This window comes from Lepidothrix coronata, unplaced genomic scaffold (genome assembly GCF_001604755.1).
Source record: "Lepidothrix coronata isolate B3197 unplaced genomic scaffold, Lepidothrix_coronata-1.0 Scaffold14, whole genome shotgun sequence".
NCBI lineage: Eukaryota > Metazoa > Chordata > Aves > Passeriformes > Pipridae > Lepidothrix > Lepidothrix coronata.
In genome coordinates, this window is record NW_016690194.1 from 4372508 (window position 1) to 4444596 (window position 72089).

The 72089-nt window shown below is 36.8% G+C and overlaps 1 long non-coding RNA gene across 2 annotated transcripts; it reads left to right on the forward strand.

The window, feature by feature from the left end:
* The first annotated feature begins 16546 nt into the window (after positions 1–16546).
* Positions 16547–50950, forward strand: LOC108493081. 2 transcript variants are annotated; one of them, XR_001873326.1, is made up of 6 exons: positions 16555–16596; positions 28791–28874; positions 38355–38417; positions 40447–40530; positions 45148–45205; positions 50904–50950. It is a non-coding gene; the product is annotated as an uncharacterized LOC108493081 (long non-coding RNA). The 2 variants fall into 2 exon arrangements; XR_001873327.1 differs by lacking the exon at positions 28791–28874 and having other exon boundaries at positions 16547–16596.
* The last annotated feature ends 21139 nt before the right edge of the window (positions 50951–72089 follow it).

The following is a 72089-nucleotide window of genomic DNA, read 5'->3' on the forward strand; positions in this document are numbered from 1 at the left end:
AACAGAGCCAAGAGGCCTTTTCTTTACCAGAGCTAAAACAGAATAAAGCATGACTAGCAGCCTCAAGAAGAGTTCATGGTTTCATAGTACATAAAATAAGGCAGGCAACCAGAGATTATTATGCACTTTGAATACTTCCTATTTTTAAGTCAATATGTCTCTAAGATACTACACATACTTGAGCTGACAGCAAAAGTAGTCTGTTGTTTCATCAATACAAATTGAAGCAGCTTGATTTAAAATGCAATGTTTCCAGTAGTAACTCAATTATTCAAAAACTTTGTATGATTTTGCCTAGATTCTGCTTCTGACAGGGGCTGATGAAATACAAAGTGGGTAGAGACTGTTTTCTACAGCACAGGGACCATGGAGCAGAAATGACCAAGTACTTTCCAGAATGTTTGATCAAACTCAATATTTTCTTTGGAAAAAATTACTTTTCTGGGAGGAATGTAAAGAGTTTTTCCATTAGCCAAAAGTTGAAACTTTTCACTGCTGTGAAAGTGAAGTTTCTAAGAATCTCCCACAAAAACTACTGAACCACATTGTCTACTCTTAAAGAGATGAAAGACAAAAAGATTTAGTGAATTGATTCAGTCTTTCACCATCAACAAGGTGGGAAAATTTCTGCAAATATCTGTCTAACTACTGATTGAAGTTTTCCAGGTGGTCAGCCAGAAAATCGAGGAGGTTGTTTCTCCCAGAATAATAATTTTCCATTTTCACTAAAAATTTAGGAGCTCTGACCTTCCGGTCAAGGACTGGTGCTTGGGAAGGAGAGAATTTCATTACAACAACTGGGTTAAAAAAATGCAGGATGCTTTTCAAACATTTGGTTTAAATGATGTCCAAATAAAATGGAAACAAGAACCCTTCCCAACTTCACCAAATAAAAGCCAATGAAAATGAAAGTCTGTATCTTTCTTGTTAGCTGCAGATAAAACTTATGTAGCAATGGCATGATTTGTCATACTTCTGGAATTAAATGTCCCTTTGTTTCCCATACAAGCATGAAGAAAATTAAAAATACTAAATGTCTTTAACAAGGGTTCTCTGTGTAGAAATTTTTGGTTCATGTTTAACCCTTTTCCATTTTTCTCTCAAGGTATTGACCATATTCTTTCACACATGAACTCACAACATATGACGTGAAACTACTTAGTCACAGAATCATAGAATTGTAGAGGTTGGAAGGGACTCACAAGGATCATCGAATCCAATTCCTGGTCCTATGCAGGACACCCCAAGAGTCACATCATGTGCCTGAGAATCTCGTCCAAACACTTCTTGAACTCTGTCAGGCTTGGTGTTGTGACCACTTCCCTGGGGAGCCTGTTCCAGTGCCCAGCCACCCTCTGGATGAAAACCTCTTTGCTGATATCTAAACTAAACCTCTCCTGACTCAGCTTCATGTCATTTCCTCAAATCTTGTCACTGGTCATAAGAGTGAAAAGATCAGTACATGCCCCTTTGCTTCCCCCCATGACGATGCTGAGGACTTCAATAAGGTCTACTCTTCCCCAGCCTGAACAAGCCAAGTGACCTCAGCCACTCCTCATATGTTTTTTTCTTTTACTTTTCCTGAAGGCTGTCACCAGATACGTGACCACAGCACCTGGAAGCTTCTTTGTCATTATGCAGCATCCTTGTCTTCCCACATCTTAACTCCATACTGCAACACCTTAACAGGATCTACACAGTTCCCTTAATGTCTCCACAAACCCACTGAAAGAACTGTAAAAAGATTAATATTAATCCTCTGAGAAATATTTTATTGTAATCTGTTCCCAGGTGTGGTTCTTAGCTAACACTGAAGAATAAATCTTTCAAGCTTTGATTTTTTCCCCGACCATATTCTTAATGCATATTAATGTACTTATCAAACTCCTTTTTGACAAGATGTTTTGTGAAAGATTTTTTTTAAAGCAGTTATAAAATAATCTTGATTATTTAAAAAGTTTCCATACGTAGAGTTTTTAAGCACTCTTTATTTTAGGAAGTCAGTTTTTAAACACTCTTCATTTTAGGAAGTCAGTTAAGAGAATTGCAAATAATGAATAAGATTTTCTCAAGCTTGTAAACATTTTCAACTTCCATTTGTCATTTCATGAGATGTTTGAAACTTGCTTCTTTGCTTGTGTGTACATCACTCATTCTGATAGTGACTGAGATGGCATTCTTAGACTGGTTTGTCTGACACATCTCCACTGGTAGCTCTTTGATCTGAAAAATTTATCCTTCCAGCACTACATTAGCTTATCCTTGTTGTGTGGTGGGAGTTGCTAGTGCCTCCTAGTATCTGCAAAATATCTCATGAAAACCAAGTCTGAATTTTGAAATGGCTGAATTTCTCTTCAATTCTCTTCAAGAGAAAAGCATGTGCTAGAGAAACCATTTCTGACGTCCACGTGAGTTCCACCATAGCACAACAATGGAGTCAAATCTTGCCTCCAACCATGCTAACCTTCAGTGAAGCTTCTCCCTTATGAAAATATTTGTCAGACTCATGTTGACTGGCACATATTTTATTAGAAGTATAAACCTGGCACCATGTCACTTTAGTAGAAGCAACATAAATTCTTGTAAGAGAAACCACTACTTTATTCTACACTTCATCCACCTGCCAAGATAACACAGGTCCTTAATTATTGTGTGAATCTGTACAGCACGACCAAGATGACCTCACTTGGAGCTAAATATTTTGGTCAAAACTTTCCTAGTGCTTGCCTAGGGCAGCCAGAGTGCACTAAACTGAACTGCCATGGGATATCATGGTTTTTTTATGGGAAATGGGTGAGCAGAACTGGAGTGTCATAAAAGTCAGAAGAGACCTTTGCTGGATGAATAACAAGACAGACAAAGGTCACACTGCTCTAGAGCTAATGCTGCACCTGAACATGAGCTATGGTCAGTTACACCATTCCCCTAAGCGGCAGACTTGAAGACACTAATGTGAGAAATACTACATACAAAAAAGTCAAAGATCCGTGGCCTGGAGGAGAACATAAAGGCAAACTATGCTGCAGTCACCAGGTTTCTAAGAGCATGTCCACTGTGACTCTCCAGAAAATAGAAAGTATGTCACTTTCTTCCCCATGTGCCTGGTGAGCAGTGGGAAAATTTGAGGCAGGGGCTAACAGCAGTATGCTGCCTCCATCCTGGAGTAGCCACTGAATCACATGTAGGCAAAAATCCATACATAAAGTGCAGACATTCCTACAACCTCATTAGTTTCCATATTAATACATCAAGCACTCAGGATTTCTCATGTTTATTTTCTAAGGTTTTGGTATGAATTCGCTAATTACCCAGTAAATTTGTTAATGAATATTTTAATAGTGCTAATATGCTGCGTACGCAAATTGAGTCTACAGAGAAGAACTACTGGAGAAGAACTACTTGAACCTTGATTGATTTGTGATGCAAGTTTTGTTTTGCTACTCTTTCCCTTCCTGTGGATCAGCCAGGTGGCATTTCAATAGTAATAATAATGCCCAAGTCAGCATGGAGATGATTTTACACAGGTGGTGAAGGTTTAATATTTTTAAAATGCAAACAAAATGAATTTTTGAAAACTTCAAAATATCTTTGGATTCAGAAAGCCCTTTACAATCCATGGGCAGTCCTCTTCAAGAAAAGATGCTTTTAAGTTATGCATACTTCTCATTTGTCTGTTCAGAGATTTCTCTGTCGCTTCTGCCACATAGTCTGTATAATTTAAGGTGACTCACTGTACAGGAAAGTTCACCTTCCATTAAAATGTTTTCTTTAGTAAGCTCTCTCCTGCAAGTGCTGTAGTGTAAACATGAGTGTCTACGAACATGAACATTTATTAAATAGCGTTGATGAATTTTTCAATACCTGAGGGAGAGCAATTCACAGCTCAATCATTCAGGCCATTTTAAGTGCTGCATAGGACAATTCCACTACATGTTCCATAAATATTTAATTGCCCATTTTATTCTGTTTACCTTTTTGGTTAATATATAATTTAAAGACCTTCTACGAAAAAGGAGGGAGGAAAAAATAGTACAACTGTTAGCCTGCTTTTAACAAATCTCTGGTGAGAGCTTTTCCTTCATTTAAAATTCATTGCAAAGAATTTTTTTTTAGTATCAGTAACACAAAGCCCAGGTATTAAAGCAAAACTTGGAAGCAACTGTTGCATAACAGTCCTGACACTGACTTAGATTTGATTGACACCATTTTCTGACAGCCTTTCACAAAGCACTCTAGAAGACTGTAAGGATGACACAGAGCCTGACCACTGGAAGAAAGTACAAAAAACCCCCAGTGTGACAAAAAATACTCCTATTGCACAAAGGTTATTCCACAGTAAGTAATATTCTTACAGTTTTAGTGCAGAGGGAAAAGGGATTGCAAAATGTAACAAAAATATTTTGTTCACAATTACAAAACCAGGGAATGTTTATAGATGGATATATTTCGTTGTGAGAATTAGGAAATAAATTGCTGGAGTAATAGGCCTGAAAGTACTTGGGTACTGTAAACTGGATACAAAAACAACAGTCATGTAAGAGTGTTATACTTGCTCTTAATTGCCAGTCATTGAGATATCACAGTTTATCACAATCACAAATCTAATAGAGAATGATTTATTTATTTATTGCTGGCAGTAAAGAGATGCTTTTTGAATCTTGAATAAAGTTAACAGCAGTGGTACTTAGGCTTTGGGTATTATTTTGAGAATTACAAGCAGACTCAGATGGGCTTAAATATTACATAAATGTGATTGTTCTGAACTGTCCAGAGGCTGTATGTTTGATCTTGCACTTTTTCCAGTCTTTAGTATATATAAAGCAGATTAGGAGTTTACAGCCTAGCGTAGTCTATCACTTGTATTGCCTCCGCCTAAGATGAGATCACTGTTTGGTGGAACTGCGCACATATTTTAGTGTCTGTCTTATGTGCTCCTCTGGCTTTGTGCAAGGAATGTTGAATGAGTACAGAACATTCACATACCACTTGCTCTGAGAAATAAAGATATCATTATAATGGTTACTGGATTCACAGTCCTCTTATAGTCTCTTCATTTAGCAAGTAGGTTATTAAAATTATCTTATATAAATCATATACTTACCTGTATAAGATGGACAGAAGTAGATATAACACAGACGCATGTGTATGTATAGAGTAGTGCATATATATACACATACATACATATACATACTTATATCTATACATATATGTGCATATACGCAGTTTCTTCAAACAGAGAGCTACCCTTCCAAGGAAGTACTTCCGTGATTTTACACAAATAGTAAATGGAATATATTACTGTGTAAGCTCTTGAGTTTCTCCTAGTTTTGTCTTTTGAAGCCTGGTTACTGGAGAAAGGTCAGCAAGGGTATCATGGGTTCTGTCCTTGCAGAAAGGTATTTCTGTTCTTTTCAGTTAAGATATGTGAGGTCATCTCACAGTCAATGCTTATCAAATGTCTGTTCAATATTGTACATAATGCGAAAAACGACAAAGACATTGGTCATGCTGTGTTTTCTATTGTAATAAAATGAATATGCTCAATATATTTTCAAGTACATAAATTCCACCTGTACTTAGGTCAGATTAGGGGCAGAAGGATGCAATACAAGATCAGAAGCAGAATTCTTATCTATTCAAATGCTGAGAAGTTTTTGAAAAATTATAGATAAATAAATTAATTTAAATAATTCAATTCCTTAGCTTTTTTTGGCTCATTCTTCTTTCGTTTTCTTTTACAATCACTTAGGGTACATCTACATGGCACAATACCATGCCATGGAAGAGATCTAGATGAGGTGTTAGAAAGCTGGTGCATTAAATAAGCATTTTATCTGGGTCAAATATGCCTTGCTTTTCAGAATTATGTACAACATTAAAGACTAGTATATACATATTCACAAGATCAGTGCTCAACTTATATAACATCCTGATGAAAGTGAGAAAATGTGAGCATACTATTCAAAGTTATCATGATTTTGGCTACTATATTTTTAAAAGAATACAAGGAGAAACAAAAAGCATGAACAAATCAAAACAGCCTGTTTCCAGTCCCTAAGAAATATCTAGTGCAATACATAAAACTGGAAAATATTTGGATTTGCTTATAGTACATGTTCATCAACTTTGGCAACAGACCGGACATACACAATGGCATTATCTGTGACCTTGTTTCTTAGTGTTAAAATCTCAAGGTAACAGGGCATGCCCCTTTACCAATGAACTAGCTGAGACCAATTAGCACTTGTGAATGCAGCAACACTGGGCAAGAACAGCATGGCCAGGAAGCCTCCACGTTTAATCACCACATTACAAACAATCAGTCAGTATGATCATATGGAAGGCCACTCTGTATTTGACCCCTCAGACTTTATCAAAGTCTGAGTCTGGATAAAGTTTAAGAGGAAATTCTATCATTAAAAGCAAAACAAGACACACAACTCCACCTCCAGCCACTCCCTTTCTCTGATCTTAACCTACAATATTTTAAATCTTCAAGACTTCCATACAGCAAGGTTTCAAGCCAAGTGCAAGGTCAGAAAACAGTAATTTCCCCATTAACAATGCCAGTCATGAGGATGCCTGTCCTCCTCTGCATGATCAGTGCACTGTGACTTGCTTGCTGAGGACCTTTCTGCAGTGCTGCTATTTCCTACAGCCCTAGGGAAACAGGATGTGGTGCCTACTTCTACAACTCTTTGGTCTGTTTTGAGCTTGTTGCGCAGAGTGAGTGCCAGTCACTTCTGGTCTCATTTTCTCTATCAGCTCACCTAAAACGCTAATGTTCTGCAACGTGAAGGGCATGCAGATTGACACGTAAGCCTATTCTGTCTGAACTCATGAAGCAATCATTAAGTTATAGACTTAATTGTTTAAATAAAATGTATTTTATTATTAACTTTGATATAGCCTGCAAAAAACAAGACTTTTTGTTGTTTTGAGTTATGCCTTTTTATGCCATATATTTCCTGCATTACAGAGTAAATAACTAGATCCTACTATTTTATTTACATTTAGCCAGATGGTGAAATGGATTTACCACTTACAACCTACTTGCAGAGATCAGAGTAAACTATATTGTTTGAGTAAGGCTAGTAATCTTCATCCAATAATCAGAGATGGTGTTTGCATGTCAAAATCCATTTTCATCCCAGAGCCAATAAATTCATAGAAGCTGCTCTACTTGGTCACCCAAGAAGTACAGTCTTTCTAGTTTGGTTTATGGATGTTTTTCTAAGTTTGTCTGAACAACACATGGGCATCGTATGCTACCAGTCTTCCTGCTATCTAAGACTGTCTGTAAACTGAAGCAAAGAGAAATAGGAGAAAATTCATTCTAGTGGTTTGGTGTTTTACCATTTGTGGTCTATTAAATTATCAAAATATTTTTGGCTGGTTTTTTCTGATTTTTTGTTTGTTTTCTTTATTGCACTGTAAATTGCTATATAAAGATGTTTAGAAGCTGTTCCAAATCACTATCTAAATTTCACAATCCCTCACACTTCCTCTCTAGACTTAACATGTTACAAGTTGAATATAGTCTGTTCATTGCATCTCCCTATTAAATGCATTCAAATTCTACTCTCTTGCTCCTAGAAAGCTAACTCCAAATGGCGTTAAAAAATCTTATTGCTTTTCAAAAATGTCTTTCAAGTCAGCTGCAAGTATTTTTCAATGTGCCTGATATCTTAAGTCTGTTTCCTCTAATTTCCTTGTCATTAGGAGTCATTTCATTATCAAACCTCACAGTTTTACTGCTAGACTTTCTGCACAAGTAAAATATTTTACTTTTGGAATTGATACTACGCTTCATTCAGTACTCATTACATAAGGAGAAACTTAATTCTTATCACATGCCTGTAGTTTTTTAGAATTTCTCTAGTCCCTTCTATGGATAAGACAGAAAATAGAAATATAAATTTCAAATACAGAACCAAAGGTTTAGGATACAAGATATTTTTGGCTAGTTCTGCTGTCCTATCTAACCTCAGCTAAAAATATTGTTAAAATGCTTTTGAAAATTGCTACTATGTTCCAAGAAAACCACATGTAGATTTTTTTCTGACTGGTTTTCTCCCAAAAGGGTGAGTGCATTGGCTGAATCCATCCTTCAGAAAACCAACTCACTTGGAAATATTTGGGTGCCCCTTGTTCTGTTCTGCCTGAAGACAGCGAGCAATGAAGAAGACAGACAGAGCTGGGCTTTTCTGAGGGAAGGGGTATCTTTTTAGGGTACACAGAAAACTGTGTAAGTTAGAAAGCAATCACACCCCACCTCTTATCCTCAACAGTCATACAGGAGGACTCTTACCAATGCTCAGACAAATCAATACAGTGATCCTACTGCATGTAAAATCTCTTTCCTCTTTGTTAGACCCAGACAGCAATCCCAACACTGCCAGGCCGGGTGTTCAGAGCTCTGTCTGCTGACACTACACTTTCTGTTTCATATTGCTCTAAGGGTAAGTAGGACATTATATTTATTCCACACATATAATAATAACAATGGTATGATTCTGAAGACAATAAAAAAATTGAAACAGTTCAGTCACAATTGTCAGCAGAAGCCTGGATCTACAAACCTGTTGTAGCATACACTTGTGACAACTTTGTTGAACCATAAATGAGAAATGTTAATTCAAACATCACTAGAAACAGGTCCTGTTCTTCTACTGTTGACTCATCGTATACAAATACATTGCCTCCTTGAACCACAGTATGCCTGTGTCTAGCCTTCTCTTTTTTGACAAGATCACACTGCTAAGTTGACTGTAATCAGAAGTTAACAGTGAGGCTTTCAAAGTCCCTTCATATAAGTAGAAAGCTCCTTCAACAGTCTGCAATAAGAATTCACATTCTTTGTTCCTATGTGTGTGTCTGTGCATATCTTTCTAGATGTTCCTACATGTAATCTTCATGATAAGCAATGGTTTTAAACAGATTTGTGCAAGAGGTTGATCAACATCATCTTGATCAACATGATCCAGTAGATCTTTCTGGAGAGGCATGCTGTAGAAACACTACGTAAAGTACAGGCAGACAGCATAATGAGGAAATACTCACGAAGTCATGCCATGTGCAAATCTTACTGCCACTAAAGTACATAATAAGAACCATTACTGAACTAGAGGAAGTAGTATGGCTCTCAATGTTCTCAACACAAAAATATTTTTTTTCTCTTATATATAGTCTAGTATCCTCATACTTAGACTTCACATGAACTCTGAAAAAGGAGTATACAGAACGTTTCAGCAAAAGAACAGTTTATCATATAACAGTCATGAAAGAGCACTGAGATTTCAATACAGAATAATTCAGAAAAATCTTGAATTATTTTTTTTTAAACAGAGTGAAAACACACTTTGCCATCAAAAAAGAGTTGACAATGCTCAGCTTAAAATGAATTTCCAAGATAGACTTGGAGGGAAATTAAGGAGAAAGTGTTAGTGGGAAATTAGAGGGAAAAATGTTCCCTTCAGAAATTTACAGGTTGAGAATTTTAAAAAATGACTTGTTCAATATGTAAATGAAAATAAAATGTAGTTGACGTCCTCAGTAAAAGTGGTGCTTGGCCTGGCTTCAGTTGAGGGTATGTTTGGTGTTTAAAGTTCATTCAACACATGAATATATACACACAACATTCACTTATGGTGCTCTTTATTTCCAATAGACAAAAAACTTGACTCTTTGAATAATCTTGAAATGATCAGTGGAAAGAAAATCTGACTCTGTACTAAATATTTTTTTGAACTGAATTTGAAATTCCCTGATGCATTTTCCTTCACCAAATAGAAACAAAGATGCATTTTTACAGATAATTCCAAACAGTCCATTTGGCTCAGGTGTAAGTACTGAGCTGCAAAAAGCACTACACAGTGCTTGTGAAATTTGACATAAAATGTCTAGTAGCAACACATAAAATGTTCTAGTAGTTGGATAAAATACAGCTAAGAGCATGAGTATATTCTTCTTTTACATCAGAGAGCAGCTTAGAGCAGTAAAATACATCATGTATATCTCATCCAAACTACATTGTAGAGAAAATGGGATACAATTAAAACATATTTATAATTTCCAAATGAGCTTATGAGAAAAAGAAATGATCCTTCCAACTTTTAAATATATGTGTTCTTTTTAATATAAACCTTTATGCTTGACAGTATATGGGCTTTCCTACTCTAAGGCTCCTGTTTCACAACATCTCTTTATAGTGAAGACAAAATATATTTTTCTGTACTTAAACAACATGCATAATAGGCATGTCAACAAAACTTATAAGATAATGAAAGAATGCTTTCTTTTAGCCATCTGTCTCTTCACATCACTTTATTTATTATTATAATCTGGTTTCAGTGATTCATAAGAAATAGTATTAGGGAACATTAATAACAACTTTTAATTACACAGTTTAAGATCCAGTTCAAAGTTGGATTACAATTAGCTTAAAACAAGTGAAGGTATGCATATGTAAGAGAAGAGTGGGAGCAAATGCAGAAAAGGTTATTTATTTTGCTTTGCTTGACTGGCTACTAAGGGAGAGGATGATGTGCTCCCCAGCTCTGTTATTTACAGCCTCTGCTCTTTCCTCCGACTTCCTCATTTCTCGATCCCCCTCCCGACCCTGAATGCTACAGCCAACTGAAATTTAGATAACATCTGAAGCCTTGCCTGATAAGGTAAATTCAAATTATGAAGCAATCCCTTCACACAGAAAGACCTTGTTTGTTAGATTAGTTGTGGATTGGCTCTATGTGACAGCTTGTTTGCTAAAGGTGAGCTATCTGCATTTCCAATGCAGGCAACCATCATTTAAAGGAAAAATAAAGATGTCATTTCTTTTATTTGTCACAGAGTTCATGTAATATTCCTTCTTAGTTTTCTTCATTGTTGACTTCTTAGGGAAATAGTAGCAACTGCATACCTTCGAACAAGACACCTAATTTTGTTATGGATGAACATAGTGTTGTGACAAAACAGTGGCACAGCTGTCATAACAGCTGTCACACATTAATCATGACAGTGACAAATAGCATAATTACTTTATCTGGAATGTCTAGCATGCAACTCAGTATGCACCACTGCAGCATAAACATATCAAACATGGTTTAATTAAAAGACATCAATATAGGTTAGTCAGACATGGTCTTGGAGACACTGATACAAAATGAAAATGAAATTATTTACTCACCCCTTTTTAGGAACACTCAAACACCAATTGCTTAGTCAACAAGGCAATTTGAAAATCTTTTTCTAATCAGTCCCTTTGATGCAAGTTCTGCATGGTGAATTGAGCTACTGGCATGCGTTTCTGACTCAAAACCTCAGCTATGCACTGTGCTCAATGGTTATCGTTTCTTCCAAGATGGCTTAAATGTTCACATCTGTCCCACATCCTTTGATTCAACAAAATCTAGCAAAATAACAAGCTTCATTGTATGCTGCTGTGTAAAACTCTTCTTTCCCACAGACTTCCCAATGGAGACAGAATAGTGAAGTTTGTGTCACAATGTGTGCAGTTGGTTCTGCAATTACACCTGTCAAGGCTTAAGTATTATGTAGCAAGAGTCCATTACAAAGATAACTACCACTGAAAAACACAATTCTAGCTCAGGCTCGAATTTCAAACAACCAAAGCATTAAGAGGAAATTTTTTTCTTCCAGGACCCAATCCAGTTCAGAGATTCTTTACTTTAATATCACTTTCATGGGTCCACATGTGTATGTACATTTGCAGCTGTTTTGTTTAGGTTTTTCTGAAGATAAAATATACCCATAAGATACTGTTGCCAGGGTGCACTTCATACAGTAAATTCCACTGATAATTACCAACTCATAGTATTTTTACTTTTTGCTCCAGATTTGTTAAGCTCTGCAACTCATTGAATTCACTTATTGAATTTCTAGGGGCAGTTCATGAATTGTACTGAAGCTGACTCAATGAAATATTAATGAACCAATTTCCATAGACATGGATTCATTATCTCACTGGATGGCATCAGAAAACACAGTACTGCAGACAGTATCCTTCCACCTACCTGCCAGAGGATTTAATTTTATTATGCAGTTTTTAAAGCCCACAATCAGACTTTTGGTAAGTTTACATCAGGAGCTTTCCAGTCTCTTGCTCCAAGACAAAATTAAGAGGGAAACATTGTAATATTATTTAGTTGAACCTCAGTAATCCATCAAATGTGATCTCCTATTAACCAGCAAAGCAAGATTTTCAGTGATTTGTTCTGGATCATAGGAAGCAAAGATTTTTCAAACACAATAAATTCTTTCAAAATATGAAAGCCTTTATTTTCCTTCTTCAATAAGAGCTATAAGGGGGATAATGGCAAAATATTTTAGTAATTGGTTTCTGGGATTAGAAAATTTTCATTAATGAATCCAGGATTTAATGCTTGGATTTAAGATTTCTACACTTCTGCACTTCTGCAGTACATAAATGCATCTTGTAATTATTTCAGCCATATATATTTTTAAGACATCCCATGGTTAGCCTGGGGTGGCTTCTATAATTACTCATCTGTTCTTTAATAATCACACATCTACCAAATGAACTGCTTGCACCTGATTCTTCTCTCACATACTTCAAGTTTGTAATTAATTCATTGCACTGACTTCCTCTAGGTTAAGCATGGAGGAAAGACAAATGGCTCATCTCCTTTGGTATCCTGGATTTGGTGGACTAGTGCATGAGATTCTACCAGGCTCATAAATCAGAAACCATGATGTCAGGATAAGCAGTTTTCTTTAAGTTTGTGTTAAAGAAACTGTGTTAAACTGTGAACTTCTATCTAAATTCCCTGCACAATCATGTTTTTAGGGTATTCTTTGGCATAACCAATTGCAAGACAGAAGATGAAATTCCAGAATCTTTCCTCACTTACCTAAGTTAAGACAGTTAATAAGAGAGGTCTTCCTCGTTCCTCTATTTGTGTTCATCAGATACCTAAAAGAAGTATTCTCTTTCCCTAACAATGGGAAATAGAAGGCTTTTGGTGTGAAAATTAGCAGCTGCTAATTGTATTTATCTCTTAGACTAAGAGGTTTATTATTTATCTTCCCTGTTGCAGTGCCCATGTGGCAGCACTGATATTGAGCAGCTGGACAGATTGCACCCTGGAGCCACATCTGCAGCTATATAGATCAACACCACTTTCATTGCCTCAGTGCTGGAGAAGTTTATCTTCTGTCAGCTAGATTTACTACCTACTTCATGAATTTTTAAGGGTTTTCCCCTCCCCTCCTCCAATCTGATTTTTAAAGCATGTTACTATAATCTGGTACTGATTGTTAACATCTGATTAGTTAAGTATTTGCTTACTTTCCCCCCCCCCCCCTAATTAAGAGGGATTTCCAGTTGGGTTTGCAAATATAAATCTTGAATGGACAAGAGAACAAACAGTGACTGCTCAGTGAAACTGGGAAATGTCTGTAAAGGACTGCAAAATACAAAACAGTATGAATTATCCAAACACATGAGTGCAACATGGATCATAGCTGTTTTTGTCATTTCTAAGTATTTGAACTGACTACTTGGTAATTACTTACACTAGGCTTTTTTCCCTGAGAAAGCCGAGTCCTAAATTATCTGCTTTCTATAAAGAATAACAAAAAATACTTTCTGATGCCAATAGCAACCATATCCTAGTGATAATCTATATGTTTTTCTAATAATTTATTAAAGGAAATACAGCTTTATATACACCCAGGCACCTACAGAGTATTATCAAATTTTTATCCAGATAACTGTCATAGTAGCAAGGCAGAACCCAACAAACTATTTAAATTAGTTCATGGGGCTAGTAAAGGCTGAAAGATCCTAAGTTTTCTTCTCCTCCAAGTATTTTAGAACCTTTTAACTCGGACCAGCTATATTCAGTAGGCAGAACATTGAACCAAATTAGCATAGTACATACACGCTCAACTTGTCTTTGGAACATGGCTTTCTCTGTTTTTCTCATTAGCATCAATGTCTGCAACTGTATCACAGCAGAAGTATTCTGCAATTATATCACAGCAGAAATTCTCTGGGTTTTTTTTTTTCATTTCACTTCTTATAAGATGAAAAAAACATTATATGGCTTTCCTACCTAGGAAGACTATAAAATAATGCGTTAGAATTTCAAGAATTCTCAAGTAATTTGAGTTCAACTGAAGAGGTAAAAGCGGTGCTTTTGCATATGCCAGTTGAGATCAGTTTTCACGTCTATTTACAGACTAGAAGTGTTTTGTGTAATTCCTGTGTTTTTTTATGTAAATCTCCAACATCATCTGCTGTCAAGTGGCATCTCATCAATTTTTGATTACATTTGTATCAAGTTAACATCACATGTATTGGATTCCTCCAGCCTGCTTCTCCAGCTATTAGCTTTGTGAACTTAAAACTAGAAGTCAGAAGTTCCATGTCCCACCATTTAAGGCAGCTACATAATGCCAGAGTTCATCATTAGCACGATCTCTGGATTTCTATGAGATCAGAACTCCACTGCAACATGACGTGTTAGTCCAAAGGAGAACTCATAGCAAAACTTGACTATCTGTGCATAGTACAGAAGAGTGCTGCAATGGAGTCAAAAATCAGAAGCAGTTTTAAAAGGAATGGAAAGAACCAGAGTATAATTTGATGTGTAGTGAATGTAGCCAAAACTTTTTTGCACTTGGTATAGGCTTATATGAAAAGCTCTGGGCAGAATTCCTTTAGGAATAGTGTTTCCAAAACAGACCTCAGAAGGAAGATGGATAGAAGAAAGAAGTCAAGCAATCTTCATGCTTAAATGACGAACTAACCAATAATGTGGAAGGTTCTTTCTTTCCTTCTAAAGTAAGTTCTAAATATTCAAATAACTCAGTTTTGACAGCTCTTTGAAAAAAATATTCATATTCCAAATGACCATTTGCAGTAGATTAAGACTTGGTGGTTTGTTCTTCATGTTTGTAACTGCAGTTTTCACTGCATCTCTTTATCAAAGCTCACAACTGACTCACTAAAACAAAATTCAAAAAAATACTTTATGACAACAAAATAGACATAGTCCTTGTTTAAACTTTTTTGTTTTCAATGATGTCTTATTTTTCCTCATGGTTTGTTAAGATTTCATTCTGGCTATCTGGAATATATATTTCCAATGTTTAAATTAAGCACCGTAAAATCCCAAATTAAAGTAGTGTTGTGTTTTCATACTATAACATCCAGTTAAGTCTAGCCTTATGCATAAACATATAGCATGAATTAAACAACTTTAGATTTATTCATCTATATAAATATAGTGCAGGGAATATTTATAATGAAGTGGATATCAGGGTACTTAGACACCTTAGTAAGAGGTTAACACTTCAAGTATCCCATCAATCTTTATGAATTACTGTTGTGTTCTGTGTAAAATGACAGATTTTAATTCATATGATATTCAGGAATATGTCAAAGGTATACCCAAAGAGATATCCATGTAAGGAGAAAACCTTAACTCTGACCTATTCTCACTCCTGTGAAGGATGCCGGTTTTAATGCTGTGGGTGTACAGGTATGTTTTTGTTACATTTCACACTGCACAAAAGGACTGGGCAACAAAGGCTGTTGAGACAGTTGCCTTTTAACAATCTTTAGTTAGATTCATCAACCCTTCTGTTTGGTAGATTGTGGCCATATGGATCTGTACACATGATTTCCTGTTCAGCCTTCATATATCACGTACATTGTAGGCTGACATGAGAGATCTAAGCCATGTGCAGGATTCCATATTACTTACTGAGATTTGTACCACCTGGTCTGGTCTACAAGAGCTACAGTGAAAAAAATCTACAACTGTTTAGGGCAACAGTACACTAAGACTGTCTTTGCACAATAAATGTTGCTATTCTGAGAAACATAGAAGCTACCTTTGATCAGATATTCTCCAGCATCTTGTACTCATGTCTAGATATGTTTCTTCCCTGATTATGAGAAGTGGTATATGTGAACTTGCAATCTTCTCTAAATATGCCAGAGACGATGAACATGCAAACACTTTTTTGCTGTGTGTGCACATCTACAGTAGTACATTAACAATATCTACAGTGGCATATATTTTTGTTAGAATTAGGAATTATATTTTGAATTGAGGGCGGAAGTAAAGAAAAGGAAAGCAACAACACTGATGTTATTGTGATGTGGTAGCAAAGTTCCTCTAAAGAAAATATTCACATGGGTAGGCCCAAACAACCACTATAGTACTTGTAGGTCATTATTGCAGCACAAACAAACTGAGGAGTATTAAAAAAGTGGGCCTGTTTAGTTTGCCTCATAGAGTATGAATCATAATTTGAATGTTTCTGGGAAAAGAAAGATAAATTCTTGAGGCATTTTTCTCATACATCTTTTCATTAGCGTTATCAAATACAAACATGATCAAATTAATGAGTTTTAAAAAAATTCTTCATAACTCTTCATATAAATGCATAAAAATGCATTTATATTTTTTAGATTAATTCTGCAAATACTCTCCTGGAAGCACAAACTCAGTTCTGGAAATGTTTACAAATGTTTAATGTTTAACTCACAGGCTGGTAAGTATGTATCAGCTAGAGACTTCTGACATGATGGCTTTTCGGGTAGGTTTTGTTGTGTTTTCAGGAGGAGTTGTTTGGTTGGTTCTTTGTTTGTTTGGGTGTTTTTGTTTTGGTTTTGTGGGGCTTTTTTTTGTGGTTGGTTTGTTTGCGTGGAGGGTTTTTGTTTCTTTTCTTTGTTTGTTTTTTAATTATTGCTTAGTCATAAGGCAACGTAAATACACCGTGTTGGTTCCAGACCTGAGTAAGTGTGTGTTCCTCACCAACCTGGATCACTCAGAGTTTTGTTAGCTCAGAGATTTCTGCTGTGATACTGTTTGAGTGCTGCAATCATGCTCTTAGAGTGAGCAGCAAGCACTCTGAGTCTGAAGTTGCATTCAAAATCTACAGGCCAGAGAGTTTTAGGTGCTTTGAAAAATTAGACTATTATATTCTATTTTGTAAGTTAAGATTGATGCACATATGAATGCATCACTAATGCACCATGAACAAGAAGCAAAGAGTATGTTATGATTAGTCATTATCATGGAGAGAGAGGAACTATTTGGATACAAGTTTTAAACTTTGGGCAGTTTGGAGACCACCATGCCCTATATATATATTTCCATAGTGTACAAAATTAATCACAACTCTAATCTCATTGGAATTAGCTATCCAGGTGTCCACAATCACATCCTGAATGTTCTATTTTTTCTATGAGGAATGACATAAGAATACTTCATATTTGAGGATAACAATCAAACATTCTCTAGCTTAATGCCTAGGTACATGGTTTAAATGGATACATTCCTATGACACTATAACAGATGTCCTTTCTCATATTGCTATATAATTGTTATTGTAAACCATATTTAATAATGATGTAATAGTAATAATACTACAATGGTTCACTGACAATAGCATCCTTAGCACAGTAAACATTTTACTGTCTACTAGCAGAGGAACATAAACCTCCAGAAACATAGAATAAGAACTTTTCAGTAGAGCAGATCACTGACTTCCTTATTATTTCCCAACAGCAAAAAGAAATATTAAGTAAAATTTACTTTGGTTTAGGAAAGCAAACTGTCGTTTGACTTTGTAGGATAAGATTATGCCAAGAAGTTAATCTGTGAGTCACTATGCTGGGAAGTACTTTTGTTGAGCTTACTCCTTGTAAAATCTATCCCACAGTAAAACCTTTTTTTTTCTAGAGAATTATCTGTCCTCCAAACATGTTAACTAGTCAAAAAAAATATATCAGAAGAGATCAGATCCAGTCTGCACATAGAATGTTAGGTACACACACACCTGTAGTATTGTGTTGGTTTACAATTTATGCCGAAACTTTTCCTTTTTTTTTTTTATTTCCCTTTAAAATTACAAGCATCCACAGTACTTAAAATACTTACTACAGTGAAAAAAGTTCCCTTCAACTCTAATTAAAACTGTCTCAATGTTTACCTGACACTTACACTATGCTGATAAGGGAATATGTTACAGAAGTGATAATTCATTCAACAGAAGCAGAAGATTTAAATTGGAGAAACTGGGTTAAAATTTTCAAGCACCACATACCCCTGAAACAAATCCCTAAATTGTGGATGTAGTGTCAAAAGCTAGTTAGATACCTGTACCACAGCAGAGAGAGAAGGATAGCGTAAATAATGCACAATGGAGAACACCTCTGGAAGACCTGCTAAATTAGGATCATGTGGCTTGGCATTCTTGGTATGCAAAGTAGAAAGTCATCTGTCATGGTTTTCAAACCACCACATCAGCCAAGGTCCAGAGCCAACTGAGAAGCAAACATGCATTCTGAAGAGTGTTACAAGTGAGTTTTGGAAAGCTGAACACATAGAGAGGGAAGTTTATTTATAGCTAAAATAACCATAACAGATGCCTATAAAAGAGCTGCCATCACTACTAGAATACAGCCTGCCTAGCAGGGAAAAACATTTAAGTGACATTCCCCACAGGGTTAAGTAATTTAATAGCTTATCTGAAGATGGAACATAATAAGATCTATGTCTGAGAAAGCTCTAGCTATTACCAACCATACTGACACTGTGCCATGGATAAATCTCTCTCCTCAATGCACAGGTCTAAGAAGACACTTCTCACCCAGCCCATGTCTAACTGGTTTGGGAGGTTAACCATTGCCCCAGACAAAAGCATGGCTAGAACAGCACGCTTCATGAACCTTCACGTAACTACCACAGCTTCTTTCCCTTCATTTCTCTGCACAAACCTGAGGCCATTAAACAACAGCTTGTAAAAATACCAAGCTATTTATAGACATCAGTACTTACTCATTATGAATCTGGTAAATTATACTGAAAAATGAAGGGGTTTAGCTTGTATGAAAAGTAAATGAAACCTGAAAAAAACCCCAAGAGTTTGGCTGGACCAACTTCTTTAGACTTGAACTCCAGGAGTTTCAAAGTATCTAGGAAAGAAAGTAACCATTACAACAGTAAGAAGAACTATGGAGTTTTCAGAGGACTACCATGTACTCATATTAGTCTTGCAAAAAGACAGTAAAGGATGAAACAAGTCCATTTCATTGGAGATCTGCTATAATTCACGTGTTAATAAAAATTGTACAACTTCTGCCTGTAGTACCTGAAAAGGATGAGGAATCCATGCAGCTCTTTTTTGTATGCACTGCATAAGACAACTGAAGAGAAGAAACAGCCAAAACATGTATTATGAATATCTTTAAATGTATGAATGAAAAGTTTGTGCTGGGCAGCACTTAATATCCATTATTGATTATGCATAATTGTTCAGGAGTAATATGTAGTACATTAAAGGAAGAAATTGAAAATTATATTTTGAAACCATGAATTCAAATAAGACCTGCCAACCCATTACAAACATTTTGAACAAAAAAAAAAAAAATAAAGGAAAAAAGGAAAGAAAAAAGAATCGAAAAGAAAAAAGACCTGGGAAATAAATTGAAAGGGAAGGAAATTACTACATGTTACTATAACTGGTACAGATTATATCAAAGGATTATTAGAATTTGGAGGAAAACATTATTATTTTCTAAATTGAATTGGATTATTTATTACAGTTCTAAAAAATATTGAACATAAGGAAGATCCCAAGCAAATATTAGATTAGACTGGGAAATAATATAAATGAAAGTAGTGGCTCTGAGATAAATCTCTATACAAACATTACAAATATTAAATTCTCTTTCACATAGCTCTGATCTGATAAGAATAGCTTTATGTTTTCTAAATGCCTAGTCCTCTAGTTTGAGTCACTACCTATGTAGAAAAACTATTAGCCACATTTGGATTGAAGGAAATACCAACTTCAGCAGAGGGACTATAATAGAGGAATAATTTTCAGTCCTAATCAGGTCCCATATCACACTTCATTCATAGTTCACAGGCCTTCTGTGCGACTAGATTCTTTATATTCCATAGATGAGAAAATGGTATACAATGGTATCTTCTTCCTAACATTATTCATTTTCCCGGTGTAGACATTACCTTTCCAAAGCTGGAAAACTGAAAACATTGAAATGCTGACTTCGGAAGAAACTTATAATGAATGTTAGAACTGCACACTCACATTGATCAGTAAACATATGTCTGCAGAATGAAAGATCATAGTCATCTGTGAACGTAATTTTCAAAGACAGAAAATGTAGTTTACATCCAGCTTCCAGCTTTTGTTACTAGTATTTGGCTCAAGAGCGCTCCAAGCTGACCCTTCTTATGCTTGCTGGACACTTTTGCCGTAAATATAAGGAATCAGGGAATTTGAAATCTGAATAAATACTGTGGATTGTTTGTAATAATTATTAGGCAAATCTTTTCTTTTTCCATATTTTGTGTCACATTTCAACTCTTTATCCAAGTAACATGTAAGCATTTGGATTTTGTAAATATTTCCATATTCATCTGATGAGTATGTAGATGTGATTTTTGCTATCATTCTTACACCACGGAAGTGTTTTGCTATTCTTCAGAGGCCTTTAAATTAACACTTTGGCTAAAATTATCATAACCAGAAGCAGCATCTTCATGAGATGACACCATATGCCAGTTTAAAGTAAAGAGTCCGTGCTACATCTGGCTACAGTTTCGGACACCAGGCCAAGAGTATGAACTGATGCCACAAGCAAAGAAACAAAACCAGAATTATACAAAATAAAACCAGAGAAGGTTGTGTTCACTATTTTCTCTTGTTTACAAAATCTACCCCCATCCCGCTTTATCATGAAGATAAGAGAGAACTGAACACTAGGAAGCAAGAGAGGGAATTTAGTTTCGATCACAGCCAAACTACTTTATGCGAATCTTGATATTATAGTAAGTCAAGAGCTTCAGGATTTGAGGGTTGTAGTATTATGGAGGGGAGTTGTGGGGTTTTTTTTTAGTTGTTGTTGTTTTACAGTGAGTCTTTAAATCTCCCATTGGAATTATTCCCAGGGTTTTTGACAGAGAAGAAACCCAAAACAATGTTGGACATGCATTGATTTTGGTTATTTTTTTAAGTGCATTCTTCTCCAGGTAAAATGCTTCCTAACAAGGCAATTATGAAACCAAATCTCTTTAACTCATAATATTTGTATTAAACTTCAATTCTATGCAGATCAAGCTAACTCCTTTCTCCCCAGGAAGAACCACTGAACTGTAGGGACAGGGCAGGCTAGCTTCCTCAGCCACAATCTTCAAGACCTGTGCTCAAGAAGGGCAGCTCTAGGTAATCCATGATCCCTGAGACTTTAGGGTGAAGAAGCAGGCACGGCATCACTGCACAAGCCCTTCAGACACTGCTGTTAATTACGAAGAGGCCCTCGCAGGTGTGCTCCATCGGCACACTGACAGCCCACTCTGCTTCGCAACCTGTCTCTGTCCTCACCAGCACTGTCAGAATTGAGCACTTCATTAACATCTGTGAATTAATCTCTTTTCCGAGCTAAAAAAAACAACCTTCCCCACTGTGCAGACAAGACTGCCACTAATCAGAGCATAAACAAGCATTAATTTCATACATACAACCAGTCTTCTAGGTAATGCAGACTCTAAATTTCTGAAGAAAAATATACTTTCTAGACAAGGACTTGTGCCCTTACTGGCCTTCCTTGGGGGACATCTCTTTATAGGCTGGAACAAAGCCTATGGAATTGTCCATGTGATACAGCTGGACTGTTCATTTTGGTTCTGTCCTGATAACAATTTTAACTGTCATCACCTCTGAGAGAGCATATAAGTTGATTAACTAACATGCATAAAGCATGTGGATTTCTTAGAAGGACCTAGGGAATAGTATCCTGACAGTAGATCAAATCGTGTAGTTTTCTCCTTCTGAGGGGCCATCATTAGATAAACACCTACATATAATTGTTTGGCTGAAGATATACTGATGATCCAATGCTTTTACTATGCAAGTTTCTTATATACTGATACCGTACTGACTTATTCATTTATGACCTGCATTACTGGTATTTTATCTGAAGCACTCCATGGCAATTGACACGTGATTAAAGGTTAGAAAAATGGATTAAAGGGTGGAGAGTTATGACAGAGGAAATATTTATAAATTGCATTTTCAATACTATTTACAAATATGTGATGCTTATTTACATTTTCATTGAGAAAGTTTTATTTCACTTTTCTGAGATACCTACCAACACATTTAATGAACATTTAATTGCTTAATGCTTCATCCTCACAGCTCCACCTTTTCCCTGTATGTACCACATTGTTCTTTATTGTCCTATCTGAAACACAGATGCACAGCGAAATTTCCAAGAACAATAAATGATGTAAATCACACAGAAATTCCAGAAGCTTTTAGCTCCTAAGTGCTTCTGAAAATTGTATTGAAGCTCTGTGGCACAAATATAAATCTTACACCATTTTACATGATTTTGATGCTGTAATTGCAAATTGTAACTATTTTTGAAAATGTAGCTATTGCAGGCATATACAAAATACCATCTTCTTAGCAATCTATTGCTGTTCAGCACCATTGCTGTCTATTGAGAAAATAATGTTTCATCATATTGTCACATTTTTACTGTGATCAATACTAGACAAGAATGTCCTCACTGATCACGAGTCTCAACTTTCAAAGTTGATTTTTAATTTATTGAGAAACAAGGAAAACTCTGTCCTATTTTGCCAGATTACTTCTATATGAAGTTGTATCAATCAACCAAGTATCACTTGCCACCTAGGAGTGTTATTTCCAGTGGTAAATCCAGGTGCTTCTGACTTGCAGAAATTGACATAAAAGCATTTGCGGAAGATGGGGAAAAATGATGGAGAAGATGCTAATCAGTATTTATTTAATCTAGGTAAGTACATCTTGTTGCAGAGTGAATGTGGGGCTGAACTGTAGCACAGAAAGCTCTCAAAGAGGCTGCAAGTATACAGAGTGAGTCTAGTGATGGTGAAAAGAAGCCTTGCTATTCTTTAAAGGCATGAAACATATAGGATTAGAGGGATGAAACACCTTTCCTATGAGAAAAGGCTGAAAGAGTTGGAGTTGTTCAGCCTGGAGAAGAGAAGGTTTTGGGAAGATGTCACCGTGCTCATTCAGTACTGAAATGGAGTCTATAGGTTTTATCAGGGTCTGTTGTGGTAGAACAGGTGGTGATGGCTTTACACTGAAAGAGGGTAGATTCTGACTAGATATAAGGAAGAAATATTTTATGTAGAGAGTGGTGAAACACTGGCACAGGTTGCCTTGAGACGTGGTAGATATCCCATCACTGGGATCATTCCCAGTGGCAATGAGTCTCATCACTGGGAATCTGAACAACCTTTTCTAGTTGAAGGAGAACTACATGACCTGAAAAAGTCAATTCCAAACCAAACTATTCTATAAGTCTATGAAACTTTTCCTGGATCATACTGGAAGTGACTCTTCCTCTGTAATCTCTTACCTCTGCAGAGGGACTTCTGGACTGTGTTTCACTACTTAGTTACACTTCAGTTTGTTCTTATGTGGTCAAACAGAGGGAGGGTGCTTTCTGTACCTTTTCTAAAACATGCCAAAAGACTAGAGAAAATGCACTTTACAGATGGTTAAACCTGGAAAACTGCTGCTCATTTGGAAACCATTACCAAGAACATATTTCTCAAACAAAAGATGTTTCATACAGAGCTTAGTATTAAGAACGTTACCAGGGCACTACAGTTTATAGTAGTGTATTGGGTCTGGCTGAGATGGAGTTCATTTCCCATAGTAAGCCACAAAGTGCTGTGCTTTGCATTGGTAGCTAGATGGGTGTTGATAACACACCGGTGTTTTGGCTACTGCTGAGCAGGGCAGACACAATATCAGCACTGTAACATTCTCTCCTCAATCAAGGGCAAGATTCTAGGAGGGGACCCAAGTGCGCCAGCTAACCCAAATTAACAAAAAGGGATATTCCATACCATGTGATGTCAGCTCAGATATAAAAGCAAAGGCAAGGAGCAGGAAGACAGGCATTCATTGTGTCCAGTGGCTGCCTGCTGAGCAACTGTTGCACATGCTGAAGCCCTGCTGCTAAGAAGTGGCTGACCATCGCTGCTCACAGGAAGTAGAGAATGAACTGTGTTATCTTTTGTTTTGCTTTGCTTTTGTGCGCACAAGCTTCCACTTTGCTTCTGCTTTAATAAACTGCCTTATCTGTACCCACAAGTTGTTTTCCATCTTACTCTCTCCCCAGTCTGGCTGTGAAGGGGAGTGACAGAGTGGCTGGGTTTAGCACCTGGTGTCCAGTCAAGGTCAACCCACCACAAGTAGTTAAGAAAAATCAAGAGAAAACTCAAGCCACAGGAATAACCTACCAGAGTGAATGATAGTTCTCTGTCAGCAGGGAGGAGCTGGCTAGTTAGGTCCTTTTCTGTTAACTCACACTTTGCTCAGATGAACACAAATGCTTCTACTTCAGTCTAAAGTTGATAATTTCTGTAAAGGTTAAACAACAGACCTCTCTACAGAAAAAGGAATATGGTCACTATTATACTACCAGTAACCTAAGCCTTATGGGAAACTGCACCTTTCCAGTTTACTGTCTGCTTCTGCAAAACTCTTGTGCTAGACTTTAGAGGTTACTAAACACCGATTCATTTAGATCAATGACCTCATCAAGAGTCATTAAGAATAATGGTAATAATGTCAACGTACACTGATTTACTCAAGCTGAGAATACAGCATGTCAAAAGAATTTGCAAACCATAAACATAAAATATTGCATCGTCATATAGATTTCCATAATGTTTGAATCAGATAATATTTGAAGTTTCAGTTCCATGAAGCACAGAATCTAGAGAGTTGATATCACACCTTGCATGCATGATATTAATGCAAGAAGAATCATGTATCTGATAATAGTGTAAGAAACAAAAACATTATATTGCTTGAGAAAGGCCAGAGAAGAGGAATAAAGAGGTTACGAATCAGCAGGGTTGTCCATTTCAGGTTCTCTGTTCTGAAGAAGTCTTCAGATTCGATGTAGAAAGGCAGTTTCAACTTACTTTGAGGACTTGTACAATGATAAAAGCTATAAATATATTTACAGCTATAAATTATAGAATTTGAGGTTCTGTTCTCAAGGAATCCAGAGTTCTTTGGCATTACTTATGGACCACTAATGCATATCTTAATCCTTAAAAAGGAGGGAATAATATGTTGCCTTTGCAACTGAATCTGTAATAAGAATCTCAGGGCATTTTACAAACATTAATCCTCCCCATTGTTCAGAAAGTCGTTACTGTTAATGTAATCATCAGCAAGCTGAGACACAGCAAGATAAAGGCCTAAATTTTGCAATGGGCTACGAGAAATGTGGGAAATCTTCACTGGTCTCTTTAAAAGATGTTTCAAAGATCTTGCAGGAACTCTTCTAACCATGTGACAGGGAGCATTCTCATATTACAAGAGGAAAGAGTGGGATAAGATATTCTCGAAGCTAGTTTTCCCCGATGGGAGAAAAAATATAAAAATTGAAATTAATTATTTACTATCCTCACAATTTCAGACAATTTTGTGAGCATTTTGAAAGACTTTCCTAAACAGTAATCTCTTGGCTGAAAAATAATGTACCCTACAAAATAGAATTTTCTCACTTCTGCAAGTAAAATGTACTTGTTTCATTGTGGGTTTAGTTGCATTGAATATACTCCCCTACAATATATTAAGTAAATTCAGTTACTAAGCAAAATGTGTATAATATTTTTTATTGCATTAAGAGGCAATAGTGTAGAATTGAGCCGTGCAAATTAAAGGATCTAAACCCTTTTGAACAATAAGTGATTTGTTTTATCTGTTTATTTTTTTAATATATCCATTTTGCAGAATTTTAGCCACTTAATGCTACTATTCTAGTAATTTTCACTAGAAAAACTCATACAGCCAATGTTCAAAAAGCTTAGAAAGTTCACTGCCATTACTCTGCTGTTCCCCAGACGAAACCCAAGACATAATGCTGCTGTGAAACATACCACCCTCTGCAGATTCATCTATTATCAGCATAGAAACTAGCATACCGAATTTCATCACTGAAATGAGGTAACATACCATTTGGAGTGAGACCAAAATTCATGTCAGAATTTCATTCTGCCTATGATTTCCTTGGTATGTTCACATATGATCAGAAGGCAGCTACAACAATAGTTCTCATTCAAGTTGCTTTCTAATCATGAAAACATTAGAAGATATCATACTTCTTTTAGTTTTTACTATACAAGACAAATAATAAAAAAATTAATCCTAAAATCTAAATTTAAGAAGTAAAGAACAAAGTGAACAAAGAAAAGGATATTAGCGTTTTCTTCCATCTCTCTCTCTCTCAATATCCAAATTTCACAGCAGAATTACAGTTGTGGAACTCGGGGAGAAGGCAAGGTTAAGGGTTGGGTGCAGAAGAAACAATAGAGCACAAATCTTTTGCTTTTAACTCAAACCATTTAGAAGGAAGAAAAGTGCCAGGTTTTTATCTTAATACAGATAAGTCAGCTTGAAGGAGCATCTCTGTGATCTCACAAGAAAAACAAATCAACATGTTTGAGCACTTAATTTTTTCCTGAACTAGACCTATTTTCCCTCATATGCCAATGGTTATGTCTCTCGCAACATGTGACAGTTTTTTCTTTCTCTGGAGCATTGCCAGAATTCATCCTTGTCTTCATCCTGCCTATGCTGACACTTCATTAATCACTTAATGGTTTTAACATTTTACTTCTTCCTACTAGATCTATATTCTGTGAAATGAACCATTGGCAAAAAATTCTTTTTTTTTTACCTTTTGGTAAAACAAACAAAGAAAGAAAAAGCTAAATAAGGGGAGTGGGTCGGTGGGGGTGGTGTGTTTGTTCAACTACCCCTCAACAGAGCTGCAGTGTCTATGTAATGCACAAATGTACCCATAGCTTCCCCTTAATTCAGTTTTCTTTTCTTCTTGTCTGTTCAATTTTCCAACCTTCAATTTTCCAACTTTCCATTTCCATTTTTCTACATGATAATGAAGAATGTTAAGGGTCTTCTCCATTTCTTGTCAAGTTAAGTGCAAACACCTACGTTATTCTGCTTTTAATGGCTTCCATGACTGATGATGAACAGATGGCAAGATTTGGTTAAGTCTTAGAGAACCAGAATGTTGATTAATAATAGAACAAATCTGGCACAAACGTAACATTCAATTTCTCTTTACTTTCTTCTTGCAATGCCTTATCTTATTTTAAATCTACCTTCTGAACCTCTTTTTAGCTTGCCCCTTTTTAATTCTGAGCAATCAATTCTGTTCTGAATATTTCCCTGTCTTGGATTTTTCTTGTCGTGATGTGTTACAACATCAGGGTCCAGGTCTTGGTCTAGATGATCCTGATGGAACACAAGCAGTTAAGTAAAATGTAAAAGTATGCAGTGTGACTATTAAGTGCTTTTCTGATTTTTTTTTTCATTGCTGTTGGCCTGTTTTTGAAGAAAGGTACAATTAAAAGTCATTTTATTATAGATGTGTAAAAAAAATTCTTCTCAACTGCAAGCAATGATTCTCTCCAGTGAAATACACCTGGCTAATAAGATACAATCTAGTAGCATGGAGGAGAAAATACAGCCAGTTCTCTTTCTTCTCCCTTTCCCAGAAGTACTTATTCATTAGAATTATGTGCAAAACATTTGTTTGACCTGAGGTTCCACCTTTCAACGCAATCTCTAAACTTGTAGTGTTCCTACTTGGATAAAAATGAGAGCAGTTAATTGCCCTTGATGTTCTTCTCTTGTCAGCCCAAATTCAAATACATCTTTCTAATCTGAGACTTATGCAAAGTAAACTAATGTTTACTCAGAACTGAGCAGATAAACCCATAACTCAATGTTTCCTAGAAGGCGTAAAGAAGATGTTTTCACTCCTCTTCACACTGTCTTAAAAGCTCATAGATGATTCTAACAGTGTATGAACCACAGAATGTATAATGCGAAGAATTCTCTTCCAAATTTTAGCCATGCTCTACATTACAAACCCTGGGCCATGCTGTTAACAGAAACTCTTGAAGGCATTCCAAAAACGTTTCTGCCAGTGTGAGTATCAACTTTGCCACTCTTTGACATGGAGAGAATGTACTTTTCCAAGATGATAGATATTTTGGCCAATGCAGAGCTGTGAATTGAAGACCTTGGATTTTACTTCATCAGTCCCTCTGTAGAAGCATTTCATAGCCTGATACTGTCAGTTGGGCTAGCCAAGAGTGCTCTCCATACACGCAGGTGGACAGGCTCCCAAAGTGGAAAAAAGGTAGGATTTCTTTTTAATTTTCGTGTACCTCCATGAAATTAGAAATTTCAGTCTCTGCTTAGGCTTAATACAATTCCAGTTGGACATAAGAAAAAGGCATGGTTTAGCTGAACTATCCATCCACCTTTAACAAAGTCTTTTAAATTATCATCACTACAATTAAATATATGGAATGAACTTTAAATAAATTTAAAACAAAGGCAGAGATGCAAAAGAACAACATTATTTTCTGTGGGTGTTGGCTGTAACAGAGCACCTTCGAGGTTCATACCTGCATGTACTGTATATATAGGGTTGTCCTACACGTGTATCCCAGGATTAAACTCTGAAAACATTTCCATTTTGCATAAAGCAGTGTTTATGAGAATACTTAGGGAATCCTTGGGTAATTCTGTTGTTGCACAAGAGCCCACTCTGCAACAGAACTTTGACATTACAACAGTGAGCCTTATACTGCCTTCAAGTTTCTCCTGTCATCTAACAGAAGTCCGAATTACATTTTCAGGTTCCTCTTGAAGGACACAGCAATTTATTGATATGTACCAACAACGTTCACAGCAGCCACTAACCTGGCATGCAGCTGCCTAAGGTAACCAGTTCTGTGTCAACACTGGAGTCCTTATTTCTTACAGACAGACCTAGATACCAGCTCCATTAGCCCTCAGCTGTAGGGAACTAGTCATCTTTCCTTTCACCCACAGGTGATGAATATTCTCTGTAATTCCCAACTTCAGAAAAAAATAAGATGGAGATAGTAGCAGTGGTTCTGTGTCCTCTAAAGCACTTCACTGTATAAGTGAAAAAACACAACCCTGCTTCAAATCCCTCACTTGTTGATTTCAGGATATGAACCAACACTGAAGACATACCAGAAAATATTTTGCATCTTTTGCACAGTAGGATATGCTCTGTAATAACTCCTCAAACCAGACCTCAGCAGCCTGTAGCTGAGACCTTGAAATGCTGACAAGCACACAGATCACCTGAAACGAAACTGAATGAGGTTTTCAATGGTTTTGAGTTTTCAGGTTCTAGATGAGACAGATGACTGTGGATGAGGACTCTGAAGAACCAGAGGGAAAAGACTACCATCAACTTTTTACTCCTGGCAAACGGACACGGGTGTCAGGAGTTGGAGGGCATGTGCTGCATGAATTTTTCAGACCACCCTCAGTCCATACATCAAAGTATCAATAAACTTAAACCTTGGTTCATGATATCCATGTTTCTCAAGATAAAGGTTTAAACAGATTATTCTATTGGCTTCATTTTCCCTCTCTCCCTAATTGGATAAATAAGTTGATAATTATAGGTGTGATTTCATTATTTACTTTTGGGGCCATTTTAACTTTCATTCCATGCATAATTGCGTGTGTGCGTAATCTCTTGTTAAAAAGTCTTTCAGCAAACCTGGTTTTAGAAAACAAAAAAGGGGGAGATGTAGATCAGGACTCTGAAGAACCAGAGGGAAAAGACTACCAGCACTGGGCTGTGGCATTGAAAGAACTCGCGGAAGAAGAGGAATGGATTTGAAATAATGGACTTGTTTAACTGAGATTGTTGAATGGAGAGAAATTACAAATTTATGGCTGTTTTAATGTTTTTTAAAAATGGTTTGTTCCTATCCCCATGTTGTAATGGTTTGTCCCACAAGAGTTCCACTCCCTTCTCATGCATATTCTATTATTATCCCTCCCTTTTATGGTCTGTACCCAATCGTTGTTTCTCCTTCCTAAAATTCCTCCCTTTGTTCACCATACTCTGGAAAGTTCTCCCAGCTCCCCTATAAAAGGGGGAGCCATTTTAATAAACTGGTTCACTCCTTTTCACCCTACAACCTGTGTCGAAACCTGAGTGAACTTCCCTGTGTCCCTAGCCCAGCTGCGTTAGATGAGTACCTCTGTTTTTCCTCAAAAGGTGGATTCAATGCTCAAGTAACCCTCCTTCATTTAAGAAGTGAATTTTTATCTGTATGAAATACAAAATACTATTAGAGAACTCATAGATGAGATGCATAATAACATGTAGAAAGTTGGGGCAGAGAGCAGTCTCAATGTTTTTAAAGCTATCATATGAAGTTAAACCAATATTTTAATAGGTATGATGCAGTTTTTACTTTCATCAAGTTCTGGCCCAGACACTCTTACACTGGTGATTTGGATTTCTCTGTCACACTCTTCAGATTTATTTTAGATGTATAAATCATCATCATGGCTAGGCTTTGTAAACGAAGATTTGAGGAGGACTCTACACACACTTGCTACAAGCACGCTGGTGGCTAAAGAGGCCAATGCGAGATAGACAAGTCTGGTTGCAAAAGGCACAGCAGAAAGACTCCTTAGGTGGTGTCGACAAGATACAGTTCTTTGTGCATTGTCTTTTCTCTTCAAGAGTGATCCTGCGTGTGTTCTTAAAAGAAGCAGGAGTGCTATAGATAGTGTGTCTCCAGACCTCCCGATTGGAGGCCAGAGTAGACCAGTGATGATGATTAATATGGCCCAGGCTGAGATGTTGTTTCAGGGAGTCCTTGTATCTTCTCTTCAGGGCTCCTCTCATGCAGCAGCCGGTGGCAAGTTCACCATAGAGCAAGATCTTAGGGAGGCAGTGGTCCTTCATCCTGGAGACGTGTCCTGCACAATGCAGCTGTGTTCTCAGCAACATGGCCTCAATACTTGTCATTGCTGCCCATTCTAGAACAGATGTATTGGTCACATAATCTGACCAGTGGATGTTTAGGATTGAACGGAGACAGCGCTGATGGAAGCGTTCTAGGAGTTGCAGGTGGTGATGGGAAATGACCCATGACTCCAACCCATATAAAAGAGTAGACAGCACAATGGCTTTGTAAACACTGATCTTTGTACTTTTCTTCAGGTGTTTATTTCACCAAACTCTTTTATGAAGCTTTCCAAAGGCACTATATGCCTTTGCTAACCTGTTGTCTATCTCTCCATCAATCTTACCATCCGAGGAGATGAGGCTACCGAGGTAATTAAACTGCTGGACTGATTTGAGCTCTGATTCACCAGTGGTGATATGGGGATGATGGAAGACTTCCTGAGGTGCTGGTTGATAGAAAACTTCTGTCTTCTTCAGGCTGACTTCCAGCCCAAAGAGCTCAGCAGCATCTGCAAAGCAGGATGTTAAACGCTGCAGAGCTGCTTCTGTGTGGGCAACAAGGGCAGCAGAGTCAGCGTAAAGCAGCTCCCGGATAAAATGGTTTAAGGTCTTAGTGTGGGCCTTCAGTCGCCTTAGGTTGAAAAGGCTTCCATCAGTACAATATTGAATGTAGATACCATTTTCTTTGTCGAACTCTGCTGTGGCCCTTTGGAGCATCATGCTGAAAAAGATTGTGAACAGAGTTGGTACAAGAACGCAACCTTGTTTCATAAGACGTATAAATATGTAGATAGGCAATGTTTTGACAAAAAATTGACTCAGATGTTTTCCAGAATTGTAATCTTCCAAGTCATCATTTATGAAATGCATATTTTGAGAACAGAAAACTTGTTTATGTCAGAAAGCAGTCTTGGCTCCCTTATGCCTATATACTTTTTCATACAGTCTTATGATTATTTGTTTAAAATATTGGTGATTATACTCAATTTCTCTTTTAAAATTTGATTTTATGTTTTATTAAAGCAATAACAGCACTCTGTAGTTGAACAAGGAGACTAGATGAGCTCTGATAAAATAAGATTGAACATCCCTCTCTGCCAAAAAAGGAGTTTCTAACCTTCTGCATTTAATGAGTTTAGACTCACAGAGCTGCAGTGAGAGAAGGACATCCACTTCTTCTAAAACAATCCTTATTGAGATGTCTATGCCCAGTTAGACATTGGATGCTTTTTATTTTATTTGCTCAACACCAGGTATTGAGGAAATTGGGTTAACACAGCTTTCCCTTCTGAAGCTATTGACTTTAAAAAAAAAAAAACAAAACAAAACAAAAATGATAACAAAACCACTTCTTGGCCACTTTTGCCCTATGAGCTGTGGAGTGCACAACAAGCAGTCACTGAACAGTATTGTTTTCTACCCATCACAGTGCAAAAAGCTCTGATAAATTGGAACAATAAAGGCTTCAAGCATTACAATCAATACTTAATAGAATAGTGTAAATCCAGCTTGTGTATGACTTGGGGATTGCGTTCTCTCGCAAAGAGCAAAAGATTAATGCACAGCAGTAGAAGTGCATCTTTTTTCCCTGCAGTCTGAACTGTAAGAGAAACACAATAATGTGCTAAAGTTGCTTTGCTTGTATTGTGGAGTTATTACTACTTTTTTCAGCCTAGCTTAAAAGGAGCCAGAGAGATGTTGTGTCTCCCAGAGCTCTGTAAAAACCAAGTTAATGGTATTCTCAGTTTTTAGACATATTCACACATCATCCATCTGGTTGGGAAGAAAAAAAACCCCAGATTTCAATAACAAAAATTGTACAGATCTGCCTTTAGGCAACAGAAAATGCATGTCATAAGGGAATAGCCATGAAGTGTAAAGGAGTGTTTAGATCTTAGGGCTTATTGACTGGAGACTGTAAAGGAGATGTGAAGGATGTGTGAAAAATCCTAAATAAAAGAACTCGAATAGCATATAATGTGGGTAAGAAAATGTGCTAGAAAGGAAGGCAATTGTCACTAAAGAACATGGTAAGGGGGGGTAGGATGGAAGAAATTAATAACAAGAATGAAGATAAGCAGCATTCTGCATCCAGGGCTTGGTTCAGGTAGTATGTTGTATTCTGCAATTCAGTCAATTGGGTATGTTCCTATCAGAAAGAACAACACTCAAAATGTACAAATTAATCTTTCCTCTCTCCTCTTTGTCTCTATCAGGTTGTACTTTGACTTCAGATGAGGAAAAATCAAACTCAAGAGGCAGTGGAAATGTCAGAAACAGCAAAGAGAAATCATATTTTTAATGCTCACTCCACCCATTCAAGAGACATTACTAATTAGAAAATCCATTTGACAAAAATGGCAACTGTAAGGCATATAATATTGGGTTTTGAAGTTAAACAATAGAACAGGAAGAATGAACAAAGATTGAGTTATAACCTGTATTTTTTGGATGCACATAGGAAATATCATGCTTGGTCATGTGCATTCCAATATCGGGTCCAAAGCCTCTTGGAAGGTTTGGGCAAAGCTTCTTCTTTTTTTTTTTCCCTTCTCCCTTTACTGTTCAAATGACGCAAAATGTCATTTTTCCACTTACATGAATAGAAGACAAGCATAGAGGTATGCTTGGGCCTGGTTTCCTGCTTCTGCAGGAAACACAACAAGGTAATATCTTTCTTCAACTTCTAAAGCCCATAATGAAAACTTTCTGTACAAGTCATCTTTCTGGAAGAAAAGAAGCTAAAACTGTCACTTCTGTATTCCAGATAATATGATCAGAAATTCTGCACTGGGATATCAAAGAAGAAAAAAAAATTGGTCAGAATAGTCTGAAAATTTCTGTTCATTGTTTATTCATAAATCTAAGTCTTAGCTGTGTATTAAATAATAAATTAATTTTTTTAACTTAAACCCAACAAGCCCAAAAGTCTAGGTTCGATTTGAGCTAGTATTCAGTAATAAGGTCTAGTAGAAAAATCAATACTTCTATAAAAATTTTAGTTCAATCCTTGGTAGCACAAAAAAAAAAAAAGTAGAAAATATTTAAAAAGCTGTAAAGAAATAACAAAACAAAACAAAAAAACCAGAGAAAATAATTAAGCCACTGTACAAATCCATGGCATGCCTGCCTCTTGAATACCATGGGGTACTAAATTTTCCATCTTGAAGAGTGAATAGAAGACCTGGAAAATGTTCAAAGGCAGCAAGAAAGCTAATCAAATCCTGCAGTACTGAAGAACAATTAAATAGGCTTATACTCATCAGCCTGAAAAAGATGCGAGACTGGCTGTGGTGAAGTTTTATAAAATCATGGGTGGCAGAAAGGCAGTGGAAATGGAACTACTAGTAAAGCAACAGGAGTAACATTTCCTTCTGTCTGGAAAGCTGAAGCAAGATCACATCCTGCAGAGGATATACCGTACATATACTACTTTGTGCTGTGCTAGCATTTCTCCACTTCACCTGTATGTGTGGCTATGTGCAAAATGAAATGGGATACAGCAATCCAGAGTCTGTAGAGACGAAATAATGCAAAAGCATTGTTTTACTACCAACACCTTACTACCAAGGCATTAGTTGCAAGGTCAACCATTCTTCCTGTCTTTACCTACACACCACTACAGAGCTTCACAGAGTTGAAGTTTATTCTCCCCACAGACATCTGACTAGTATGCTTCAAATGTCTGAAAACAACACTGTAGTTAATAAAGCAATAGAATATATAAATTAAAATATCTCATAAATATCTGATGAGAATTAACTCAGAGACTTCTGTGGTCAGATTAAGATCTCTATAGATATCCAACCAAAAAAGTTTGAAGAAAAGATAATTTTCAAGTATTAACACTGCCATATTATTCAGAAAAGAAGTTGACACAAGGCCTACTTCAGTTGCTGACCTAATTTAACAAAAAGTCATCTCATGGGACAGACTTTTAGTGACTCTGAGGACAGAGCTTAAGAAAGAGATGAGGGATGAAAACCTGCCATATGCTATAACATATGTACAATAACATTTAATGCTTGCACTTCAATGAATTAATGTCAACATCAAGCTCTCCAATTTAAGCATACCATGATAAATCCCAAAATGAGTTTTACACAGAGAACAGCCACATTTATATAAAAAAAGCCTGGAGAGTTGTCCAATACTATTACTCTTCTGAAAAGCTAGTAACACACATAAGTACAATATTTTAATTTTAAAATCTGACTGTTTTCTGTTACAAATGACACTAAAGTTAGAGCATCTGATGGTAGAAACTGCACCAGGTAAAATGCCCCATATCTCTTTTCGCGACTTTTCGACAGGGCCTATATGAATTATTATTATTATTTACCACTTGTACCCAAAGGCCCCTTCTAGCCCAGAGACACACTGATTCGTTATGTTATAAATAGTAGGCAAATTCTGGTCCTACTCAAAAGAATTTACAATCAATGACTCCTCAAAGATTTTATACTGTCCTTAAAATACAGTTCAAGAGGTTTAACTGACTTCATAAAAACTGAAGATTTCTCAATATTAAGTTTGTAGAAAGATTTTCGTGGGACATGAGCTTATGACCTCATCCGGCACAGATCATCTGAGTTTGTCTACAAAATCATGTTACAAATATGTACAGCATGAAATGGGAATTCATTTAAACCTATTTGGAAATGAAAAGAAATGACATATATATTTTATGGAAATACTGTAAAAGGACATTTCTGAAACTGCTCCTTGTGGATGAGGTTTGTCAGGATTTTGAGAACTCTTAGAAGTCAACTTCCTTGCTTTGTAACAAAACAAAACAAAATTGAACAAAAATCTAGTATGCCATTTTTAGAAAAAAATTTGTCAATTTGATATGTTCAATCACTGGAAAGGTAAACAAAACAGCCAAGATTTCATTGGAAAACTGTTTGAGAAAGCTGGGTTCTGTTTCTATAGCCATGACTATAAGTACCATGTGAAATCAACTACAAATACCACATGAAGTCATACTGAAGCCATAGTAGGCTAGAATTTAGAAGAGATTATATCTCTGTAAATAGATGTTCCTCAGAACTGTTTTAAAATATTGTAACTTTCAAGAATAGGGAATGTGTACAAGGCCTGTGTACAACCACAACTTTGGAGAGCAATGTTTGGGCTGGGATGAGTGCTTAAAGGAGGAAGAAGTTGATTGCTTCTTTATCCCCCTGATATTTGCTGATAATTTTCCTGGCATATCTCTTCATTACATTTCTCAAATATAGAAGCAGCTAAGTTTTACCAATATAAATGTGATTTCACCAATGTTACTTCAGGTAGCAAGCTGCAGAAAGAGGAGAAAAACTGTCCTTCAACAACTAACTTACAGTAACTCACACTGAATTTGTACTACTATCAAAACTCAAAATATGTATTATGTATTTCTCTATCATTCAGTGCATTTGAGAAACAAGAGGCAGTTCTATTTCTTTGCCACTTCCAATGTGCAACGAAGATAATTTTGCCCATATTGTACAAAGGTACATATTTGAAAGCCCGCTACATATGTAGCACATTGACAAGTAGTGGCATAACAACAGAAAAACAAAGAAAAACACAGAAAAAATCCAGGGCTCCAATGTCTTGATTATCAAGACCAGCTTAGTTCTATGTTCACTTTGTGCCTCATTGTCCCCAGTTGTAGGCTATATTTTCTAAATTAAAATTTACAAAACCTCTGTTTTGGTGATGGTCAGTTAATCCTTTTGCAACATTATGGAAGTGCTAAGTACTCTAAGCATTCAAGATAGGATAATGCAGTACATTTGTCCCTTCTTCACATAGATTTAACACAGTGAAAACTATCCATACATTACAACATATGGCAGAATTTCAGTATCTCTTCGTATACCTGATTCCTCATTCTTAGTGTAACCAAATGGCTCTTTCACAGGGGGATGCTGAACTAAACTGGGCCACAGACTGAATTATTTTTGTATTTTGTTAGAGCAGGTTGATGAGAGAAAACTGAGAAACCAAAACAGACAACAAATTCTTTTTCACCTTAAAAGAAAAAAATAATTACAATTCAAAGTACAGTCATGCCATACAGAGCACATGCATTTTTTGGCTTTTTCAATAGACTTTTAGAATTTTTTTTCCATCCTCCTTCTAACAAACCAATAGCATTAAGTGACCAGTAGATGGTAATTTTTTTCTTATTCTAGCTTTTTTCCTCAAATCCTTTCAGAAAATGAACTTTATGGTACATACTAGAATGCTCAGTTTCAAAATTACCTTCAAAATTACCTTAAATTTACCAAATAAACCTCTGCACTCAGGATTTCAAATGCAGTCAAATTTTTCAGCTCTATTTCTTTCCATTTTAAAGGTGAAGCAGATGCTTCATTCTCAGTAGGCTGTGAGTCTCTATACCTCTACACTATCATATCACAGAAATATACCAAAACCTTTATTACTATTTTACAAAGAGAAATACTGGAGACTGGATTAACTATGAGAACAACTGAAAATAAAATCTTGAGTTGTGGTATGGAATCTAATATTTTCATAATCATCATAAAGAATGGACAGTAAAATCTTGACTGTGTTTTCAAATGAAGTAAGAATGGCACTCAGGTCAGATGGAAAACTGATTTAAATAATCATAAAACTTGATTTATGCACAGTACATAGTTTTGAATACCCAAAAATATAATCCTATGGAAACAACAATTTCAGTAGATTACTGTCCTTACCAGTATCAACTATAAATGTTTTGCGGCCATTAAGAGAGTTCAAGGAAAAATAGGAAGACAAATGCTCCAATAGGAGCAAAATCTGTAGGAAGAGAATCAAGATCCCTGAAAAATGAGCTGCGAAAAAGATTGAATTTCTACATCCTTTCTCATTTTGCTGGCCTGCTGAAGTCAGCTCTCGGTGCTGAAGTTAGTGCAGTTAAAGAACAGTTACCACATTTACATCAGGTTGCAGGGACCTAAAATTGAAACAAAAATTGAAAATGGCATCACAGAAAAAGGCTTTTTTAAATAGTTTTTAGTTTATTTTTGCTTCAGCTCTACACCAACAAATTCAGTGACACAACTCCAGCTGATCAAGTCACATTTCTAGATGTGATAGTACGGAGCAGAGCAAAAGCACTCAGGATAACCAATAAAGATACTAGAAATTTCAAAATATTAAATAGTTGAATTAACTCAAGTAAGCTTAAGTATATATGTATATATAAAATAACTTTTAAGCCATGTGAGACCATTTTACAACACACTTTTAGCAAGTAATGCCTCCAAGTCAAATAATTTATGATTGAATTGTAGAATTTCTTTCAGAATGTTATCTTCGCTTAATTTCAGACCAGAAAGAATCCACTGGAAGAACGTTGGGAGTTTTGCTTCAAAGACCATTGTACTACTGAAAATTCACTCCTCAGATCCAGTGTGATTCTGTTTAATTCTTTCCTTTGCTTTATTAGACTCATTATGGCCACTTTCTGGAAGAAAGGAGAGGAATTACATTACCTTACACCTTTCACCATGTAAGTAATTAGAAACTAGTATTAAATTGTCATTTCTCATTCTGATTAATTAGAATATAGAATTTTTTATATATATATCTTATTACTGTAAAGTATTTTTGCTGTTCCTCGAATCTTTCTTGTGACGAATCACTTCCAAAGTTCCTTAGAGTTTTCTGGATTAGGAAAAAATAATCAAATTCCTTTGGGTTTTGTTTCTGAAAAATAGAATGTCAGCCACCAGAGCGTATCACAGTAGTTGTATATACATAGAAAAATACAGAAACTCATATAATTTTCTTAGAAAGTTATAGAAAATAGGATAATGATAACCTAGTCATGTGCCTCATCATAAAGTAGATTTTATTGTATGCATGTAGCAGAAGTGTAACCAATATATTGCTGATGGAATCAAGTCATTAATAAGTGTTTGGTATCAAGGCGTACCAAGGTGTCTGTTGCTTCATGTTAATTTGGACTGAAAACTAGAGGTATTTTTACTATTTTTAAAAAAGAGCTGTGCTGTAACAGTCCAAGATCTTTTTAAGCTGTCACTGGAGAATTTTCCACAGCCAAAAGTAAGTTAATCAGAGTTCATCTTCAGATGTAAGAAAGTGTCCCAGAAATTATTTAGTGAGTTTGAAGACATAAAGCAATGTAAAACTAATCCATATATAAATATTTTCTACAGCGACTTGCTGTCTAAAACAGCAGCATAATCATAGCCTAAATCTTCAGGAGTCAGATTTGGAAAGCACATAAGAATGACAAACAAAGCTTTTTTGTAATAGGTTTATGTATAGGTAAATATGCCTGCAATTTACTCAGCATATGTTTGACTGCAGTTAGGCAGATGAACTGGAATGAAACAACTAGAGGTTTTTCCCCTACTTCAGTCAGACTGAAGCAAAGTTGAGTCTTCCTCAAATGCAAAACCAGCTCATTAACTCTTTTGTTAGGTTTGTGTTACAACTTCCCAATAAACTATTACTTAAATATTATGAGGACAGGCAACAGCAGGCTAATTCTCATTAGCATCAGAGTTTTGCCCAAACATTTTTTATTTCCATAATTAAGCTGGAAATCTTTACAAAAACTTTTCTTGTAGATTTTCATGTCTGTACAGCCTAGCAGGAAAGAAAAGAAAAGCAGGCGAAACTGAAAGAAACTTAACACCTCAGCAGTATCTTTCAAAGTTGAATGGTTTGAGATTCACAGTATGAAGACCTGATTTCCTCTAATGGACATTATATCTGACACCAGTAGTTTTCTGTATAAAATCAAACTCAAAATGGTGTATTTCATGTACACATATATGCAAGTGATTCTTTGCAGCTTGCACAAGTGTGGTTTTGCTGTACAGGCAACATACAGCCCAGGTTCATGCTCAAGCCACATGAGTTCTATTAGCATGTCCACCTAGCCTGAGCATTTTGATCAAGCAGCTTATGTTTTGCACCATGCAGAACAAAAGCTGCTTCTACAGAATAAGCCCATCTTGATGGATTTGAGGCCTGTGCATCCCAGTATACTGAGATGACCTTGTCTTTTGGATAAAACAGGACCAGTTTCTGAATCAAGAAGCAAAGAAGATCATAAACATTCCCTCCTAAAGGACCATTTTTTATTATCACATCTACATTTCCGCCTATGAATAATACAAAAGCTATATCTGGGGAAGCTGCAAAGACTGCAGAGAAATTCAAAAGCTGTCTTGGCATCATGAAAAATACATCTCAGGAAGAGTCGCAGGGACAAAAAAAGTCATAACAAAAATATAATTACATGGCAGATGTAACATGATGAGCATAAAAAAGTAATTACACAAAATGACTGCTCACAACAGCAGAAGATTTATGTTTTCAGGAGCTCCCTTTAGTCTCCATATAAATGAATTTTGCCTTAATTTAGTCAGGTAAGAGGAAGAAGTGCAAGTACTTCATCTGTTGGGTGGCCTCTTTCTGAGTTTTAAGAGCATCAGTTTTTCTGCATGAGATGCATGCAGGCTAGTAGCCAGATAATTGTACATTTTTTGTGTTCCACTTTGCAGAGAGATATCTGGAAGCTGAGCCACTTCTTTAGACTTTGACAAATGTCCTAAAACAAGCTTATCTTTCTCCCTATTTGGAACATGGTGAGAGATACTCTGGGTTTGTTGGGCAGGATGGGGGGCATCTTTTACCCTTGGTGCGTTTTTTTTTTCCTTTAGAAAGGAATAGACTTCAATGACATTATTATATATTTCAATATGTATTCTATCACAAATAGTTCCTTTGAGTAAGAGAGCTGGTTTCAGCTGGGACAGAGTTAATTGCCTTTTTACTAAAAAAAAAGATTTTACAAAAACTTTTTGGTTTGGGTTTAGTATGAGAATAATGCTGATAACATACTGATGTTTTAGTTATTGACAAGTAGTTCTTACCCTAAGGCAAGGACTTTTCGTTTTCCCATGCTCTGCCAGCCAGCAGGTGCACAAGAAGCTGGGAGAGAGCACAGCCAGGACAGCTGACCCAAACTGACCAAATGTCATGCCCAGTGTATTGGGACCCATTGATCTCCTGCTGGAGGGTGGGCTGGATATCATTCAGTGGGTGCTGAGCAACTGTTTCTCTTGTTTCTCTTGGTAACTTTCCCTCTCTCTTTTTGTTATCTCCCTTATTATTAGCATTAGTAGTAGTAGTTGTTGTTGTTGTAATTATTATAATATTTTACTTTATTTCAATTCTTAAACTGTTCTTATCTCAATCCATGAGTTTTACTGGTTTTTTGTCCTGATTCTCTTCCTCATCCCACTGGAGGGGGGCACGGGGTAGTGAGTGAGCAGCTGCATGGTATGTAGTTGCTGACTGGAATTAAAACATGACAAGCAGGCAAACACTGAGTCTTAAAACCACCATAGGGAGTCTCTCTGTATGTCTTTCTGATCAGACAGAGGCAGCAGGATATATCATCTCAGATTTAGTGTTTGACAGACTAGTGTCTCTATACACAGTCTGAAAGCAGTAAGCCTGTTTGGAAAAATGCTTGATAACTTAAAGGTTCTATTTACTAATGAGTTAAAAGCTACTTCTAAGAAATCTAACAGTTCCCAAAATAAAGCAAGAGTGGCACAACAGTCAGTAGTCTAATTCAACAATTTCAGAAAATAACACAGCAACAACCACGAAGATTCATTTTGATAATATAATAATAAACAACTCTTTCTTGTGTACCAACAAAATGAACTAAGTCTCTAACTAAATGACATGAACAAAGACTTCTTCTGTATAATCTGAAGAATAAGGAAACTTTCTAGCTTTGACATGAAATTATGTGGAAGCATCCTTTGCTCAGATTCAGCGGGCAGTATTGCCAAGTGAGGAATCAACTGAAATTTTTAATGTGCTTCTTTTACATGTTAATTTATGAAAAGGTCAGGTTTACCTCACAAAACAAAACTACATGTTTGGGCCAGGTTTGACTCTGGATTGAGTTCTGGACTGTGCAACATACACGCGACATCACAAAAATCATTTAAGCACAGGAGCAAAGTCAGCTCAGGTTTCAGCAGTTACACATCTTAGTTTCAAGCTTCTAGACTGTCTATCACTCACTAAATATTTTCACAACTGATTCATGGAAAGTGTGCTCTGGAAATTATTATTAATAATTGCTTCAGTGATGTAATGACAGCAGGGTCTGCTTCTGCTCCTACTTCATCCTTGTGGTGAAGAATCAGACCTTTCAACTATACTTTTTAACAGTAGCTTTTGTATGCTTTGCTACACTTTTCTAATTTTTTATTACACTTGAACGGTGTGGCTGAATATGCCTAACACAGACTAGTGCTAGCCATCTGGGCTGTATTTCACTGCCTACAAACCCAACCCACTCTCTGTAACTTAATAGCTTAAATATCTTTTTCTTAAATACCTCTGTCTCATCTACACTGGACACTGTCTTGCTGATTAAAATGTTAAGACTGAAAAATCCATTAATTGTTTCTACAATGGGCTGCAAAATACAAATAGCAATTTGTTACATTCAGTCTATAATTAGGAGTTTATATTTTATTTTCTGCCTTTTTATCCCTGCAAATATTTGGTTTTTCCTGACTCTATACCAAGCAAATCTTTTTCCTGTTTCATTCACACTGCCACGCTGCATCTCTGTTTTGGCCAACAAACTTTTGCTGATCTACCATTAGACAAAAATTTGGAAATTTGTATCAATTTTTAAGGGAATAGTTAAGATCATTATGCATACATATACAAATTTAATTCAAGAAGTCTATGTCCCTTTTACAATGAATAACTTCTAATTTTTCAGTTTAAATCTAGCAATCAGCTTCTATGGCTGAGGGTTAGCTTATTCCTTTGATGTTGGCTAGTAAGGATCCTTGGAACAAAAAGATATGCAATAAGCCAATAATTCTGCCTGCCTTTCTGCTGCTCTTGAGGGTATCTCAGTTCTGGCAAACAGACGGGTAATGGGAATTAGAAGGAGGGGAAAAAAACAGCAATAAAAAGATAAATCACAAAAGGAAGGAAATCCATTTGGGCCTTGGCAGCAAAGACACTGCTCAGCTAATCCATGCTGAGTGCAATCCAATACTCCTTTATATAATCCTGTTCTTGTGGAAGAAAATTAAAGTTTAATGCAATAAAGGCTGACACAAATCACTTTTGTTGCTCAGGAGCAGATTAAAGAATAGTTAAAATCATACAAATCTGATTTATTTTCTGTTGTTGCTGCTTTATTTTATAAAGTGGCATATTTATTTTTTAATTCACAGCATCAGTTTTTGATTGTTAAACATATATTCCCAATTTAAGAGAGATTTTGTGATGGAAAGAAAATAGTGACAGGAAAGAAATGATTAGTTCTTAAATGGTACATGTTAAATGTCTTTCAAAATTACATAAATTTTTCATGTTTCATATGAGTCCTTGCCTTTAATCAAGGAGACTTTAAAATAAGCATAAAGGAAGTAGAGTTCTATCATTCACAATTGGATCTGTACAGGTCACTCCCATTAACTATCACTCTTGTATACATACGCATTTGTTGTTCTGCAACACATCAGAGATCTGTCAACAATGGAACAAAGTGAGAATTTCTGCAAGAGAGACAACAATGTGAGAGTGTGGTGACCCTAATCTTCCATTTTATTACTCCAGCCATCAGCCTTAGCGTGCTCTTTGTTGGCAAGTTGAACTGCAAAAAACAAAACAAGACAAAACAAAATGAAAACAGACCCTGGGCATATTATACTTCACACGATACACTCTTTCATGACAGAAAAGGTTAGAATTTATCTGAAATGTTGATCAGACTTATGACTGTGTTGGAATAGGATCAGGTTTTTAATTTTCTTTGCCTTTGTCCCCAGCTCCAATATATCCTCTCGCACAAAATCCTTTGGGTAATTTCCCTACTACTCTTCACATTGGTGGTACAACATAACTGCAGAGTATGTGGAGAGAATGCAGGAGTCATTGAATAGTTATCATTTTTCCCAATAGAGCTGTCAAAATATTACCCAAGGCACTTGAGAAGTTTGTGAAATACTATATGGAAGTGGAAAGGTTGCATAATTTCTCCAGTATTTCACTTTTTCACATATATTTTTGCAGCAATATCTCTGCAAGTGTATGATGCATTCTTACAGAGGGAATGGGCTTCTGCTGAATAGAACTGGTGTTAAAAATATACCTTAAAAACATGCAAAGACTTATTTTATTTTCCTTGTATTATACTTTCCTCTTTCAGACTGTAGGTAAGGAAAAGCTAATGTCTTGTGGCAGTTCAAGCCCTCATTACAGTTAGATTTAAGGGATTCTCCAGAACAGGTTTTTGAGCAAGCTATTTGCCTGGAAATGCCACTTCGTCAGGAAGAACAGAAAGGAAATAAATCACAAAAAAATACAAAATCTAATATCCTAGGAGAATTCTATAGGAAGAAAATAAAATTTGAACAGTTTTATTGTGTCTCTGTGACACCCAGACAACTTTTTGTCAGAAACTATTCCATATCATCTTGACACCTTTTCTTACCTTACACTTGTTCTTATCTGTGGTACAAAGATTAGGCCATGGGAAATTGCACCAGCCAGGCCAAAGTAAAAAGGTAACTTAAGAATTATCTCCTTCCTGAATTTCAATATGCATGTCTATTTAAAACTGAGAGTTTATCAAACTGGTTTTTTTTCATCCTTTTTTGTTTTATTCCCGTTTTTGGGTTTTTTTACTCCAGTTTTAAATTGGACATATTTCTGGTTTGTTTTCTTTTTTTCTTTGAAACACTGATTCCAATTTATTTGGCATGTAGAAACAAGTCAAGAGAGAGTATATGGCAAGATTTGTATAAAGTTATGAGGACATGGTCCCAACAACCAAGTTTTAGTTAGAGACAGTGTACTTTAAAAGACTAGAATACTTCCAGTAGAGAAAATGCAAGGGTCTCATTTTCCCTCTTTACCTCTTCTGTATCCGTGTGAAGAACACTACAACAGCATATTTTATTACCCTATTATATTGTGATCTACTCTAATTGTATGGGATGAGTCAGCAGTGGCAAAACTCAGTCACTGGTGTCTGGAGTGACATTGGATCTGTAGGTCAAGCCCTGCTTTGCCAGACCACTTGAATTGGTTTCCTGTGCATTGTGGAAAAGTATTAAATGCAGTGCAGAAAAGAGGAATGGGGGATGGGGTGTCTGTTTACATGTAACTATGTGTCTGTGTATATGTGTTTTCTAATCTCTTTGCAGCTTGCCAGCCTGAAACTGCAAATGTCATCATCATGAAGGCAGCAGTTGAATCCAACAGGTGGGGTAATAAGCCATGACGTTTCTAGCAGGTTTATTTGTAAGGGGTGTGCTGCATCAAGACCACAGACATAGATTTTACTCCTTGTCCACATGAACTAAGGTGTAAAGTTTCCACCTCCAGTACACTTTATGACCTTTCAGGTGTGTAAACCTCTAACGTATATCATTCTCATCTTTGCTGGTTCAGCTGCCAGATGGTGACAACCTGCTAGACTCTGTGTCTGGTCTAATGGTGATTTACTGCATAGTAGAATTAAAGCATTAGCATGGTATTCCTGTCTACCCAACCTAAAGAGCTTTTTGGTGGTTGTGGGAGAGGCTTCCTTGAGGAAATTGCAATATACAGGGATTTGCTGTGAGCCTATTGCCACCTACTGCCAAGACAGTTCATAAATTTACATCTATGACATCTATGCTCCAGTTTTTTTCATTATAACTCTTCCTTATGACAATTTAGTAGCTGCATTCTCAATAAAAGGTCAGGCTGCTACTGAAGAGTAACTCAAAGCCTTTATTTCATTTACAATTTTTTCCTTATTCTAAAGTATAAATACGTTAGAAAAACAGATCTCATTAAAAGGCAACGTATATTTTTAAAGTTCTAAATTAGTATGTCATTTACATCCAGTTACTTTACTGGTGTCTGAAGAAACCTTAGGGTTCTCCCTCAAGAAGAACAAGGACTGGTTTGATTAAAACAATCAAGTGATCCAGGAATTGTTGAGGAAGAAGAGAACCGCCCACCAAGCACACCTTGCACTGCCATCCTGTCACGTGAGAAAAACAGCCTTTCATCTTGCATGCAGCAAGCTCCAACAGAAACTCCATGACATCCAGAACAAGTGGTGGATCAATCTAGCTGAAAAGACACAATTATGTGCAGATACAGGTGATCATAAAGGATTCTATGAGGCCCTGAAAACAGCATATGGGCCTACATACCAGGTCCAAAGTCCTCTACTCAGCGCAGATGGTCAAACGCTTCTGACAGATAAAACCTCCATTCTGAATCGATGGTCTGAACACTTTCAGACCCTTTTCAGTACTAGCCATGTAGTCCAAGACACAGTCATTCAGTCCATCACACAACAACCGGTGAAGTATGAATTGGATACTGCCCCCACTTTAGGAGAATCCCTTAAGGCCATTCAACAGGTGAAAATCAGCAAGGCAGCTGGGGTTGATGGAATTCCACCTGAAGTCTGGAAACATGGGGGCCTTGCACTCCATGCTAAATTTCATGAGTTCATACTACACTGTTGGGAACTAGGTGAACTACCATCAGAATTTCGTGATGCAGTCATCATCACCCTATATAAGAAGAAAAGAATTAAATCAGACTGTCCAAATTACCGTGGTATTACTCTGCTCTCCATTGCTGGCAAAATCCTGGCAAGAATACTCTTGAACAGACTAATACCCGCTATAGCAGAAGGAATTCTACCTGCATGTCAGTGTGGTTTCAGAGCCAACAGGAGTACCACAGACATGGTATTTGTTCTCAGACAACTGCAAGAGAAGTGCAGGGAACAGAACAAAGGTCTCTATGTAACCTTTGTTGATCTCACCAAGGCTTTCGATACTGTAAGCAGAAAAGGTCTGTGGCAGATTTTGGAACGTTTAGGTTGTCTCCCCAGTTCCTTAAAATGATCATCTCACTCCATGAGGACCAACACGGCCAAGTCAGATATGGCAATGCACTTTCTGAGCCCTTTCTAATAACCAATGGTGTGAAACAAGGCTGCGTTCTCGCATCAACCCTATTCACAGTCTTGCATGATGCTCCAAAGGGCCACGGCAGACCTCGAGGATCAGGACGGTATCTACATTCGATACCATACTGATGGAAGCCTATTCAACCCAAGGCAACTGAAGGCCCACACCAAGACCTTAAACCATCTTGTCCGGGAGCTGCTTTATGCTGATGACGCTGCCCTTGTCACCCACACAGAAGCAGCTCTGCAGCGTTTAACATCCTGCTTTGCAGACGCTGCTGAGCTCTTTGGGCTGGAAGTCAGCCTGAAGAAGACAGAAGTTTTCTATCAACCAGCACCTCAGGAAGTCTTCCATCATCCCCATATCATCACTGACGAATCAGAGCTCAAATCAGTCCAGCAGTTTAATTACCTCGGTAGCCTCATCTCCTCAGATGGTAAGATTGATGGAGAGATAGACAGGTTAGCAAAGGCATATAGTGCCTTTGGAAAGCTTCATAAAAGAGTTTGGCGAAATAAACACTTGAAGAAAAGTACAAAGATCAGTGTTTACAAAGCCATTGTGCTGTCTACTCTCTTATATGGGTCCGAATCATGGGTCATTTAACATCACCACCTGCAACTCCTAGAACGCTTCCATCAACGCTGTCTCCGTACAATCCCTCCTAAACATCCACTGGTCAGATTATATGACCAATACATCTGTTCTAGAACAAGCAGCTGTCACAAGTATTGAGGCCATGTTACTGAGAACACAGCTGAGTTGGGCAGGGCACGTCTCAAGGATGAAAGATCACTGCCTCCCTAAGATCTTGCTTTATGGTGAACTTGCCACTGGCTGCTGCATGAGAGGAGTCCCAAAGAAAAGATACAAGGACTCCCTGAAACAACATCTCAGCCTGGGCCATATTGATCAACATAACTGGTCTACTCTGGCCTCCAATCGGGAGGTCTGGAGACACACCATCTATAACGCTGCTGATGCTTTTGAGAACACACGCAGGATCACTCGAGGAAAAAAAGACAATGCAGAAAGAATTGTGCCCTGCAGAATTTACCACCTAAGGAGTCTTTCTGCTGTGCCTTTTGCAACTGGACATGCCTGTCTCATATTGGCCTTTTTAGCTACCAGCGCACTTGTAACAAACGTGGGTAGAGACCTTTCCCAAATCTTCATTCGCGAAGCCCAGCCATGAGTGAGTGACTTTACTGGTGTCAATAAACCTATTTTGCATCCACACCATTAAGAAAAAAAAAGACCAAAATGTCTCTGACTTTCTCTTCAAATTAGTAATAATAGTAATAAATCTTTGGTTTATAAAATAGAAAGTTCATAAAAGCTTATTCTATTAAACAATCAAGTAATGAGGGTTAACTTTATTGAAAATAATCTTCTTCCATTCTAAAATATGGTCATTAATATTACTTTAATGTAAGATGACTTAAAATGACATTATTATTTGCATGCAAGATAGCAAAAGTCAAAGCTAATATGCTCTGTTTCAAGAAAGCTTTTTTTTCAACACTGCAAATATAAATATGGCAAATTTGGAGAAACAGGGGAGTAAATAAGAGGTTCAATCACAGATTCAGAGGAAGAGTAAAATTAACATCCAAATCTTCCAGAAAAAATTTCTAATAACTTATATTGGTTGAAATATTTTTCTCTTCGAATTAGATATGGCCCGCAGTAATTTCAGCGTATGATGAGGATTATACCGTTTGTTTTTTTTTCTGCCACAAACTTTTGGTTTTGGTTGTGGTTTTTTTGTTGATTTTTTTTTGTTGGTTAGTTGTTTTTTTCTGGAATCTTACTTGGAATGCCTCTTTCAACAACTGTGCTATTTTAAAATAAATCTTTATGTATGTGTTTGCTACTGAAGCTAGAAGGTAGTTCTTAATTACAAAATTAAATTCCTAATTCCTTGCTAAATTTTGTAAGACTACGTATACAAAAGTATCCTTTCAAGTTAATCAGATATACTCAGCTTTGTTCCAGTTACTTCTGTATTCAAATTTTCTGCCCTGTCAATGTATTACAGTGTATTTCTCTGGAACAGATTAAAGATTTCCTTGCCAAAAATCACACTAAATTAAAAAGACAAGTTTAACCATCATTTCCACTGATGTCAATGACAGGGGTTTTGCTGAATTTGCTGAATACTTTGAAAAAAAAGTAAATTAAAAAATCATTTCCATAAAGTGAAAGTGCTCTCAATACTGCCAATCTTTTCCTTTGGTAAGGGTAAATTCTTACAAAATCAGTATCAGCAAAAAAAAGCAGAAAATTCTCCACGAAAAAGTAAATCGACTCAAGCACTTAATATATGGCAGGCTATCTGCAATACAATCATTCACTTCCAGTTCATCAGCTATAAAATAGGCATAAGTATCTGTCTGTGTGGTATTTGACTGCAATGTCATGTTGACTTCAGTGATATGAGTTGTCTAAGAGTGCTTGGTGAAGAAAAATTCTGGAAATTCTATATCAAACATGAACTGTGGGCAGTGTCTTCTCCAATCTGTAGGCAGGCTGGCACATGGTTATAAATGACATGAAATGTTTCAGGTGTGAGAGCTGAAAGTGTCTGCTACTCCAGACAGCATCCTTCTGCAACTCACTTCCTCCATCTTTTCCACTGCTCGGGTACAAGGCCTAACCAAGTCCCTAGCTTCCCGCTGACAAATATAAAATGAGTTTGCATGTCACTATTTGAGACTTCTGCAGGACAATGAAAAGCTGAAAATGTAAGGATTTCACAAATATAACAAATATTTTTTAAAACAATAATAACTGATACAGTAACAAAATTAATTGATTTCAACCTGTGTATTTAATAAATAAAAGAGCACACAGTGGAAGAAGGTCATCAAGAATATGTGGACCAAGTACTTGTACCAAGTACCAGTCTTATATCTGAGTGACTATATGACTTCCTCATCTCTCTGTGCCCCTGGTCTCCTCCTACACCAAAAGCCCTGAGCAGCTCATCCCACACCAGGTCAGAGCCACCTCAAATTCAGTGTTCCCTTGACAGCAAATGTACAAAGTCATTCATTCATCAATGTGAAGAGCCCACCACCAGATAAGAGCTCATGGAATTGTGACTTCCCATCTCCTGAGAATTTTAGTGGAAACGTCTCTTACACCCACAGATGTATAATAAATACCAGTAGAAACCCTGTCTAATAAAGGTAAAATTTAAGGTTTAACAGCAATGACAGCTTCAAATGCCATCCATGTTCAGGACCTTACAGTGCTCCAAAAAAAAAGCTCCAAACAGCCTGTCCAATCTCAGACACATGGTGGAGCATGGCTTGTTGCTGGAGACCATGAGAGCATGGCAGCACCTGCTGTTTAGGCCTACTCAAGCATATTAGAAAACTGGCTGTTTCTCAATGGCAGTTCTATTGACTAATTCCATGCCAAAAATGCATTTTAACTAAGAGGTAAAATATTAACTGGTAAGGGACTTGGGAGAGAGTGTAAAGAAAGAACATTGTTTTATATCTGTTGTACTATAGGATTTCTACTCCACTTGTGCTGTGTTCTTGTTTTACAGCACAAATATATATTATATGCTCAACCAATTCTGTTCAGTCATTTTTTAGGGGTTATCCTGAAACCTGTATTGCTTTTAGTAGTTCTGCCACTGCTGAGTAGAATGAAGTTTGTACATTTGTAGTATAAATCTGAAACAATAATTATGTTTTTTTTTTTTTAATTAAGGCATCACACAGTACTTTTGGTTGTTTTAACTATGCCATTAGCACCACTCAGGTACATTATTACAAACAGGCAGTAATGGTATTTTGCTATAGTGCAGAGGCAAAAATGGAGCAAGATACTCTTTGAGTGTATTCTTTGAAATGACAGAGATACGATCAACCATAATATAATGCATAAACCCCCTCAGTTCCATTAGATGAACAAGAGGTGTTTTTAAGATAAACATTACTTCTTGTTGCTTTCTCTTCAAGTTCTAGTTTGGGAATAAAGGTCTTTTCACCACGGAACACCGAGTGGAACTGGTTCACTCTCTCCTCCTGCCTAAGGGAGACTGTGTGACTAATTCCTCTCCGGGAAACCCAGCGGAGAGTCCACACTCAGATCCGTTGCATTTCTGGTCCAAATTGGCATCTCTTTACTCTGTTGAGACCTTCAACTTGACCCCAAAACTAGATAAAGCTGATTAGCCAGTTTCCTTCAAGATAACGATAATAACCCAAGAGAAAACTATCAGATGATTAATCCAATCTGCAACCAAAATGTGGCTGGTATAATCCCACTGGTATTGGAGACCTGAACTCTACTTTTAAAATGTGTTTGCAGATACTGCAACATTTGTTAGGTTTCTTTACTGTATGTTTATCTTGACTCAATGTTGATAAATAGACTCTTGTGCTGTAAAAAAAGTGAAAATAAAACCAAAAATTTTTAAAAATCTGAATTCCTTTAATATGCATTTCAGAAGAAACAGCATGTAATTCACTGAGTTATGAATGTCTGGCCAGATTCCAACTGCTTATTAACCAAACAGATTACCAAGGAAGAAAAGAGGGGAAAAAAAAAAACAATCGTCAAAAAAAAAAAAAAAGTTCAGCAATTGAAAAATAGATGTTATATGAACTCTCACATATAAGAGTTCTGTGAGGTATTTTAATCAAAGAGCTTGATTTAAGCTCCCAGTTGAACTTCTCAGGAATTTTTTGTTGGGCTCAAAGTTGTTGTAATAATAAACATTCTATTAGTTTCTGTGTGCACAATGCACAATGTTTTGAACAGCTCTTTTAAAATGAGATTGATAGGTCAGGACACTTCTCTCTTTTATTACAGAAATGGATCATGAGGTAATTTCAAACAATCCGTTATTTAAAGTCTGCATAGCAGGGTGCTACTTTTTAGCACAATTCAGCTTAGTGAACCCCACTTCATAGAAGGAAGGACAAGACAATTGAGATTACAAATCCATATATTTTAAGCAACATCTGTGATTAGGCAAACTTGTAGATAGGATATGACCAGGAAATAATTGAACATAGGTAAGCAGTGTTTTAGAAAGCACGTTATGCATGAACTTAATGTGCTCAGATTACTTAAAATGTATTATTTTCCAGTGTCATGTGCATTGCTCTGCCTCTTCTGCAAACTTCAGGAAATTACTTTTCTACTCCGTGGACACAAATACAAGCATATTCTTTGTGTTGAATGTATTCAGACTATATTTGTGGAAAGACATAGACCTTGTAAGGTGCTGAACATCTTTCTAATGGTAGAATTTCAGCCAAGAACCTAACTCATAACCTGATGTGAAAAAGCAGAGAAGCAATAAAATTACAGACAACTAAGACAATTTTTTAAAGTGCTGCCGTAACTCTACATGAACCGAATGAATACATTACAACAAATGGGGACAATAATAATATGCTGGTGATTCATTATAGCAAGTTTTGCTACATTTCTAAGAATATGCCACCTGTGACATGCTGTTGTTAAATTTCAATTTGCAGTAATAATCTAAACTGTAATAATAATCTCTGTTCATTTTAGACCACAAATTGTTCCACAAAACAGTTCTACCCTAAAGAACTTCATAAATACCATGAATCCTTAACTTATAAACAGTTATATGTAAATAGAATGAAGAAATTTGATGAAGACCACAGAAAAGTCTGCTGCCAGGGTAGTATAAGATTGTAACCACTTGGCATGGATTTAATAGTATGGCTGCTGCTGAAGTCAGAGAAAAAACTAATTTTTAAAAATTCCACCCCAGAGTTCATGTCTTGTGAGGCCTTAAACTTCTACAAATCACTTCAAAAATTTAAAAAATATCCAAAGGTGAGTTTTATTTTGTTTTGCTTTGGGGTTTTTTTTTGGCTTTTTTGATGATTTTTTTTAAGAAGGAAGAAAGTGTAAAAGAATAATACTCCAGAGAACACTAAAACATTATAGACTCTATAAGACTTCCAACCTGGTGGTGTGTAATTGAACTACAAGATATTAATGACTGTTAGCTTATCTGCTTGATTGTCTTGACAGCATGGGAGAAGGAATATATATGAATAACTACTATGTACACACAGGTAGGTATCCAGGGCCTCTTTCTAAGTTACTGAATTGATAGAGCTTTTACACTCCAAATTCAGATTCTCGTAAAATCTGTCATAGAAAAATACGCTCAAAGTAATTTACAATGAGGAGGCAAGCAAAATTTCAGTGAGCAAATACACTTCAGGCCCAAGGAATCTCCACTTTCCTTCTAAGCCTTGTTAAAACTTCAAAGTCATAAACCCAAGAAAAATGGCTGTTCTCTTTTTCTAGGCTATGAAATATCCACATATTGGTTCTTTCAAAGGGAAATGATTTCTCATCATGATATAAGTTTAATCTGCCATCTATTGTGCAAGAGTGTATGAAGCATGAACTTGGATTTCAGATTCTGTAAATGTTAACAAATGTTATACCAACAAATGCACACTAACTGCAGGCCAAACTTTGTAGTTCTCACCTAGCAAAACACAACAAAATCTAAAGTGAACAACACCTAAGTAAAGACTACAGGATTTGGCAACTTTAGCCTTACTTTCTTTTCCCCTTGAAAAGCCAAGGCAAACAGATGTTGTTTGGTTTTCTGCATGCCATGGGAAGGTGTGGGAGTGGAACAAAGAAAGGAGTGGGGAAATAAGAGATTGAATTTAAGGAAATAATTGTTCATACCCTTCCTCCCCCTACATAAAATCCACTCATCCAGAGAATCAGTGTTGAGGGTGTGGGTGCAGTTCCTGGGAGACTTCAGGAGATTCAAGGTCAGAAGGTTTCTTTTGAAATTCATTCTTTACCCACTGCAGTAATGAAACTGGAGTCTCACGGGTCCTTGTTCAAAACCACAGTAAGGTACAAGCTGATCAGTGTGTGCTTCCCAAGGCACAGTAATGGGCTTCCTGTGCCTGTTAAGGCAGAAGTATGAGCCTGAGACTACACTTCATTGCTAAACAAAGTAAAAGTTATAGTGTTAGTCTGCCACTGCCACTCTATTGATCTTCAGTGTCAAAATAAAACTGAGATCTTTCTTTCAAATTAGTTTCAAGGAAGAGGTTTTCTGTTTATAAAATAGCTAATCAAACAGAAAATGTCTTTAGTAATTTTCCTAGTTAGAACAGCTGGGATCAGCTCATCACTGTGTGGGTGTAACCCAAATTGTATATTCTACACCCTCCATGCCATTTCCCAGAAACTGTTATCAATAGACCATTTACAGCAGCTGCCCAGAGCACACCTGACCCCTCAGGCTATAAACTGGATGTTAAGAGGCCTCTGAGATAGGAGGATGCTCCTGTCCTCATACCCATTGTGGAACTCCCTGCCCTGAGGGAGGTACTGGGCACTCTTGCCTGAACCTGAGGGTATATAATCTTGGGGTCTTGGGACTTCTATACCACTTGTGGGATCCAGAGAAAGACCAAAACCTCAACTGGGCTGCAACCACCACTCTCGACCAGACTGAGATCACGACTCACATCAACAAGTTTTTCTCCTCTCCTTTTACTTTTGGACTCAGGGGACCACGTGGGGCTCAGCACAGGAGCCAATGAACAACAGGGTTATACGTCTGGGTTTTTGTGGGCTAAAACCAATTGTTCATCTGTATAATTGTATTTATTGTATTATTTTTATTAAATTGTTATTCTGATTTATAATCCTTTTTGAGTTGGGTTTATTTCCCCTGCTGGTTTACCTTTAAAACAGCACAGTAATTTATAAAATGGTAAGTTTAATGTAAGACATATAAAAGACATATAAGACATATAATAATACAAATATTATTAAGTAATATTATTCTCATGATTGTGGTGCTATATTATTCTTACATTGTTAGACAATCTGCAGAAATTTGTTCTGCCTCAGGCAATCCTTACCTATGGCTATACATCTGTTGTTACATACATTTTTCTCCTTATGATAAGTACTTTGATCTCTCAGAAAATGTTCAGCATCTGATAAACTGTTAACATAAAACCTACATAGAACCATGTGAGGACTGAAAGGATCATAACAATCACAACTGTAGTTCTCAGAAAACCCAAAAATACATAATGGAAAAATAAGGAGGGGGGAGGGCACAAGACATATTCTGATTGTCAGTAGAGATTTAAATTCTTTTAAGCATCAGATTATTTTTTTTTTCAGAGATGTCCCTTGGAGATCTGATTTTTACAGTTGTCATAATCCAGCTTCGAGTAAAATAGTTCCCCCATAATAAGAAAGAAACCTTTACAATTCAGAACTCCTCTTCCAAGGAGCCCATGTTATTGAGAATATACTTAGCCAAGCACAGGCATAAATTCATAATGCCTTTATTTCGGTACCTTTAATATTACATTCTGCAGAAAGTTATCAATTTGAAACACACAGTTTAGTATGATTTATTGTTAGCTGTAGGTCAACCTTTTCTATTAATACAACAGATTCTTATAGAGAAGAGGCTCACAGTGTAGCCAGGATGTGGATGTGTGAGGTCCCTAGGAAGCAACCCAGTAACTCAGTCATTCTTCTATTATTTCATTCAATCATTTTCTTTGAGAAAAGAAAAAAGCATTATTCCCCACTGCAAGGTATGAAAATTAGATTGGCCCAGTTTGAGCAGGAATCTTAGAATTAAAGTAGTTTTGAAAGCAGTAAAACTTGTTTTAAGGTGGCAATCACCTCCACTGTCATGCACAAAAAGCTTTTGACTATGGAGAAGAGAGAATTTCTCCAGGCTTGTAGTTTAACAGAGTCTGGGCTTGCTAGATTTGATTTCTCCCTTGGAGGGATATTTCTTTCCTTTCCCTCCTCCAGTTTCCGGACTTTTCCCTCCCTTTCACATCTCTCATCATTTCACCATCAGTAGGTACATCAGAACCCTGTGCTTCAATGAGGTTTTTTATGTAAAAGGGCTCAAGAAAGACCTATAAGCATGCGAAAAGAAACTTAACAAACTTGGACCAGAAGTAAATGCAGATGATGAAGAGAAAGATACCAAAAATTTGTACCTTAAAAGGGAAGGATAAATAACCTTTCAAAAGAGAGGAGTGCATGAGTTTTACCATTTCACCTATAATACTTTTACAACTGGAGATATACTGCTCACAGAGTACAACAAACACAGAAAATAATCTAACAGGCATAAAAATCACTTTAATTGGAATCACAGTGTTAAAGGGCAAACGCTCTATCCTTACAAACTGCTCTTGCAGAGGCACTACAGTGAATTGAATCACCTCGGTGGTTGCACTGTCTCAGCCTCCCTCAAAGGCAGTTATGAGAACAAAATGCAAATCCAACACATACCACAAAGGGGCTTAGGCCGAACAGCTGAAGCCTGAACTGTCACTTCCGAGGTGTTTGAAAATGCCATTTTGGCTGGGCACCATGTCTCTGACTTTGTTTAGAAAATCATCTTCTTAAAGTATTTGTTTATGTTTTTGCTGCCATGCTTATCACCAGGTCGACTACTAAATATGAGACACCTAAACTAAGATCAACATGTTACTTAGGTTAATTCAGGAAACTGTGAGGGTAACAAATATAGTTGTCTGCCTATTATTCTACACTTATTTCAGCACAATATTTAGCATCTATATCTGAAAGCAAACTTACACTATTTAAATCTGTTCGGGAAAAATAAATTTTTACTTGTGAAAGTGCTTATTTGTACCAGTTCTGCTATTCTTAAATGTGATGATTTCCTTATAGAAAGGCTAAGTGTTTGTCAGACTCACTATTTTTATTTTTATCTTTATATTAGAGAATTTGGACCATACCAGGATCCTGGCTAATAATGGGGAACTTATACAATTAAATAAGGATAAACAGATTAGCTTCAAGGGCAAACAACAAGCAAAAGAGGATATGTCAACATTTTCAGAACATTATCCAGGAACCTATTACCCAATGAGTCTGCAAAATGCTAAATATTTAATAGCATTGTAACATATTCACTTAAAATCTATTGTTTTTCAAATTAGAATCACTGTAAATCGTTCCATAAATGCAATGTAAATCTATTATTCCATAAACTGGAAGACAAAATGCAGAGAGAGACATGAAAATAATTTTTAACAGAGCATCAAAATGGTTTTGTATACAATGCTGCATATACTCACTGTAAGGTTTTCCCTCCATCCGGAATCTTGCCTTCACTATCATAATCCTCTTACTGTACATGGTGCTGGTGTTATCTTCATTCTCTAATCTCTCAAAAAAGACCTCCAGCAACCTTCTGTGATCTCTGTTTTGGGGCTGGTTTGTTTGCTAGTATGTGCTAAAAGTACTCCTGGTTATTACCATTAAAATCAACTTTGCCAGCATGATATGACACCTTTCAAGGAACAGACAATAAAATTTCAAGTAACTAATATTTGGCTGTAAACTAATGAGTTCATATTGATAACCCATCCCAGATACCTCACAGGACAAAAGAGATAAATTTTCTGTGATGTTTAGAGGCCTTAATAATAATAAGGCCTTTGGAGGCCTTAATAATGGGCATTACACACACAGAGATTGTCTGCTATGAAGGATTTTAGTCTGTTCTAACTACTCTGTCACATGGATCTGTATTTGGTGATATTTATTCTAGTCACCTTCCCTATTAAAAAAGTAATTATAGGAATAGGCAAACCCAGTTCCAGAAGATTTGGTTTTTTTCTGTGACATGGAATTATAGGCTTCCTGAAAGCAGAGTGAGTGGGTATAAAGATCATTTAATAGAATTAAATTTAATGTAAAAAAGAGAAAACAAACATGCTCCATGGAGCAAAAGGAAGAAAACTTTCCATTTATTCAGTGGACCAAGGCAACAAACTATTGACAGTGCAAGTTTCTCACCCAGACTATACATCTCCATTAAGGACACATCTATGCAGCAATTTACAGACAGACAAGTTGCCTTGCCTGTATCCCAGTTGACTCAAAGCCACAAGACACATTGCCAAATCCAAACTAGAATATCAGCTTCATCAGAGCACTTACTAGGTCTGGACTGTACTAACAAGGTTTCTAGTTGGTTTGGAGCACAGACGCAATGTGTTCATGTCTGCCTAAGAATGAGCAGGCTGAATGTAACTCCTGGTATAGAAAAGGTACCTCTCGTCCTGGAGAACTGCATATGTCTCTTTGGCATGGCATAGGCAATTAGGGTGATGAATTAGCAATGAACTGACCATCTGATTTGCAAAAGGTGATAAAGAAACTGAAACAACCTCTCAGCTCTTGGGAGGAGTACTAAAGAACATGAAGATGGTATTAGTCAAGGTTCTTGTCAATAAACACTAGATTTGAGGATACATACATGATGTGCTTGAAAAATAAGGACAAAAGGAACCTCAGGAATGTTTTTCATTTTTTTTCATTTTTGCTAAAAGCAAAAAATCATATGAAATATAAACAATACACTCTAATATTAGTAAACAGGATTGCTGTTCACAAACATACACGTGATACTTAGTATCCTCTAAAATAATCAGACAGATGCCCAGATCCCCTGCCTACCTGTGCTGCCCAGCTGCCAGAAAGGCAGTACAGTCAGCCCTGTGTCACCCCTTCCCAGTTCACCTGGCACACACATAGGGGATGTTCTGCAGAGAGCGTGCCTTGTGCAACCGCTGATCAACGGGTCCACCAACAGTATTTGCAGTGGGGGCTGACTGTTGAGTAGGGTGGCAAGTGGCCTAGAGCCTCCTGCTTCTACAGCCTACTAAGATGTTTAAAGCAGTCTGATCTGGCCAGTTGATTTTTAAGCCACTACATGACACTCTGGAATGACCTTTGGGCCAGGAAGAGTTAACCTGTAAAATAACACTTTGTGAATTAAACCTGGCATATCTCCATGCTTTCCTTCTCGGGGATTAGATCTTTACTATGTAAATTCTGACTGTAGACAGGCAGAGACATATATTGGAATAAATCACACTTCAGCACTTACATTGCTAACAGTAAGAGAATATAATACACCAAGCAGATTTATATCCTGTTGGGTAATCCTCCAGGATTGCTCTTGCTGAAAATTCAGACCCAGTTTGTGTCAGAAGCAGTCAATAATACAAAAAACTAAAAGTGTCAACTTCTTACTTCACGCAGGGGAAAGGTATCTTTTCTTTAGTAACCTTGCTTCCCTGAGAAGGTAGTACAGTATTTTTGCATCAGAGGAGTAACAGAAATCAGACATTCTAGAGATACGTGCTATTTAGGTAAGCAAGAGTTATCAAAGCAAACAGAAAATATCGGCAACAAATTTCTGAGAAGACTGATTTGCGTGTGAAACAAGGTTCCCTCTCTGAACTTTGAACAGAAATATTATTTTTTCCTCCACAAGAAGCCATTATCACTCTTTCACCAAAAGGAAGGTCACATCATCTTTCACAAAAGATTTGCCTGCTCATAATTGCCTTCTGCAGTATATAGACAAATGCAATCTTTAAAAATGCTAACTGTGTTATACTTGCACCCGAGGGATCCAGTGGTACAAATGTATTGTGGCCTAACCAGTTTGTCTTAGCAAGACCTTACAGCGCTGATTTGAAACAGCTGAACTAAGTCAACAGTTACCTTGAGCCAAAGGCCTTTGGAGAGCAATTAGAGTCAAAGCTTGGGTTTTGAACCCAATATCCCCTGTCAGTCTCAATGATTTGTGTTTGTTGTACTCAGCCTCATTTCCTGCTTGAAATACGAGGCTGTATAAAGAGGAAAAATTCCCAAGATTAAAAAATATTTGACCTCAGTGCATTTACGAGCATGAAAGTACACGTCTAAATGACCATTTTGGTTTGTAGTACAAAGTTCTATTGATGTTGGCAGGCTGAGCTTCCCTGTCTCAAAGCCACATGAATGGTTTCAAGTTTCAGCCAAAAAATGTTTTCCACATGCTTTAGTGTGGGCCAATTTACACAGCAGATTTTGCAGAGACTTTGGCCAAGTACTTCATAAAGGGCTGCCTTCTTTGGGATCAGGGAAACCACAACAGACACATTGCTAATGTAATCTAATTATCTGCTTGAATATTTTTCCAGATGTATCCAATGTCTAAAAATACTGCAATAAAAAGGGTATTATTTGGCTCCTTGGACTGAAACAGTGGCATAAAGAACCTGCTTGTCTACAGGGGAATTTATAATGAAGTAACTCTGCAACTGCCTTTAAATCAATCAGACAAAACTGAACACCCCAAAGGTAGGCTATTTCTTGCTTTATGTTTGGAATTAGCCTCTCAAAGAAAAACATGAATAGAGAGGTGGGGGTGTTTTCTTGTCAAAAAGTGCATCTCATTATTACAAGGTAATTTCCTTCGTTTGCAGATCACAATTTGGTACTGGTAGGTTGACCTAATATAAAATATCTTTTCACTGAAATGAGAATTAATAACAAAGCTCTGGGCAGTGGTACGTGGATAGCTGTGTCATGAGTTATTTCTTCTTTTTTTTATTTTACCGCTAGAAATCATTACAGGTGAACTATTAAATGTATTACAGGTAGATCACTCAGTACCGCAGTTCCAGACAAATGTAAAGAAGCAAAGTTGCTTTTTCCCCCAGCAAGTCTTCCTAGATTCCCTACTTACTGTCAGTGGGGACTGGTTCCCTTCTTCCTACTAGTGTGCCTAAAAATCATAAATTGACATTGTTATTCAAACAGGAACTGACAATTCAATAGATTTTTCTGTAGTTCTATGTCTTGATCAAGGACTGTAATAAGGATCTGTAAATAAAAATACAGATGTCAGAGTTTCCATCAGAAATAATATGCAGTTCACATAATCTGCAATTCCAGAAACACAAACCTATTTCTAATGCTTTCACCTCTATATTTTTCAAAGGATTTACATTGGTGATTTTCATAAAGGAGATCTGCCAATAACAAGACTACTTAATCCTTACAAGAATATTTTATTTTTGGACATAGGCAGTAATTTATCTTTTATTTTCTGGTTCTCAATAACAACGACAAAAAAAATACCCCAACAGTAACACAATTCTGATTTTCACCACAAACCTCTGTAATGAATGAGTACTGGTGCCAAGGTAATGTGCCTTAAACAGGCTGGAAATGAGGTTGTGGCTGCTAAATCTGAACACAATATGAGAAGAATGCTGGAAACCACATGGGAGATAACAACCAAAAGGAATCTGCTTTGGTATTTTTGGTGTTTCAGTGTGGTTCTTGAATTATTTGAGCTATTTCCATGCAATGATGTTTGTCAGATGTGATTTACTAGACACTGCACTTATGTGCGTATTCTGAACTACTTGCATTAGAAGCAGCATTTGCCAGCCTTATGACTTAGCTCGTTGGATAAGGAGTGGCAATGGTGGGATAGAGAGATCAGTCCAAAAACATAGATAGCTAGAGAGCTTCCTAGTGATTTAAACACTGTTTGCATGTTTAAAAAGGAAAATAAACTTCATCACATTGCCTGCCTTCTCTCACCATATGACTTGCCACAGCTCAACAAGCTTACTTTTATTTTCATAAAGCAAACCATTCCAAGAAACTGAAAAATAGCAGAAGATGGAATATTTATGTTGCCCAAATATTTGCAGTAAAGTGGAATATTAAATAATGAGAAAATGTGGATGGACATATATAAGTACATTTGAATCCATCACCCCAATCCAAAGCAATAGTGTTATCAAGTTGTCAGCCAGTATTCAAAATACTAATGTTTTAAACAGGTTATATAGGTTGCAAATATCTTCAGTCAGCAGTGCAAATGAACAGTAACTGATTAGCACAAAAAGTAAAATTTGTAACTCCCTCTAACTAACGGGAGGTTTTAAGAGTTCTGCTATGGACACACTCCCTGGACAGAATATTTTTTAGTTAAGTCAGACATATTGTACATCACATTTTGGTCCTTTTTTTCCCACACTAGGATTAACCTACTACAACAAACAGACAGTTGTGCAACTAATATATACAAGCCTATAGCCAAGTTATACATGAGGCTTGAATCAGAGAGATTCATCTGTCATGTGCATAAAATAATGAGAAAGATTAATGTATTTCTTTCTTATGTAAAATACCGCACTTACTTAATGTGTTGACATCTAAATAAGAACTGTTATAAGGAACAGCTCACCAGTAATTTGTTTCTGTAGTAAGAAAAGACTGCAAGAGGCATTTAACTGATAAGTATTCCTTGGTCAAAAACAAAACAGGAGCAATTATGTGATTTTGTGAAAACACTTAACTATCAACAAAGTGGTAACCAGGCTAAAAGATGCCCCACCGTTAGATAAAAACCTGTATGTACAACATTGATCTAAAGTACTAGCTCTAAAAATCCAGTATTTTCCAAAATATACAGGACTACATTTTGCAATTATTCTACATTAGGCTTGCAACTTTCCAAGAAAATACTAAGTGTGCTAAAAGCCAAACTACATTAAAAATACTGTTTTAAATCCAGCTAAACTTGGTTAGAGGTCACTGCTCATAACTGCATGTGAAGGATGCTGTTTCCTGAGACCTGTTGGAAAACCATGCATAAAAATTTCACTTTAGACCATCTCTGTCAAGATGATCCAGACTTTAAAAACACAATTATTTTATGTAAGGTCCAGTAGTGAATATCACAGGCAGTAACCTCTCAACCTTTCAGTCTGCATCTTCTTCTTCCTTGTGACTTTTATCCTTTTTATTTCCTTTCTTCACTTGTTCTTCTGTTCCCAAAAAACACACTTTTTCTAAGACAAGTAATCTTTACTGCAGCAAACTGTGGGTGAAATTAGGAATTCTTTATGACTGTTTCATGAGAGAAGAAAAGGATGGAAAGAGTAAAGGACAACTGGGAAGTCTGGTGAGGCAACAAGAGCAAGTGGGAGATCAGTCTACAGAAACAATTGGGCAGTATCTCTATGGAAAGTGCAAAGCAGAAATTGGGCCTGTGAGCATTACCATAATGTAAACATTACTCTATTGCTATTAATGTTGGTCATGATGAAATATCAGCTCTTTTTTAGTATCCTCTGTTTTCCTCTAATACTTTTATTGATATACCTTTCTTGTTTATTTGTGGTTTTGTTTTGTTTGGGATTCTTTCCAGTGGAGGAAATTGTCTCTCAACTTCTTGTTATCTTTCCCTGTTTTGGCCTTCCCCTTTACCAGCTCCTTTCTCTCAGACTGTTCTTGTTTTTTCTCCCACTTTCAGAACTTATGCTCTTACTAAAGGCCATTCTATGCAACAGTAAGGAGCAAACAAGCAAAAACACAGTAGCAAAGGCCATGATGGAGTGTGCAAAAATGCACATTTCTACCCTTATGTGCCATTATCAGACAAGGAAATATATTTTCCATGCACTTGATGAAAAATTTCCATTGCTTTCTTTGGGGAAATGAAGATAGGCTGTTAAATATTTTTGAGGCATTAGTTCTTATTTTCCTTACTAGACAAATAATATTTCCATAAATCCAGATGCAAGCTCTGGGATCTTGGTTAATTGCAAATTTTAATAACACTGAAGAGTTGCCATGTAGCACAATACCAGGAAGAGTTATGTCAGTAATACTGGGTATTAAATATTCCTGTGGGAAACCATTTACCTTTATTCCTTTCCCCAAAGAGCAACCCATAAACAACATCTATCATACTCAAGTATGGGTTTGTTTTTTTACATGAAAGAAGTAAAAAAGTTGCTTTGGGAAGTCAAGAAAAATAGAGAACAATTTCAAACAAAGTTGCAAAACAATTAAATAGGACATAAACTCAGTGAGATGGTTTACTTTTCACACTAATTTTCCTGAAGTTGCAAATGCTTCATCTTGTGCTGCTATTATTGTGGGTGCCACTGAACATAACATTCCAGCATACAAAAGTGCTTGCAAACAAATGGAGAAAACCATCATGTTAAATATCCCTATGCTGATATCTTGTAGAATTTCCTTTTGGAAAACAGGCTGCCAGCCTCAAAGTAGAAGACTATTTGTTGTGATTCACACAGTTCTGGAAAACCTGTCAAAGAGGAAATGAACATTTTAAAGCACAACAGAGAAAGGCAGAAAGATCTTCAGACTCTTCAAGCTCTTACTGAAGTAGCACTTGCTGACACAGGCACTCACTTCACATCTATGTACACATACTTGCAACAAGAACTATGGAAGGTTTTAACTTTTGTCAGACTATGTCTTTTTCCTCCCTTCCCTATTCAGAGAAAGTGATATAATGTTTTGTGTTGCAGGTAATTCATAGTAATAGTACACAATGATATTTTGAACTTGCTCATGCTGTAGAAATTTACAAAGTTTACAGCATTTACTTGTATCTTAGTACATATGCCATTTCATTCAAGAGCTGGCCTACGAATAATCATTTAATCAAAACCACTGCTGTGATTACTACTTGTAAAGAAAATTACAAAGCAGCAGCAGCTTCAAAGCCAGGATTACAAAGATAAAATAGGAGCCGCTTTTTGCTAAGTGTTGGGTAAGAATAAATTACAGTGTCCTTAAATTTGAAGGAAGTTAGAAAGGAGAATTATTCATTTTGCCTTATCCATATTTCCTAATATTCATTTCCTCTCTTCTTACTTACAGTAAATTATAAAATTGAAAATTCTTGAAAAACTGCTTAGTGATAGAGAGAGAGAGAAAGCCCAATGGTCATACAAGACACTTTGTCCTAACTCTACAACTTTGAGTAATAAAGATGTTTTATTTTAATGCTGATTTTTTGAAAAAAAAAATTAAAAAGACACTCTCCCCATTATTCTTACAGTGACACAGACTAAAGTCTGAAAAAGTCAAAGTTTATTTACTTTCTTCTTAAAAGATACACCACTGTACATGGTATATAGATACATACTGTCAGCTCCAGGTGTAAGGGTCTTCCAGGGAAACTGGGCAGACTGGAAATAAAATCTGAAAAGAAGCAATTAATTTCATTTCAAAAGACTAAGAACTAGATCTAATGTCACATTTATTTTGAAACAGCACTCTTTGATAGAATTAATACATTTATTTATCAAAGTAACAGACCTCATACTGATAAAGGCTCTTTTATTTATATTATCTCTTGTCATCATGTGTATTGCCAAGTGATCATAATCACTATACAGTTATGTCATCCAGTGATGTCCCAAATACAGTGCCACAAAATTAGGAATGCAAAGACAGAGTCAGGATTGGACACTCAGGCAATAAAAATCATTTCTGAGGGGTAGGAGCACATAGATGGAAGAGGACAATATTGTTGCACTATGGACACATTCAATCAACCAGCTACTGTCAATATTTAGGTTCCTTCTCACAAAAATCTATTATATCTGGCTACATGTTGCTTCTATTTTAGGGCTGGCTGAAACAGCTATGATTGCAAAATAAATCTCACTGATTTTAGTCTTTTGTGTTAAAACTTACATGTTTTATATGTACCAGAATATCTAGAACGGGTTTAAATATAAGTTCAAATTTTACTTTTTATGATGATTCCTTCCTTGTCATAGACCTCATTTTTATCATCTTACTGAAATTATTTAAATAGACCAATCTAAGAAAAGGAAAAGGCCATGAAGAAACAATGTTAGTGACAAAATGTGCAACAGAGAATGTTGCTAGGGCTTGCTTTACACAAGAGATATACCCAGGTATCCTTTGATACTAAATCCACCATAGCATGGACGAGCACTAGTGAGCCTAGGGCAGTTTTGGGGGGGGAAATAAACTAACAACAGCACTTTCATGCCCCATTTCTATGCCTGAACTTCTATTGATAGGAAAATATTGAGAAAAAAACAGATGTGTAGTCTTAATTCTCCCTATTCTATTGGCTAGAATTCCTTAAAGGTGAAATAATTCCTGTGGCCTAAAATAATCTTGAACCTTAATTCCTACAGAGACTGTACAGTCAGACTGCTCTATGCATTTCTACCCTAATTTCCTTACAATTCCTCCTAAGTACCCAATTCTCAGAAACTAATTTGTCACCTAAATGGAATGTGACTTGCATCACAACGAAATATTCATTCAGCGTACTTTACTTCAATACCTGCTAATTTCAGAGTAAGGCTCTTGCTTTAAATTCATGATTACATTTTCTTGTAACACACATTCAAGTATGACTAGCTCAGGATTACACTAAAGTAGGAAACCAGTGAATTTGCCTTTATCCTAAAACTCCATAAGGAGGCTTCAACATCAAAAGAAATTCGTAAGTTGATTTGATGCTTGTCATCAACATTTCTCCACAGGATCAAAATAATTTTAAGTGTGTTAAATAATACTGACCTCTAGTACTCCTTAAGCTTTTTGATTTTCCTCCTACACATTAAGAAGTTTACATATAAAGTAAAATAAAATATGCCTGTATATAAGTGCATTTGTATTCTTATTTTATAAGAGAGAAGGGGGGGAGGGAAATGACATGCTACTCTATTGCTCCCTTAACCCAGCATAAAAGCATCAATTTAGGTGATGTTATATTGACATGGTGACCATGGTGCGACACATTTATCAATATTAAGCAATCAGTCAAGCACAGTAGCAGGTGTTCTTTCTTTATACATTACTTATTTTCTGTATTTAACATATTTTGTAATATGTAAAGTATACAAAGATATGCCAATGTATTATTTACATATCAACTTGATTAACCTTTAATAGACACAGCAGTCTACATTTCACTTCTTTGTAAGAGCATTTCTGGGCTAGATGGCAAGGGAAGACTTTAAGGCTTCAGGCATATTATATATTAGTCTGACAAGTAAATATCTGGACATAGGTCCACTAGCAACAGTGCTTGAAGAACTGTAAATGGGTTTTCTTGCACTCTTTGTCATTACAGCACCAAACTCCTCAACCCAGCACTGTACACAAACAACCTCTTAGTTTCCAACATCCCTCAATGGACAACCACTTATGCACCTTAAAAGCCTCAATCCCCCTTCAATCAAATGGGTTTCTACCATTACATGAGCCACCAAAGGTCATGCCACAGTCTGAGTAGCCACTCTGTGCTTGTCCCTCTTCCTAACAGCAGCAGTTTTGTCTGGGGCTAAGGCCACTCCTGGGAGAGGAAGAGGCGCCACCATGCACTCTCAGCACTGACTAAACTGTCATTTCGTGTTGCATCTGGGAGGCAGTAGAAAGTTAGCTTACACCCCACAGATCCTCTCTGTTCAGGCAACATGTCCCTAAGAGTTTTATCTTCTCTAACATCTGACTTGTAAGGATACTATGCTTCCAGAAGGCCAAAGATACATAAAAATAAGCACTGTTGGACACAGCTTAGGTAACACTCATAACATGTGATTTCTTCACAGAATTTGGATACCCGAAAGGGAGAAAACCTGTTTGTTTCTGCAAAGAATGATTTAGCCTGTAGCAATGCAAAAAACCCCTAGAGAAGCAGAGTCCTGATCCAAAGTTCAGGTGTTCAATTTTGACTGCACAAATTAAGTTACCAACACATTATAAATAAATCAGATGGACACCGAACCGATGCAAGTTCACCAACAGGTTCAGCTGTACCTGTACCACTCTTTTACCTTTCCTTAGCAGATACCATGACTTCACTGTTGAGATGAATAACTTGTTAACATAGAGTTAGCAATACGACTTCTGTTGCATTTTTTGTGGCCAGGCTCTATAGGTGGTCCACTTCTTTGCCCTATCCTACTATTCACACTGCCAAAAAGACAGGGAAAATATTAGGAAGTTTGAAGAAGGAAGATGTGTTATGATGTGAGATTTAGAAGATCTCTATTCAGCTCTCAGAATACAGACTGAGAAGTGTCATGATCACTGAGTGGAGGAACTCAAAAAAGGAAATGATAATTGATGCCAGGAAGATTTTTAATCTTGCTGGCTATGGTGTAATAAGAATCAACCACTGGATAGTGAAGTTAAATAAATCCAAATTTGAAATAAGGAGTAATCTTCTAACAGAGGGAAATGGAACAGAAAAGCAGCTACCTGTAAAAAGTCAACATGACTTGGAACATTTTGAGATAAAATTAAATAGCTGGTGAAAAATGCCTTAATTCAGAGCTGGAAGAATTTTAACATTTAGAAAATATAGGTCAGATAACACACCATTTTTGGATTTTATGGCTGTCCACCTGCTTTCCTAGCCCAGGAATAAGTCAGTCAAATAGTATATCATTCATGTTCTTGTGAAAAAAAGTTTTTCTTAAACTTTCTTATCATATCATGATCATTTTCCATTGTTTAAAGTTCTGGATCTAAGAGTTTCCCAGTGAAGGAGTAAACTCATTGAAAAGTTGCTGAACAACTTATATGACCTAGAAGAATTTTCCTCACCAGAATATTCACAGTTTTTAGAAATAATTCACATTGAGAGCCACTGCTACAATGCTCATGGATCAATACTAAACTATCACTATTATCAAACAAGGGGGTCAGGTGTAGCACCACAGGTTTAAAATATTTTAGTCTGGGCTTTTTTTTCCTCTTCATTTGCCTCAGTCATCTTTCTGTCAAGTGAGTAAGCAGCATCTGTAAAAAGGTACAAAAGATCCTCTTCTGAGTTACTGGAATATCAGTGCTGCTTGTACCACAGAGCTAGCTTTGGGGTCAAAGGGGAATGTTTTCTACATTACAAGAAATTGGGATGTCTCTCCTTTCCTTTGCAACTCTGAGTATGGTCAGCCTCCCGGTGTTGTTCCCACCTACTTTGCTTCCCTCTGTAGGGATCTCAGGCACTGATGACCCAAAGGTGTATCCTGCTCACTGTCAGCAGCATTCTGGAAAAGTGAAATATAACACGTAAAGTAGCCCTTCCACTACTGTGTGATCTGACAAAGCTGGACATTGCCATTTGGGAGGGGTGTTTTTGGTATTACGCACTGACTGACACACTCCTTGTGACAAAAGCAGTATTATGCTCTTTCTCAGTCTTTGTGACCCTACAAGGTGCTTCAGAAAGTCATATATCAGGCCAAAAAGATGCAACTATTATAAAACAGAACCTGCCATAGAGATGCCACCACACGTTTTATGAAGGGGATCAGTCACAGTGTAAAGCTGAAGAAAGCAAAGGCTTATCTACAAAGAAATACAAAACCATTGAGAACTCCTACACCTGATAAGCTCAGTATCATAACTACATTTGTTTTGGCAAACACTACAGGTATTACCAACATAATTAATTTTCAAAGTAGTTAGACAAAAGTTTATGTATCTTTTATTTGATTACACTTATTATCAGTTAAATTAACAAGTATCATGACTGAAATCTAGGCTCCATAGAAAGAAAAGTTCAAATCCCAAAGCCAGTTGATGCTATTCTCATTGAGTTTCTACTGTGCTTATTGTCTTTTGAAAAGGAAATTACATCATGATGTCTGCCTACAGAAAAAATTAAATACCCAAAGCAGCTTTCACAAGAGCAAATGCTTATGCCCACGTTCTCATTAAACTACTACTAAATTAATTAAACTTCAGCTGAGATTCTCTGTCCTTAAACTTTTTATCCCATTCTGTCAGATGTTTGATTACTTTCAGACAAACAGATTACATTTCTGCTTGTTCTTGCAATGTGAATTGCTGGCTGGACTTGGAGAAAAAAAGAAAAAGAAAAAAAGGTGGATACAGGGCATATTTTAATTTCTTCCAAGTTCAGCAGTGTCAAAGCCTACACACAAACCCATAACAGGCTTTCCCTTGATAGTAACTGTCATGAGATGCAGGATAGGACCAGGAGTATTAGCAGTATTATCAATAAAAACAAAAAAAGTACACAAAAACATCCTTGTGATCAAAGCAGAGATGTGAAACAGAATTATTCAACCTGCTTCACAATGAGCAAACTCATTCACGTGAATAACTACATTAAGAAGGTTTCCAGTACCTGAGCTAGGTCAAATATCACATAGCACAGTACTGGACAACCACATAGACTCTCCTGTTCATAGCTTGCAGACAAGTGTTCATTGTTACACTCTGAGTTCTCAGAGCTGCATAACACTTCCTTTCACAGCTGCTCCTAACTTCACAGCAAACATGTGTCTAAAGACTTTCAACAATTTTTTGAAACCTTGGCAGTTAGCCAAACAAGTAAGAAAAAAATTCAGAAGCTTTAGGTCTCACTGTAACAAGCTGTAAAAGTGAAGTTTCTTTCAAAAGCACCTCTAATCAATACTATTCAGTGTAAAGGATTTCCGGAGTAATCTGCCAGAGTATTTTTCATGCCATGTTGTTGCCAGATACCAATCATTACTGAACACAGGCTTTCCTGCATCATCAGCAAACACATAAGTAAAAAAAAAAATAAATGTGAACAAGTGAACCACTTGTTTCTATGAAAATAAACAACATATTTGCATTTTTTTTTCTGGAGAAGAAAAAGCATATGCCATATTCAGGTATTATACAAACTCCCACATCTAACTGTTTAAAGGGGCTCATAAAAATATTCTAGAAGATAAGTTTCCAGTTTGAGATATGCAACTGCAGGAGAAAGAAGAAAAGTATACTAGAATATCAGACATTTCTTCTAAATTCTTCTGCCATATTCCCTTCCCCCTCATCTCTGGGAGACCTAGTGCTGAACCCAGCACTGCAGATATGGCCAAACCAGTACTGAGTGGAGGGGAACAATAACTTTCTTCAACCTGCTGGCAGTGCTCTGCCTAATGCAGCTCAGGATGCTGTTGGCCCTTTTTGATGAGAGGGTACATTGCCAGCTCGTGGTCAGCTTGTTATTCACTAGAACCCCCATGTCTTTCTCAGGAAACCTACTCTCCAACAGGTCATCTGGGGGGGTGTATGCAGGTGCTTAAGGCTGTTCCTCTTCAGAGACAGAACTTCATATTTTCCCTTGTTGGCCTGCATGAGATTTCTTACTGCTCAGTTCTCCAGCATGTCAAGGTCCCTCTGCAAGGCACCAAAACCTTCCACCCACTCCTTACAGCATTGTATTGTCTGCAAACTCACTGAGGGTGCACTCTGTCTCAGTGCAGAGTTTCTTAATGAGGATCTTAAACACTTAGAGGCTTTGATACAGTCCCTTGAGGTAAATTGCTGATGACAGGCTTCCAACTGGACTTTGTGCCTCTGATCACAGTGCTCTTGGACCAGTCACTGAGCCAGTTTTCAACCTATCTGCCTGTCTATTTATCTAACCTGTACCTTGTTAGCTTGTCTATGAGGGTGTTAAAGACCTTAGCATAGTCAAAGATCATCTTTCTTCTTCTCATGAAGGCTACCAGATTTGTTAAGCATGTCTCCACTTCAAGAATATATGCTGATTACTGCTAATTACCTTTTTGTCCTTTGTGTTTCTGGAAGTGTTTTCTGTGAGTATATTCTCTATCACCACATCAGGTTCTGAGATGATGCCAAGTGACTAGTAGCTTAAGATTGGAATGACATTTATTCTTTTTTAAGTTCCAGAGACCTCTCCCAACTGCCATAACCTTTCAAGGATAATCGAGATTGTCCCTACAAGACAAGCCATCAGGCCCCACAGAGTTACATACGCCTAGCTTGTTCAAGTCCTTCCTCAGGTTTACTGTAGAGGTCAATAAAGCTAAGTCGATCCCAGGTGGAGTCGAGAAACTGGAATGATTTGTTCATACAGAACCTGCTATTTTATGGGTCTGTATGAAATATCAGACCCATATTCATGAGGGGGTTTACATATTCACTGGGGGGTCGGCCTATTACAATTGGGGGTTTTACAGAGATGAGGTAAAGGGGAAAACCCAGGTTTAGAAATTTTGGGGCCTTAACACTTTACACCATAGGGGAAAAACCACTTTATCTTAGGGGAATTACATGAGGGGAACAGGTAACACAAAAGGAGAGATAAAACACAATAGGTCTTCTGCAGTGCTTGATAACATCAGGGTATGGTCTCTCTGGCTTGGGCAGGGCACTCCACACCAATGATGTCCCATTTGCTTCTTTCCCAGCTCTCGCCTATAGCCCATGGCCTTTTGCTGAAACCACTCAAATTCCTTTCTGCAGATATGTGAATTTGGGATCCAACAGTTTACACTAAGTCTTCTTTGCTTCAGAATTTCCCTTTGGCCTCAGGGCCCTGGGCTTCCCTAAGGCCTCTCTCAGCAGTGACTAATGAGATAAAAGAGGCATTGAGTACCTCAGCTTTCTCTGTGTCTTCGTAAGGTTCCTTACCCCATTCACCTGTTGGCTCATGTTTTCCCCAGCCT